Source organism: Leptodactylus fuscus, chromosome 2 (genome assembly GCF_031893055.1).
Source record: "Leptodactylus fuscus isolate aLepFus1 chromosome 2, aLepFus1.hap2, whole genome shotgun sequence".
NCBI lineage: Eukaryota > Metazoa > Chordata > Amphibia > Anura > Leptodactylidae > Leptodactylus > Leptodactylus fuscus.
The window spans coordinates 216,943,090-217,015,178 of record NC_134266.1 but is presented as its reverse complement, the minus strand read 5'-3'; the positions used below and the strand labels follow the sequence as shown (position 1 = coordinate 217,015,178).

General features: G+C 41.3%; 1 protein-coding gene across 1 annotated transcript; it reads right to left on the bottom strand.

The window, feature by feature from the left end:
* Nucleotides 1–18,469: 18,469 nt before the first annotated feature.
* Nucleotides 18,470–53,251, bottom strand: WNT10B (Wnt family member 10B). Its single transcript, XM_075265569.1, has 5 exons — nucleotides 53,029–53,251; nucleotides 36,304–36,464; nucleotides 27,110–27,372; nucleotides 20,458–20,834; nucleotides 18,470–19,447 (listed from the first exon to the last, which is right to left on the bottom strand). Exons 2-5 carry the CDS (start codon nucleotides 36,369–36,371, stop codon nucleotides 18,989–18,991), a joined length of 1,167 nt encoding a protein of 388 aa, XP_075121670.1. The 5' UTR covers nucleotides 36,372–36,464; nucleotides 53,029–53,251; the 3' UTR covers nucleotides 18,470–18,988.
* Nucleotides 53,252–72,089: the final 18,838 nt, after the last annotated feature.

Sequence of the window (72,089 nt, the reverse complement as noted above, 5' to 3'; positions counted from 1 at the left end):
CAGAGACATAAAAGAAGCCAGGCTGGAGTTTGCCAAAACTTACCTGAGAAAGCCAAAAACGTTTTGGAAGAATGTTCTCTGGTCAGATGAGACAAAAGAAGAGGTTTTTGGGAAAAGGCATCAACATAGAGTTTACAGGAAAAAAAAAGAGGCCTTCAAAGAAAAGAACACGGTCCCTACAGTCAAACATGGTGGAGGTTCCCTGATGTTTTGGGGTTGCTTTGCTGCCTCTGGCACTGGACTGCTTGACCGTGTGCATGGCATTATGAAGTCTGAAGACTACCAACAAATTTTGCAGCATAATGTAGGGCCTAGTGTGAGAAAGCTGGGTCTCCCTCAGAGGTCATGGGTCTTCTAGCAGGACAATGACCCAAAACACACTTCAAAAAGCACTAGAAAATGGTTTGAGAGAAAGCACTGGAGATGTCTAAAGTGGCCAGCAATGAGTCCAGACCTGAATCCCATAGAACACCTGTGGAGAGATCTCAAAATGGCAGTTTGGAGAAGGCCCCCTTCACATCTCAGGGACCTGGAGCAGTTTGCCAAAGAAGAATGGTCTAAAATTCCAGCAGAGCATTGTAAGAAACTCATTGATGGTTACCGGAAGCGGTTGTTCGCAGTTATTTTGTCTAAAGGTTGTGCTACCAAGTATTAGGCTGAGGGTACCAATACTTTTGTCCGGCCCATTTTTGGAGCTTTGTGTAAAATGATCAATTATTTGACTTTTTTTTCATTCTCTTTTGCGTTTTTTCATTGAAAGCAAAATAAATGAAGATATTAATACCAAAGAGTTTGTGCTTGCAATCATTTTCTGGAAGAAAACGAGTATTATCTGACAGAATTGCAGGGGTGCCAATACTTTTGGCCAACACTGTATGTAGAGCTTACAGCTAGATAAAAATATCGCATATCACATTCCCCCCAGCTTCTTCAAACTGTTGTACAGCGACCTCCTACACTTTGTCTGGCAGGGTAAGCGTTCAAGACTGGCCCGGTCGGTCCTTACTTTGCCAAAGCCGTCGGGAGGTCTGGGTCTCCCTGGCCCCCGTAGATACTATGAGGCTTCCATGCTTCAGAGAATACTCGACTGGTGCCACCACTCCTCCTTTAAGCAGTAGATCTCTCTGGAGAATGCCTTCTCTGGATCCCTTCTCCATCTGGCTGGACTCTACACCCCCTGCATCCCTGAGAACCTATCCTACTATTGGTCGCACTGTCCAGGTCTCCCAGCTGTTCTTTCGCAAGTAGCAGATCCCTCCCTCTCCCATGTTTCCAGTCTTAGGTAACCCTGCTTTCACACCAGTTCTCTCTCCCAGACCATTCCTGCAATGGCATGAGGCGGGCAAGTAGAGGGCCATGCATTTTCGGGACGGGGGTAGATGGCATTCTCACCGCGAGCTTCTCTCAGACCTGGATCTTCCTCCTCTAGGCCCATGGCGGGTTTTACAACTTTCCCATTTTCTTTCCTCACTTCCTGACTCCGTGGGCTTTGATAGATCCCTCATGAGTTTTGAGAAGGCCTGTTCCGGCTTTGGGCTGGTCAGTCACTCTCTTTCTGAATTTTACTTGCTCTTGGTCTCCCCTCCTCCGGGCCATAGACCCTCCTTTTTGGCTAAATGGGAGGCATATCTGAACATGTCTTTTACAGACTCAGAGTGCGCTAGGATCCTCGAGTTTACTCACAAGAGCTCAGCGGCCAGCAAGTACCAGGAGGCAGGATACAAACTCTTAACCAGATGATATCATGTCTCATCTAAGTTACACAGGTTTTTCCTGCCCTCCTCTCCCGCCTGTTGGCACTTTGGATCGGCGGAGGGAATGCTTTTGCATATTTTCTGGAATTGCCCAGTGCGGAGGGATTTCTGGGATAGCGTACATAGGTTGCTGAATCAGATTTTCATGACCCCCCCCCCCCCTCCCCTTTACACCGGTCTTCTTCCTGCTCCATCTTTCGGCTTTCTCGTTCCGCATCTATCGCAAGTCTTCTCTGCGGCACTTTGTCAACCCCACCAGGTCTTGTATTCCGGTGCTTTGAAAATCACCTCACCCCCTCCCCCTTCGTCATTGGATCTGTAACGTGGAGGATATCTAAAGCATGGACAACCTTACGGCCATAGGGCCTTCATGGATGCTTGGACATCGTGGAATCTCTTCTAGGGTTCACATCCCTACCGTGATCTGATGAGACAATACTGTCGGCTGGACTCCTATCTCCGGTATCGGGGGACGTTCACTTTTCTATCCCTTTACCCCTCCTTTTCCCTAACACCACCTCTCCCTTTTTTTTTTTTTTCTTTTTCTTTCTCCTCCTCCATCTCTTCTCTTGTCTCTCCCTTTTCTTTACTGGATATATTTGATTTGTATTTATTGCTGTTGCCTTTTGGAGGATTGTTCCTCTTTTGGACTCAGGTTTTCCGGCCTTGTTCCGTTATTGGTTTTTGCAGTTTTTTCTCTGTGTTCCTTTTGGTTATAAATAAAGAATTTGTTTAAAAAAAAAAAAAAAAAAGAATATCGCATACTTCTTGAAAATATGAGAGCTGTGCTTGTGTCCCAGCAGGTATCTCAGAAAGACTGCCGGCAGCTGCTGCTAGGGGGCGCTTGCTTCCTTTGTACTATACCTGCTTTCATTGACTTCATGTGTTCAGTGCACTATAGCCTTGTGGAGGCTGCAGCCAGTCTGTTATGCTGATTTTATAAGGAAAGCAGAAGGTTTCGGGTTGTGTACCCCAACAACAAAAACTTTAGTAACTCTATTAGTCACTAATGCCTATAGGAAGCACATTGCTAGCACTGGTTATGTCAGGTACATTGCTGATGTTGTAGGTGTGAACAGTACATATAGATATTCGGGTGGATTTATGAAGAATGGTATTTTATATGTCTTATAATATAGAAGCGTGTTTCTTCACAAGGTCAATTTTCTGGAAGCCAATGCAGCACAAATAGAAATCTCTATGAGATGGAGTTGATGTTTAGCTGTAATGTATGCCAGTTTTCTGGTATAAATTATGCTAAATCTAATAATTGCCCCTATTAAACCCATCCTAGCTAAGCCCTGCCTAGTTTTCTAAAAGAAAAACATCATAAATCTTGAAATAGTTTTGGGCAAATGATGTTTTTCGGCAAATTGCTACATTTCGAGGCCAGATAAATATATATTACTTGATAAATTTCCCCAAAGTTTAAATAAAAATAAAATGGCACCACATCTGAATTGTCTAAAGTATGTCTGACTCTATAAGGTAGGCAGGTACAGTATGAGAATAATGTATGCCAACTTCTAATATTCCCATGTTAGGTGGTGTGAAGTGGAGAGAGGTATAGTGTGGGAGAACCACTATTTTTCCCCAAGACTGTTGCTGTATGCACAGGCGTTTAGCTTGTAAGTCCCGGAGTGGAGTAAAAGTTCGGACCAGTCCTGTAGGACAATCCACTCCAGACTTGGGAACTGACCAGCAGGGCTTTGTAAGTAGCACAGGTGTGCTGGTTAGTGAGAGAGAGAGGAGAGAGACTGAAACACACACACTCAACCAGTCTGGGAAAGCTCTGCCAAACAGGACGCTGTTAAAGTGCCAGGTATGTGTACCCCTTGTTTACTTGTGAACCCTGTTTGTTAGGAGGTCAGCGGTAGGCTGACCCCCTGGTTAGTGCGGGAATAACTCGTTTAGTAAGCCGCCGGAGAGGTGTAGGTCTTTATTTTCATTTGTTTGTTTTGACATGCTGAGCTGCTGAGCAGCACTACCTGTACCTTTAAGCTTGTCTGCTGCAATAAAGACTGCTGTTGGGAAAGAAACCAGAGCTTCTGAATCCCCGTACATCACAGTGACCAATCCCAACACTTGCCACATTCTGCTCATGATACAGAATAGTGATTCATGTATCAGATATTTCCTTCCTTATTACATGTCATATACCCCAATATTTGGGTGTAAAACTGTACAGAAAAATGGAAGTTTTAAAATGTTTTATTTCAAAAAGTTAGTGTATTTGAAATTTTTTCTAATAGTAACCACATAAGCTTATCTTTCTAACTTTCACGTCCAGGCAATGTTGAGCTGAGTGATAAAGGTTTTTGTATGGCATTGTATATATTCCATATACTTATGTGCAATTCGTACAAGTTTTCCACATTTATCTCATACAATCTAAAAACTTCTGACAAGTCATTTGACTTTGATGAATTTTACTATTGATAGTATGCATGTATGTTTAGGGAAATTAGTGCCGCACTTGTGTGTATTAATACAGAGATGTATGGAAAGAATATGCAAATCTGTCTCCCAAGATTGTAAATATGCAAATCTGTCTCCCTGTTTACATCTTGGGAGACAGATTTGCATATTCTTCCCATGTTCCTTTGCAGTGGAACAACTATGGCTGTATAAGTCTCCACACACCTGAGAAGGTGGTCTCTCCCTAAGGATAGACGTTATCCCCACAATACAGAGATGTATTACAGCTAGTGCAAAGGAACGTGGACAAGTTTCTGATGGCAACCAACGGTTGAGAATTAATGGAGAGAATAAATAATGATATTAATAACATCCATATAAATGTAGATTTGCAGTTCCAGCTATTTGGATGATAGGGTATATAGTTTCAAATGGGAAAACAAATTTCCGTTTCTGGTTTTTGACTGGTATCACTATTGTAGAACATTCATGCCACGATGTTACTAGGGAAAGAGGTATGGGAATGAGAAAAGAAAACATGGAGACCTGGGGGTAACATTATGCTCTGGAGGGGTGAAATATAAATTATTTTTAATATTAATGAAGTAATATTATTATTAATATTTACATTCCCTGGCTGACCCACGGGTTGCTTCAAATCCTGGAAACCCCATTAAAAAGATTTTGAAAATATAAAAAAGATTTTAATAGAAAATATGACATAGTACATATAGTAATAGTAGATACAGGGTAGGGTGGTACAGTCATTTCACTAGTTACTATTTGCTTTCATTAGGAGGAAAACATTTTTCAGCGGGTTCATTACCCTACAATGGGATACAAGCAGCCGAGTGCACAGCACACAATGTATAGTGATACTAGAATATATAGCAGTGGAATGTGAAGTCCACCCCTAATAAAATCATGCAATTGCCCAAGGGTCTGCTAGCCTTAAAGAACTTAATCTTTCCTAAATAACATTTGTCTCTCTGCATTTCCACTGATGCTGTAATCTGTATTTGCTGCCAAAATATTGTTAACCATATTGAGATTCTGTAAGGCTAGCCCATCCTTGTGTATTTAACCTTCCCCAGTCTAATACAGAATGTGATATCGGTGTTACCTGTAAAATGAGGTCTTATAAGTCTGGATTTTGTGACAGCTTTATTCCAGATGCTCTATACAGCTTATAAGAGAGGTCCATATGAGTGCTCAAGTAATAATACAGCGTACAGTAAAGAAACAAATGAAATAGTGATATCGGGAAGTTGGGTTCAAAACATATTGAAAAGCTTATACTCCATGCACATGTCTGTAGTCGTCTGGGGGTGAATGGATGGTATCGTTGTGCAATCCCTGTTCTATCATTTGAATGGAGAACACCAAGCTGCAAAGTGGACAGAAATAGGAACTGCTCCAAATTTTAAGAATTGGTCCTGTGTTGTTTGTATACAGCCTTATGAAATAAATGATTTATTAATAAATATGATCATGTACTTGGGGCCTTATACAACACCTTGTGTTTTTCAAGTTCTATGTTTGCAGCCATAGAGTGGGAATCTTTCTTGTTTTCTTCCAGAAGATGAAAATAAGTACACAGCACAAATCATACACATCCTGACAAGGTTGTAGCTATAGACATAGCAGTCGCTACTGGGTCCTGGAGCCAGTTTGAGCTCAAAGGCCTTATTAGAGCAAAGGTAAACACCAGTATTATACATAACACATGGTAATTGGGGGCGCTGTTACTGATTTTGCTGAAGACCTTCTAGCTATGTGTCTGAAAGCAGATAAATGTACTATACAAGCTATGCATTTTTCTGACCATGTGTTCTCCCTAGGCTGTGCTGATGAGATCCAATCAGATCGAAATGGCGCTGCCCACAGCTGGGATACTGACTTGGCAAAATCCTGCTTCATTGCAGCAAAGCTTGTGGGAAAGTCGGGCATGATGTTTAAGGGAGCTTCCCCTAGAGGGCAGAATACAGAGGCACTGTTACCTTATTTACATCTTGGGAAGCAGATGTACATATTCTTCCCATGATCCCCACAGTGGAGCGAAAATGGCTTTGTAAGACTCCATACACCTCTCTAGGTGGTCTCTCCTCAAGGGGTGACAATATCCCCATAATCTGGTCTAGAAGTCTCTTAACTCTGCCAAGTCAGTTCTCCCTAGGCTGTGCTGATGAGATCCAATCAGATCGAAATGGCGCTGCCCACAGCTGGGATACTGATTTGGCAAAATCCTGCATCATTGCAGAAAAGGCTTGTGGGAAAGTCGGGCATGATGTTTAAGGGAGCTTCCCCTAGAGGGCAGCATACAGAGGCACTGTTTCACATCTTGGGAAACAGATTTGCATATTCTTCTATGATCCCCCACAGTGGAGCGAAAATGACTTTATAAGACTCCACACACCTGACTAGGTGGTCTCTCCTCAAGGAGTGACAATATCCCCATGTGTTTAAAGAATTTTTTATGTTTCTGTTCCACATTTGCTACCAGAGATCTTGAAAACCATTAGGAATTGATAAAGGAGGTGCACAAGAAACTTTCCATTAAACAATGAATAAATGTTCTTGTTAAAAGCCCAACTCCAACTCTGACTGTAAATCTTGCTGCTGCATAAATAGCTGAAAGTCATGGTCAGCAGATCCTCTAGTTCTGACTAAATTCCAAGTTACCTATGTAATTATGTATACAATATAAACAATTGTACAATATAATTAAACATAATTAGTAATGTTTAAGCTGGAATTGGAATTGGTAACTTTTTTCCAGACTCCCAAAAATGGTCCCAAATCCAACTCCATAATTCCAACTCCAACTCCAAAGCCCTATTCCAAACCATGCTTCCCCCTTATAGGCAATGTTTCCCCATAAAGCTACCTATTTTCCCATCTTCCTCTCTCTACTTCTTTGCTTCTGTCTCTTCTTCTCCCTTACTGTATTCTTGGGGAGAAAAATAAAATTAAAAGGTGCAGGATGGACAACTGCTTGCAGTAAACTCAATCTTATCTTTCAGTTTACATAAAGAGATAACTGACACTGTCCAAGCACAAATTGCAAAAGCTGACCTATAACAGCTCTGGGAGCAAGTATTATTTGAGAGCTCAGTCCCCATCTCCTCCAAAGAGCAGTGAGTTATGTCACTAATCCTATAAAACTAGATAGAGATACCAGGCCTGATACCTTGATAACGGGGAGGAATAACCTAACATAGCTGACAAAACAGCATTCTAAAGCAATATATTTAGGAAAACTCTTTAAAGGGGTATTCCCACGTCGCATACTCACCAGTCTTCACTGCTGTAAAATCTTCTTTCTTCCTGGTTTCTTGGGTCATTTGGTGGGTGGGGTTTCACATGCAACCTGTTGTTTATCTCCGCCCCCAAATTAGTATGTAGCTCCGCCCACCGCATAGCGTGATCCTATGGGACAGCTGAAGGGCCTGTGATGTCATCAAAGGTCCTCAAATAACACTATATGCACAATATTGGACTATGAAGTACAGGCAGGAGCAACTCCATTCTGTGTTACATACAGAGACTGCCTGTCTCTGCCATAATGAACACAATTGAATTAGCTAGCCTGATAACTGGGAGAACAGAAGACGTTCAGAAATGAAAGCAGCTCCTCTCCCCTATCTGAGGGCAGGAAGCTAGGACACATGGTGCAGACACAGGAATAGCTAGAAACACAGGCTCGCTCCCGTGCACTTAGCCCCTCCTCCCTCCCCCCTGAGAGCAGGCAGATACATCACTTGACTTTTGAGCAGATAAGTCAAGGGCTGTGTCAACAATTAATTGAATAAAGTAAGATAGTGGTCAAACAAAGCAGTTTTGCTGAAGCAATGTATTTAGGAAAAGTCTTACATCCACATTAACAAGCAGTATAGAGAGGATCCTTGTGATGGGACAACCCCTTTAATTTCTATAAGTTAGCAGCATGCGTAGGATTCTTGAGATGGGAATACCCCTTTAATATGTATTGCCTTGAGGAAAGAAAGGTAACCTTTAAAGTGAATGAATGGAATCATTTACAGGGGTTTTTCCATCTCCATTTCTCACCAGTTTGCCTGCTGTCTCTTATTCTCACTTCCTGTATTCTTCATCAAGTTGGTGGACTATATGATGAACAAGACACTCATTACGAAGTACCTTAGTATATATAAACATTGCCTTTGCCATGAAAAAATATTTAATACAATTACTAGGAATCTAATATAAATGCAGATCAAATAATATGCATAGTAAATTTATGTTTATATTATATTACACAGGTTTGGAAAAAAAAACCTTGCTGTCAGGATACAGGATGGAGAGTGGGATGGCATTATTCTCAACACTTATCTCTGTGAGATAATAGACACTGAGAAAACCTTATCAGCACACTGCAATTAGCTGACTTGATTGCCTGGGAAGCAGGAGATAGTAGCTCTGAGAGCAACAATGACAAGAACTCAGCTGCCCTCCCCTCCAGAGAGCATTGAGTCACATCACCCTCCTGAAATAAGGCTGGAGACCAAGGAATCATGTAAATAATGGGAGGAATAATCTCACATAGCAGGCAAATGAAGCAGAATTGATAAAGCACTGTATTAACATAAGATAGCTCTTCAGATAGGTTCCTTGTGATGGGAATAACCCTGTAAATATGTTCAAGGTATAAATTGGATTCAGGAGGGAAGTTTTTAGTTCAGGGAGGAGTTTTTAATAAAAAAAACAACAAAACTAAACACAAGGACAAGGGGGCACAATCTGAAATTAGGGGGAAATCAGAAGCAATATCGGGAAATATTTCACTAAAAGTACTTGAGGCTTGGCGTACACTTCTAACAGATGTGGCTGGGAAATCTACAGTAAATACATTTAAGAGTGCAACAAATGTATATCTAGGGATAAAATGGTGATAATATAAGGGCAGACTAGATGTCCAATTGGTCTTTTTCTGCTGTCAATCTATGTTCCCTGTTCAATGTCCAGATGTCAGAGCCCCCACTAGTCAAATACTGATAGCCTATCCTGTGGGTAGGTCACCAGTATGACCAATGCCTGGGGTGGGGGTGGGGCAGAAAACCTTTAAGAATCCCAACCATCCAAAACAAAAATAGTTTGTTTTTAAGTTTAAAGGGCACATGGTTCTAAATGTGAATGTCATAGTACTTTATGATTTTGTAAAATTCTGAGTTCCTGCACAGAAAGTAAGACCTCCAGCAACTCAACTCAGAAGTGGATTATGGAGGGCAGAGCCAGGGACAATATCTGACAAATAAGAGAAATTTAACCATCACACCACCCACTGAACCACTTATATGAAACGAGGGGGTAATAAAAAAAAAAGTTTACTCTTCTTTAAACCATTTGGAGGGACAAACATTAGACTGCATGTAAGAATTATTTCTCAAATGGCAGCTGTGGCTTACTGAGACCTATCCTGAAACTTTTCTGTGCCATTTGCAAATCACCTTGTGAGTGGTTCTACCAGGTTGACGTCACCAACTGGCATAAATTATAGCTCAATCAGATGCCGGTGCTCAAGGAGCAGGAGGTCTTATCAAACGTTCACCATGGGGCACCGCTGTTCCCAGTTACGCCACTCAGCCACATATCATGTCTTCCAGAAACAACAATCATTTGGATACTCAATTACAATGTATAAAATATGAACGAGAAAGTGTATAACTATATGTTCAGAACAGTATATAAATATAAAACCATACCAGACAGAGTAGACTAGCAGAGTTTTATTGCTGCCATTTAAGTTTCAAATATCCTCCTGAAGATATAACTTTCCTATAATCTTCAGAACCCTGATGCAAAAATGTAGAAAACCCAAACTACATTAATATGTATGTATATATTGATTGACTTGATTCCAATAGCAGTCAATCACAAAACACCCATCATGATAAATCTGCTCAACTTTATCCAAGATTTGTTTTAGGCTAGGTTCACATCAGCTTAATTTCAGCCCGTTGCTTTGATCCATCATAGGATCAGAGCAATGAACTGAAAAACTAGTATAATGATAGAGCCTATTTTGTCTGCACCTGTCATCCCTGTAATGAAATAAACAAGACTTTGCAAACATAAGATTTGAAAATTGTGTCCGCAGAACATTATCTTCTGGGAGAAAGCTACTATCTTGCATTTTACATTGCAGTGACTGATGACGGATGTAGATAGAATGACAACGGGGCCCCCCGGAGCGACTAGCCCGGGGGACACATGGTGTCATGGTCCATTCAGGCTGTCATTTAGTAAGTTTTGTATGTTTTAAGTGGTTTTTTGCCTGTTTCTGGGCTGTTTTTTGTGTATTTGTCTCTCCCCCTCCCCCTCTTTTTCCCCCCTTTTAGGTGTCACCATACTTACCATGGGCGTTTCCTGCAGCTGGGTTTTGGTGCAGCCATCTTCGGATTGGTCCTGAAAACCTAAACAGCGGGAAAAGAATTGTAATATAAAGAGGTGTTTCGCTGGGCTCAAGCATTCATCGGCGAAAAAGAAGCTGAAGACATCAAAGCTAGTGAACCTGTTGCTTACCTGAGGATGGAAGAGCTGCTGACATCGCTGATCCGGAGAGCCGAGTCCAGAGGGGGAGAAGAATGGTTGCGGCGCTGTCTAGAAGTTCCACTTGCCACGGAGGAATCCTTGGAGGTCTTTCATCCGGCAGCGCTGCTGCCCGAAGCACTCCCTGCAGAGCCGGGGAGAGGAGGCCGGAAGCGTGGCTCTGCTGCACGCCGGACTGATGGGGGCGGGCCGCCCAGTGTAGTGCCGCCCCCTGTGTCTAGGGGGGCGGAGCCGAACGCTGCCGGAAGTCCGTCGGCGCCGCTGACGTCAGATGCGGCGCCGACTTCAGCTGCTTTGCCGGCACCCGACTGTCTGGAGTGGGTGCCGGCATCCCCATCTTCGGTGCCGGTGCCAGCGCCGCTGACTTGGAGGGCGGCGCTGGTTTCTGAAGAGCTGCAGGCGCCCTCTCCCAGAGTGAGGGCGCGGGGACCTGACCGGAAGCGCTCGTCCAGCCGGGCAGCGCTTCCCTCCTTGGCTTCAGCCCTGCCTTCTGCATCTGGTGGGGCTGAGCTAGGGATGCATCAGCATGCTATGAGCCGGAGATCAGCGGCGCCTGCTCTGCTGGGATTGGGAGCAGCGCCTGAAGACCTACAGCTGCATGAAGTAAGAAGTGGAGGAAAGAGAACCAGGAGAAGCAAGGTTGTCTACTCCCCTCCAGTGTCCCCTGTGAAGAGGAGAAGTGGTTCCAGCGTCCGTGGGGTCCAGCCCAGGCAGGTGCGACACCAACAGGAGCAGAGGGAACCGAACACCGCCACGCCAGGGCACCTGTCATCTGATGAAGCTGATCGTGGGGGTGAGATACAATCTATCCCTGTTTCCCTTCCTTCTGTACCTAGCGTAGCGGACAATGCTAGCGTAGGTTTGATGTCTGAGTTCATGAAAGCAGTAATTAGCCTAGTTAAACCTAATGTTAGTTCTCCTGCTAGCGTATGGAATAGCGTTAGTCAGCCCTCTATTAGTTCTGATGTAGAATTGCCCGTTCTAGAGAAGGGTATTGGTGTTCCAGAAATTGCTACCAGGAAAATGTTTTCTTGCGCCATATCGCCATTGGGTTTTCATTTACAGTCAGCTGTTAAGGCGCGCATATGGCGTAACGAATACATTGATTTGTTGTCCCTACTCCCGTCCGCTAAAGAGCATTTAGTTAAGGAGCCTAAGGCGGACAGGGGTGAGGATGATAAACGTAAGGGCCCGCCGCGATCCTTTAATAATTGGTTACAGGCTTTTTGTATATTTGCATCTGTGTATGGGGAAAAATTCCCTTCCTGTAGCGGTCTATTTCAGCATGTCGACATCGTATTGGAGGCATACTGCCAGTTTGGTGGAATGGCATGGTTCCAATACGACAAGATGTTTCGTCAGAAAATGGCGGTTTACCCTTCGTTGAAATGGGGTTCTAAGGATATAGGTTTATGGTTGCATCTGATGTTGCCTCAGAAGGCTGCTCCGGTGCGCCATTCTAATGCTAATGTTTCTGGCTCAGCTAATGCTAGTGGCAATGTTTTTCGTAAAGGGGTGTGTTTTGCATACAATGAGTCGCAGTGCAAATGGTTGGCGAACTGTAGATACAAACATGAATGTTCCTTTTGCGGGGGGGCTCACCCCCAGTGCCGGTGTTATAAAAGAGCCAGCCAATTGCAGCAAGCCCCCAGTACTAGAGAACAGGTTTCCAAAAGCATGGACTCCGGTGATGTTAGCAAGGCTGGAGCCGTGGCTAAGGGTATACCCAGACAGGGAAAAAGCTAAGTTGCTTTATGACGGTTTTAACAATGGTTTTTTGGTTCCTAGTTATTCTGGTTCTGGTTGCATTTGGGTCGACAATTTGAAGTCGGTCGAGCAGTTTAAGGACGTGGTCAGGGATAAATTGGCAAAAGAGATTGCTGCAGGTCGGATGGAAGGGCCGTTTGCTTCCCCACCATTTGCAAATTTTCGGTTGTCTCCTTTAGGTATAGTTCCCAAGAAGGAGCCAAATACATTCAGGCTGATCCATCATTTGTCGTACCCAGAAGGAGGTTCGCTGAATGATGAGGTAGATACGGATCAGGCTTCTGTTAAGTACTCTTCTTTTGAGCATGCTATTTTGTTGTTACAGCGGTTTGGTCGTAATGCATTAATGGCGAAGGTTGATGTGAAATCGGCTTTCAGGTTATTGCCAATTAACCCTATTGGTTATAATTCTTTGGGTTTGCAGTTTGAGAATGGGTTTTATTTTGACAAGTGCCTCCCCATGGGTTTTTCGTTGTCATGCTATTATTTCGAAGCTTTCTCGTCCTTTTTGCACTGGGTGGTTCAATGTCAGGTCCCTGAGGGGGGTATCGTTCACTATTTGGACGACTTTTTATTTGTAGGTCCAGCGGATTCGGATGTGTGTGCTAGGTTGTTGGCGGTTTTCGTGCAGTTGATGGAATATTTTGGTGTCCCTCTGGCGGAGGAGAAAACAGTTTCGCCCTGCTGTGATATTGAATTTTTAGGGATCCGTATTAATTCCCAGTCTATGCAGTTTAGCTTGCCGGCGAGTAAGTTGCAGAAGTTGCAGGGGTTGTTGGTTTCCATGTTAGCTAGGACTAAATGTACATTACGTGATATGCAGTCTGTTTTGGGCTTACTGAACTTTGCTTCTAGAATTATCCCCATGGGACGAGTGTTTTCTAAGAGGCTGTATTTTTCCACCAGAGGTCTTCGGTCTCCCAGGTCACATATTCGCTTGACTGTTCCGATTAAGGAAGATCTGTCTATGTGGCTGGAATTCCTTGCAAAGTTCAATGGGCGTACTGTCTGCCAAAGTCAATTTATTGATGGGGAACACTTAGAATTGTTCACCGACGCGTCAGGAGGTATTGGTTATGGTTGTTTTTATAGAGGTCATTGGTCAGCAGAGTCTTGGCCGGTCAGTTGAGTCTGCAATAAGGTTACTAAGAATATTGTGTTGTTGGAGCTGTTCCCAGTGGTGGTGTCGATCGTTGTTTGGGGCAGTTATTTTAGAGACCATCGGATTTTGTTGCGCTCCGATAACAAGGGTGTCGTTTTTGCGATCAATACTCTTTCCTCCAAATGTGACTTAGTGGTTAAATTGTTACGTCATTTAACGCTTTGTTGTTTGCAATTAAATATATGGTTGAAAGCGTCATATATTGAGGGTAAAACTAATGTTATTGCGGATGCTTTATCTCGCCGTCAGTTTCACAGATTCAGGGAGCTGGCGCCTGGAGCGGACCATCAAGGGGTTTCTTGTCCTCCTCATCTGTGGACTTTGATATGGGACTGATAGTGTCTAATTTAAGAAATTCACTGGCCCCAAGAACATGGGCTGCATACGCAGCCGCATGGAGGGAGTGGATTGATTTTTGTGTTGGTCTAGATACTGATTTTTGGCAGAGTAACACGGGTTTGGGTTTGCAGTTTGTGAATCATTTACTGTTAAAGAAGTTATCTTATGCGAGCGTAGTTAAGAAATTGGCTGGGATTTCCTTCTTTTTTAGACTCCGAGGTTTGCGTGCTTTGACGTCCTACTTTTCTATTAAGCAGGTTTTGAAGGGTTATAGGAAGTCGGGGTTTGTTAATCCTAGGAGGAGGCCTATTTCTTTTAGTTTGCTTGGTAGCCTCTGTCATGTGCTAGCATCAGTTTGTAGGACTGAGTTTGACGTTTGTTTGTTTAGGACCGCCTTTGTTCTGGCGTTCTTTGCTGCTTTGCGTGTAAGCGAGCTGGTTTCCGCTAGTAGGTCTGTTCACTCCGGCCTATTGAGGGATAATGTATGGTGTGAGAATGAGCAGGTTTTCCTTCGTATTGTTAAGTCTAAGGGTGAATTCACACTGAGTAAACGCTAGCTTATTCTGAACGTAAAACACGTTCAGAATAAGCAGCGTCTAAAGCAGCTCCATTCATTTCTATGGGAGCGGGGATACGAGCGCTCCCCATAGAAATGAATGGGCTGCTTCTTTCACTCCGTGCAGTCCCATTGAAGTGAATGGGGAGTGCCGGCGTGTACGCTCCGGCATGAGCAGAGCTTGCCGTATACGCCGGCACTCCCCATTCACTTCAATGGGACTGCACGGAGTGAAAGAAGCAGACCATTCATTTCTATGGGGAGCGCTCGTATCCCCGCTCCCATAGAAATGAATGGAGCTGCTTTAGACGCCGCTTATTCTGAACGTGTTTTACGTTCAGAATAAGCTAGCGTTTACTCAGTGTGAATGCACCCTAAGACGGATCAGTTAGGCAAGGGTACTGTGATTAAGTTGAGGCGTTTGCACAGTTCTGAGTGGTGTCCGGTTAGGATGGTTCACATTTGGCTTTCTGTTAGACCTTCCGGTGGTAGGGTCCTGTTGCTTCATGAGGATCTTTCCCCTCTCACCATATATCAATTTAATTTTGTGTTGAAGGCTTGTTTGCGTAAACTCAACTTAGCAGAATTTTCTTTCTCTTCCCATTCTTTTCGCATCGGTGCAGCTACTGAGGCGGCGAGATTAGGTCTGGAGGATAGTGTAATTAAGAGACTGGGTAGATGGGAGTCTGATAGGTTTAGACTTTATGTTAGGCCGGATCTCCTTTTGGTCTAATTTTGATGTTTTTATAGGTAAACGAATGGTCATTTGGATCATTGGCCACTCATTTATTCATTGGGCACGGGAACGAGCTGCCAGGAGGCCCTATTCTGCGAACCTTTCATTGGACCCCGAAAAATTTACAGTGTATTGGCATGGGGTAAGGGGTTTGTCATGGGATAGACTTCCCGACGAGTTGTGTAAAGTTGAACGAAGCTGGCCTGAACCTGATCTTATTATAATACATGCAGGTGGGAACGATATTGGCAAGCGTAAGACCTTGCAACTGTTAGTTGAGTTTAGGAGGGATTTGTCTCAGTTTAAGTTCAAGTTTCCTAATTGTGTTATTGCCTTTTCTGAAATAGTTCCCCGGCTGTGTTGGTCCTATGGGGACAGGAGGTTTATGGAGCAAATCAGGAAGAGAGTCAATAGGAACATGGAGAAGTTTCTTCCGGTTCTGGGTGGCTTGTCATACAGGCACACAGACCTTGAAGGCTTTTGCCATGGTTTATATAGACAGGATTTGGTTCATTTATCGGATATTGGTTTGGACATTTTTAATTCAGGTCTGGAAAATTTAATCCAAATATGGCTGCGGTGTTTTTGTGGCGGGGCCATGTCCTAGGTACATGGCTTGTGGGTAATGGTCACCCAGCTAATGCTGGGTGGACTAGGTTATTTGGTGATTATTATTTTGTTATTTGAATCATTTGATATTTCTATTGGTTCAATTGTGTTTATTATTATTGGTTAATTAAATTTATCCGTTATTTAGATTGATTAATTAATTATTTAATAATCTAAGTTAACCCTTAATAAACATCGCGGCCATATTTATCCACAAGATTGTGTAGTGTCTTTTACTCTAGGTTTATTACTGTTTTAGTTGTTTAGGAATTGGGCCTATGACACCATGACAACGGGGCCCCCCGGAGCGACTAGCACGGGGGACACATGGTGTCATGGTCCATTCAGGCTGTCATTTAGTAAGTTTTGTATGTTTTAAGTGGTTTTTTGCCTGTTTCTGGGCTGTTTTTTGTGTATTTGTCTCTCCCCCTCCCCCTCTTTTTCCCCCCTTTTTAGGTGTCACCATACTTACCATGGGCGTTTCCTGCAGCTGGGTTTTGGTGCAGCCATCTTCGGATTGGTCCTGAAATCCTAAACAGCGGGAAAAGAATTGTAATATAAAGAGGTGTTTCGCCGGGCTCAAGCATTCATCGGCGAAAAAGAAGCTGAAGACATCAAAGCTCCCGCCCACCCTCCCTTGTTTTGTTTGATTTTATGAGACTGTCGCGTTGCTTTGTTAGAGGGTAATGGTCACCCAGCTAATGCTGGGTGGACTAGGTTATTTGGTGATTATTATTTTGTTATTTGAATCATTTGATATTTCTATTGGTTCAATTGTGTTTATTATTATTGGTTAATGAAATTTATCCGTTATTTAGATTGATTAATTAATTATTTAATAATCTAAGTTAACCCTTAATAAACATCGGGCCATATTTATCCACAAGATTGTGTAGTGTCTTTTACTCTAGGTTTATTACTGTTTTAGTTGTTTAGGAATTGGGCCTATGACATCATGTGCTGCTTCTGCATCTGTCACTAGATTTGTTTGTTTTCTCATCTGCAACAAACTAATATTATACCATTTATTGTTGTGCACTATAGTTATACTGTATATTTGTGTCAGTCAGGAAGTGGTATAAAGAAGATAAATAATATAGGCTTTAGAGCCAGAGTTCTGTTTTATATGAGGCTGCTCCTTGTCATTCCAGTTATAGAAACGTTCTTCTAGTATAAGATATACATACAGATGACACATTTTGTGTTGGTGCTATATTTTGTTGAGTATTCTTGTCTGGTCTGTTTAGATGATATATTCTGTAAAAAGGTTTTTCCAGCACCAAATGGCGTTTTCATACTGCTGACCTATCCACAGGATGGACAGAGCCGCTCTACCACCTATTTCCTATGAGCATTCCCAGGACAGGTCCATTAATGGCATCATGGGTAGGACACGGATATCATCCATGTGCCGTCCTTGCCATCTTCCCACAGACCCTATGATGCACACATTCTTGTACATGTAGCCTTATAGCTGATGGATGGACACCTCTAGTCATCTTTTTTTCTCCACAATCTCATGAATATATATCCATTTAACTTAGCTCATGTCCCTCTACATGTGTGTAGCACTGAGTGGAGGCTGTGCCTTAAAGGGACGTGCTCATGAAATCTCAGCACATATAACAGTATTATCAGCAGCTTGGACGCTGCACCCAAATGGATGTACAAAGAAATTTAAACGCAGAATATAGTTCTTTTCTAATTCATACAATGTGCCCCCTCCCCTAATAACACCAATAATGCTTTAGGCATTTGCCTCCAGTGTATACTCTCCAGGCCCTATATAATCTGTGATTGTATATTTTCAGATCTATCATGTTAAAGGAGTTGGCTACTTTTAGGCAAATATTCAGAAACTAATGTAATTGTTTGTATAATAAGAAGCGGTGCAATTTTCCAATATACTTTCTGTATCAATGTCACGTTTTTCTAGCTCTCTGCTTGATGTCATTCATTCTGTTACTTCCAGTGGATAAAAGTCAGTCCATGGTCATGTGATATACGGTCCATGGTCATGTGATATACGGTCCGTGGTCATGTGATATACAGTCTGTGGTCATGTGATATACGGTCCGTGGTCATGTGATATACGGTCCGTGGTCATGTGATATACGGTCCATGGTCATGTGATATACAGGCCGTGGTCATGTGATATACACACAGATGTCATGGTCATGTGATATACACACAGATGCACGGCTCGTTATAGGCACAGAACAGTAATCAGATATCTGCCTGGTAACGAGCTGTGCGCCTGTGTGCTCATCACATGACTATGAACTGTATATCATATGACCACGGACTGATTTTTATCCACTGGAAGTAAGCAGAATGGATGACAGCAAGCAGAGATCTAGTAAACTGTGAGGAATTTATACAGAAATTATATTGGAAAATTATACAACTTTTTATTATACAAACAATAATATTTGTCTCAATATTGTTGTGAAAATGGACAACCCCTTTAATTTTAATAATGTCACATAACTCTACAGGAATAATACAAACAGTGGAGAAGGTAAGCTAAAGTATACTTTAATTTAAGAGATGTACACAAACTCCAATAAATAAACCTCCTAGCTACTGTATATATTCTCTCTGACCATCCCGGACTAAGCCTATCAGATTAATGAAAAAATGGAGGTCGCTGAGTAAGGCATTCGAGTAAGTGTGCCCTACTTACATCAAGAAGTCCAAAACTGAATATTTTGGTAAAAGAACATCTTTCATTATTTACTCTTCCATTTATAGAAAGCATATTATTTGTATGTCTATGTTTTGCAATTCCTCTAGACCATGAGATGCCGCAATGTTTCATCCATGTCTTCTTAAAAACCTGAATATATTGTTTGTCCATCTGGCTTGTGTTCTGGAATGTATGGAAGTCTTCACTAGATACTGTCTTTGCTGGGTGCCAGTTTTGGCAGTGTTCCCTTTGACATTGAATTGGTCTGAACCACATAGCAAGTTCCATGTGACCTCAGGACAAAAAATACATACTGTACATTGTCAGTGCTAAGAAGGAATAAATTAATTGCAATTGAGAGGACTGATATATGAAGAAGTTGTAGAACGCCTCACTTGCACACATTGACCCACTGGGTGACCCGGCATTCCTCACACATTACATAGCAACACCAGTGAAAGCGACAGTTGCATCGTTCCCGGCGAGTCTGCATCAGAATATTATGACCTCGTCCACAGCAAAGGCTGGCACAGCTGTCCATCTGATGACTTGTCTTATTACATACTCTTCCTTGAGTGCCAGGAGAGTCTACCAGAGGGTCTCTCTCACAGAAATCCGGAGACTTTTCAAAGTAGACCAGCTCACGAGCTAATCGCTTCTTATTGAGCCGCGGGTGGAAGGCCCCACTGTTTTTATTACGTGAGTTCACAAAAACAGCACGTTGTAATTTTTCGCGCAGTAATGTACTAACAGTTCGAAAATCAGGAGTTACATGCCAACAGGTCTTAAACTGGCAACTTCCAGATGTTCCATGACACTTACACCTACGCTTCATGTTTTCTGTCACTGCCTGGAAAGATAGACAAGGAAAAAGTAAGAATACATATAAACTAACCTAAGAAAATTGCAAGACATTGAGCACAGAACACAATTGGATTTCAATAATAACTTCCTGAATTATTGCAATAATGTTGCAATTATTTTGGGTTTAAGTTTTCCCATTGTCTTTAGTCTTCATTATAACAACGTAAGCCATATGCCAAAGTGTGTTGGCAAGGATCCATTGCTGTTAATGTGATCTTGCATACCAAACCTTAAGAAAAGCATGCTGAATTAATTCTGGAAAAAATCCTCTAAGGGTTTGTGCACATTGGCTTATTCCTTAATAGGGTGTATATAGCCTGCTATACCACCATATGACCAATTTTATAATAATTTATAACCTACGAGATAAATAATATTTAAATATTTGGATTGTGAATCTCACCGTGACTTAGTGTAAAGACTTTAATCCAGGTCATGGTGTGCATGTGCCGGATCTTTGGATGACACATGGATGATATCTGTGTACCACCCATGCCTCCAATGACCCATTCATTTCCTTCAGTGAGCCTGGGGGGCAAAATGGACAGATATAGGACTCCTTTTATTATTACAACGATTGGGAGAAACACTCATCTCCTGACAATTGTCCGCTAAGTCCTGATCCTTACTATAATGGGGCAGGGATTGGTAATCAATAGATGATTTCCAATCCCTGCTGCTGCTTTTGTAAGGTATCAGGGTTGAGGGGACAGCGGTCAGGATATGAGAGTTTATCCCAATCGCTGTTAGAGTCCAGTTTGGGGGCAGTCAAGAACATGATATTGTGTGGGGGGAAGTAATAAAGAATTATAATGTGTGTATCAGGGGGCACCAATAGTTCATTATAAAATGTGTGGCTATATATATATATATATATATATATATATATATATATATATATATACTGTAGGGGCCACTAATATTCTATCATTGTTATTTGAAACGAAATAAGTGGTTGACTATGGTAGTTATTAATGTTCATCCAGCATTCATTACCTGTCTCCCCACACGGTTATTATGTATCCTCATCCGTGCTTGAATATCCCTTGGTGACTCCCTAGAGTCAAGAAAATCTCTAGAGAACTTCTCTCCAAATTCCAGCTCATGTTTACAGCCACCCCATTCCCAAGTGTCCTGGGGACTGGGCTCTGGGGTCTCCCGAAGCAATGGAGTCAAGTCTCTGGGGAGACCCTTTACTTTAGATAAAGCTTGGAGTTGCAACTGGTTCAACTTTAATCGTATCTTCTCCTCAGTTCCCCTCCGTTTCCATTCACATCCACAGCCTTGAAGTTTGCCCAGGCTACAAGCCGTGGCTACTGAATGCATGACGCCTGCTGCTAGCAAAGAGAAGGCAAAGGCGCTTTCCCGAAAACCTAGTGAAGAAAACAAAAATATAATGAGACTCATGAACTGGGGTCTGGTGAGTAGAGATTATTGGAGACTGAAATGTTTCAATGACTACATGTTTTAATGTAGAGAATTTTTTTCTCCACACTAAGAAATACATGTTATTGCCTATTACTATACAATATAGCCTTTATTGGGCAAGTAAAATCTTTTCTAGCACTTCTGTTACTTTTCTGAGAGTCTCAAAAGCCAGAATTATAATGTGGGGGGAGCAGGGAAATAGCCCAATGGTTTGTTGCACATTGTGGGTATGTTGCAGTTTTGGCTGCGGATTCAGCTGGTTTGGTCTCTGATCTCTTTCATATTGTTATAAGGTTTGGAGTTTGGCCTGGGGTCCAAATTTATTTTGGGCTCTGGTCAAGGATATGAATTAATTTTATTTGTATTGCTATAGAAGCTGGAATGGCTGCAACATTGGGGAGCTGAAGATGTCTCGGTAACAAAATGCAGTTGCCATAGTGGTCTGGGCCGGCTGGAACAGATGACGAAAGAGAATATCTAGAATATGAGAAGACATCACCCATGTGTCTCTGGATTTATACACCACTAGTGAGTTGTTCTGACAGATTAGAAGGGGATAAGCATCGCAGATCCCCAATACTCCCATCCAGTGACTTCCAGCTTCTACAATATGTGAAGTTACTACTTGCACTTGGGAATTTCCCAGTATTAGCAGCTGTAAATAGTAAGCTTCTATTCTATTTTATATACTTTGCCTTCATACCTCAATCCTCATTGGCCATGGTTCAATATGCTTTTAGGCTGCGTACTGGTGGCAGAGAAGTTTGATGTTATTCCAAAGGGATCGGAGTAAATTAACCTTTAATGTGGTGACGTTTTAACAATTATGTTTTTCTTATGTTTTAGCATTTTCTTTTGTGATTTATTGATTTCTACAATTGTTAAAATAATATCTTCCTGCGGTTTATATTAAAATGTCATCTATATATAACAGGCTACTAAATATTATAAGACATATACAAACTGATACATGAGCCTGATAGTAGTGCCTGGGAAGAGACCTGACATAATGGCTGATGCTACATTCACATCTGGTTTGGAGGATGCCACGGTTGGCTTACAATAGTAGTCAATGCAGTATAAGGGGTGGCTGTCAGTGTTATGGGACCTGCTGGGGAGGCATTGTGGCTCATTGGATTTTAGGGATATAGTGACTGGTACCACTATGCAGGTATTATGGGGATAATGAGATGACTATACAGGCAAGTCATTATACAGAACAGAACTTTGGATATATCGCTATATATAACACTTACTAATACTGGCTAGTGGCTACCAGCCTTTAATTCTACAGCCAGCTCTCCTACATTGATAAAACACAACAACCAGGACAACCATTAGGAAAGTTATTTTTTACCTGAGCTATAGGCATGGGTGTGTCAGTTGTCAGTGCCAAGAAAACTGTCAGCCATCATATGTCTACATTACATTGTATATTGTATTGACACTATTGTCCATTGTATATGCTCAATAGTCATTATACTTGTAAGGCTGTGTTCACACTGCCACTGTTAATATCTGTTGGTGTCATTGCAGTGTTCACTGTTGACACTAGATGTCACCGCCATGTGTTGTATCTCAGTTTGAAGTGTATCCATAAAGAACTGCGCTTGTATTGCTGTGATTGCCACACCATGACACCTCATGAAGAGTAAAGTTGAAATGTTCACGTAAAGTTGCATTTTACCCTGTGCCATTTACCACTTTATTACTATACTATTCCTCTACAGCACAATACCCTTGACCTGCTAGTCCTGTATTAACCAACTTTCACACACACACATATATATATATATATATATATATATATATATATATATTAATATATATATTTAAGCACTTTTTTTCTAATAAAATAAATAGATAATGTGTATATATATATATATATATATATATATATATATATATATATATAATTAGTGTAACATGCTAGCAGTGCACATGATAATGATGATGATGACAATAACAACAACTTTTCTCTGACAGGTTGTCAAAAATGCAAATTCTCAAAATAGAACATTCATGTATTTTTCAAATGCAACACTATGATCCTTGTGGGGTAAAGGATTCAACACTTTCCAAATAATATGGTACACGATATTTTATGGCAATGGTAATCCTAATATTAGATGCCTTGGGTATTCTCTGTCATGTGATACACTCATTAACAAAAGAAATATAAGACTCTGAGAAACTCAGCAGGTAGTTATGCCTCAGGCAGACATATAAATGATAACAGTTGGGGTCTGATTAGATACTTGGTCTTGCCACAAGAGGGCAGTCAGGCAGGCAGGGCTTCCAATGTCTGCAGGATAAGGCTCACCCACACACAGTAAGGGTTTTTCCAGGAATGTCTACACCAGATTGCAACACTTCCTTGGCCTGCCAGGTCACCAGATTTATCACCGATCAAGGATCTGTGGTATTGGTTTGGATGCCAGCTTTGGCAACCTACCAATGTGCAGGATCTCTACAGGCCCATCTGCAGTATCTGTGGACAAATGTGCCACAAGATACCATAAGGAACCTCTATAGCTCCATGCCCAACTGTATGTCATCTTGTATCCAGGCTAGCGGTGGCACAACAGGGTACTAGAGCCTCCTTTGAATTGTACAGTTTTCCCCAGTAAACTTATCCTTTTGTTGTAAATTGTAATCCCTTAAATATATTATCATTATATTCACATATAAAGTTTCAACTCTTGCTTGTTGCATTACTTTTGGCAATGAGTGTATGTACCTAGGACTAAGTATGAAATTGATCTAAAAAGATACAATATTATATGAGTTGCCGTAGATAAACATACCGTATATACCTGAGTATAAGCCGAGTTTTTCAGCACAGTTTTTGTTCTGAAAAAGTCTGCCTCTGCTTATACTCTAGTAATTACGGTAATTCAGCAATATTTATAGTTACAGACCCGCCATGCAGACACCGGGGCGGGTGACGGGCCGCAGCATCACCACGCTCTTAGCAGGAGCGTGGCGATGTTGTTCATTTCAAACTGCAGAAATACTTACAGTACTTCTGCTAGTAGGCACGGAACGCAGACCCCGCCCCCCACTCCATCACACGCCAGGTGACGTGGCCAAGTAAGGTCAGGCCCGCACCTGGTGTGTGTCTGCGTTCCAGGCCTGCTATCAGAAGTACCATAAGTTTTGCCATCTCCTTTTGGCATAAGCTTTGACATCTCCGCTGTAAGTGTTACAGCGGAGATGCTCTCCGATGATGTCTCAGTTGGTGATCGTCGTCAGGCGCCGAGGGGAACCGCTGCGGGGAAGCGGCAGGCGCCGCCATGCCGCTGGAGGAAGCGAGCGCGACCGCTCTCTCAATGGCGATCCTGAAGATAGGCTTGGCCGCGCTGAGGGAGATTCCCTGCCGCAGGCAGGAGCGTTGAGGGGCGGACGTGAAAGAGAACCTTGGCTGCCGTAATTCATTGTAATTCATTGCATTAGTGATCAGACCCCCTGGGGTTCAAGACCCCTAGGGGATCTAATAAATGCAAAAAAAGTAAAAAAAATAAATAAAAATAAGTATTAAAATTTCAAATCCTTCTCCTTTCCCTAGAAAACATATAATTAATAACTAATAGAGATGAGTGAACAGTGAAATATTCGAGATTCGATATTCGTTTCGAGTAGAGCCTCAATATTCGACTACTCAATCGAATATCGAATCCCATTATAGTCTATGGGAAAAAATGCTTGTTTTAGAGGAAACCACTATCGACTAACGGAGAGTCACCAAGTCCACGAGTAGCAGGAGGAGAGTGTTTAGGAGGAGCACTGTGCCATTAAAGCGCACGGACCCCATTATAGTCTATAGGGTCCATGCTCTTTAACTGCACAGCGCTTGCAGTTGTGCTGATAAAAAGTCAGCTCACGCGTAACATCAAGCTGCCAGCTCTCCCGACTAGCAAAGACAAGCCTGCGGCAAATCAACGCTGGTTCTGCAGCAGGTTCGTCCTTGCTAGTTGGGAGAGCTGGCAGCTTGCTGTTACGAGGGACCTGACTTTTTTTGTCATAGGAATGCATTGACCAGCGTTGATTGGCCAGTGTACAGCATTCGGCCAATCAACGCTGGTTCTGCCGGAGGCTCGTCTGTGAGGAGGCGGAGCCTAAGATTGGACCACAATGGAGACTGCTGTGGTCCGATCTTAGACTCCGCCTCCTCACAGACAAGCCTCCGGCAGAACCAGCGTTCATTGGCCGAATGCTGTACACTGGCCATTCAACGTTGGTCAATGAATTCCTATGAGAAAAAGGCAACCCCCTCGTAACAGCAAGCTGCCAGCTCTCCCGACTAGCAAGGACGAGCCTGCTGCAGAACCAGCGTTGATTTGCTGAATGCTATACACTGTATAGCATTCGGCCAATCAACACTGTTTCTGAATTGAATATTTACTGCGAATAGCTAGTAGTATTCGATTGAGTAGAAATATTTCGAATACCGTAGTATTCGATCGAATACTACTTGCTCATCTCTAATAACTAATACTGTGAAACACATACGTTAGGTATCCCTGTGTCCAAAAACGCCTGCTCTACAAATCTATAAAAATATTTTTACTGTACGGTAAACGCCGTAGCCGGGAAAAAAAAAGTTGTCTAACTGCCCCTTCCCAGAGACTGGCTCCCCCCTCCCACTTGGAATTCATCCTGACTACAGCCAGGCTAAATATAGAGTATCTTCAGTGCTCCTGTTCCGTCGGGAAGGGTAATAAGAGCACTGCAGATGCCCTATATTCAGCCAGGCTGAATTCCAAGTGAGGGACAAAACCCCAGTCCCCCAGCTCAGGGAACGGGCAGACGGACAACCAAAACACCCCCTCACCTTCCTCAGCACCCAGCAACTACTGCACCCAAAAACTCCGGCCATTTTAATTTTTGAAATTTTCCAGTAGTTGCTGCATTTCCCCTCTAGGCTTATACTGAAGTCAATAAGTTTTCCCAGTTTTTTTGTGGAAAATTTAGGGGTCTTGGCTTATATTCGGGTCGGTTTATACTCGAGTATATACGGTACTTGTAAATTATGGCCAGGGTTGTAGCTTTAGCTAGTGCAGTGTAGCAGCGGCTATCAGGCTCTAGACCCTGAAGCCAAATAAAATATACCAGTAAATCTTTGAAAACTTGTATTAGAATTATTGCCATTACTACTATTACAATCCATGTTAATTCCTAAATTCCAAAGCCAGTTTTTGTTTTTTTAATTTTAGATTATTACCCCTCACCTTCAAAAAGCCATAAATTTTTATATTTTTCCATCCATAGAGCCATATGAAGGCTGACTTTTTGCACAATATATTGTACTTCATAACTTTACCATCTGGTATCCCATATGTTGTACTGGAAAAAAAATTGCGAAAAACTGCATTTGTTCCATTTTCTTATGGGTTTAATATGTTCCTTCTATTCTTTAGGTTGGCACAGTCATAGCAGTGTCACATTTATAACATTTTTTGTCAGATGTAATACCTTTTCAAAAATCCCAAACTTTGAAATATGCTAAATATTATTTTAGTTGCCATAATACCTGTAACCTGCCATATTATCTATAACCTGCTATATTGCCATGATACCTGTAACCTGAACCCCACATAGAGCTCTCAATGTACATTTTTTTCCCTATCAGTATGTCTTTTTTTGGAATATGGGATTGGAATCCACGCAAACACTGGGAGAACATACAAACTCCTTGCAGATGTTTTTTTGCCCTTGGCGGGATTTGAACACCAGGACTCCAGTGCTGCAAGGCTGCAGTGCTAACCACTGAGCCACCATGTGGCTATTGCCATGATATCTATAACCTGCCATATTGCCATACCGCCTGATACCTGATCATGCATATAGTGTAACACCAGTCCAGTACATCTGTGTCTTGTGTGGTAATCCCTTTAACATTCCACATAGGTGCTTTTCTTGTTCCTTGTCGCCTGCTTATTCCCGCTTACATTTCTGACTACTGAATGGAGCAGTCAGGATAAATATACGTTTATAGACAGTGAAGCCTCTTTGATAAAGCCACGCACATTTGCCTTATTAAGTGGTCTTCCGAGGACGGGGTGTTTTTTTTTTAAAGAACATGTCCAATATAGAGAATCCTTCATAGAATATGGGGTTTGGGTGAGTGGTCTTCTCAGAGGCTTTCTTTTGAAGACGTTTAAGTGTATGTTGTAAATGAGGAATACATAAATCCATGTTTGTTTGAGCATGATCTTACCTCTCTTCAGGATGGCGCTGTCGTGTGGCACCTTGCCCCCAGTCTCCAGAGTGGAGCAGTTCCAGCGCTGCCCTTTTAGCTGGTGCTGACATTCATGGATAGCAATCTGGATTCCCTGGAGAGCGGAGGCTGTCACATCGGGGCTGCGCACACAGAGTCCCAGCTGGCGTTTACTTAGGCCAGGTAGTGTCAGACAGACGGTGTTGGGAGTCAGGATGGGATCATTGGGTAACTTTAAACCCAAAATATCATTGCACAGGACTCTGGAGAGAGAACATACAGATGTCAGATGTTGCGTAATACAGAAAGGTATGCAACAAATAGTGGATTGCAAAAACAAAAAAAAACTGAATAGTATAGAGGACATGGGTGCAACTCTCACAATGATCTGTTTCTAGGCGAGTTCAGCATAGAATATCTTGTATGTGTAGCAGGATCTAATACTATAAGTCACAGCTATCCAAAGGTTGTACACAATTGGCGAAACATAGCTTAATTTTCTAGAAGTTTACAATAAAATGTCAATATCCAGTACAATAGAGCTGTCCTCGATACAAGTGGAAAAATAATATATTTCCTATATAGATTCAAGAAAGTTTTCAACATAGATTTTAATTCAGTGGAAGAAAATACTGAATGACAGCAAGCCAAGCACTTAAATAGTGTTTTAATAAATTGCATTTCATTACACAATGAAAAAATTCTCCAAGTCAGGATCTCCATTTCCCTGTGTGAGTGAAAGGGAAGTGATAATCGCTCTTGGTGCCAAAAAAGAGCAGGTTGCACAGCCCGGACCCCCTGGTGGTGAAGATTGTGTACTGCACGTTCCATTAACAGGTGGTATTCCTCTTTAACTGAATATTTACAAGCAATTCACATGAATAGAATACACCTATATATTTCAAAGAACATATCATACTTTGGCAGTCAGCAACATGTAATTTTAGATGGGATTAGAATATTAATTTAGATCTTAGTTTTAACAGATGTACAAGAAACCATTAAGTGCAGGACAGGACCTGTCCAATGCATTGGCAATAAATAAAAATAAAAATGCAAGCCCTGAAGAAAATTACATTCCACTGACTGTTCTCCTTCATCTCTCTAGGCTCTTGTTTTATTTGCTACTGTCTAGTCCCAGGAGTATATATGTAAAGGAAAGCGTGAAGGTCACCTGGCATTGTATGAGGGGCTTTACACCCTCACTCTGCGACAGGTGCCCCTATGTTCACACCGATGTGGCTGTAAAATGGTTAACACATGGCCTGCACATCTTGCCCTGGGTGGGGACAGAAGACTCGACCGCTGTCAGAAGCTCGGCGGGACGCTCCCTGCAGGGTGGGAATATATTTGTCTTCACTTTGGAACTAGGGATCAGCAATTTCTCTCCTGCTGTAGGAGGGGCAGGAAAACAGAACTCAGAGCCAAGGGACCAAACGACAGATCAAAACATGCCCATGCTGAAGGGAAAATAATTCATGTTTTATAACCATAGTAATAAACGCAGCATTACTCAAAACAGGAAGTGAGACTGTAATAAAACATACACAGAGATACATTACTAACATGAATGATAACAAATATGGACAAATGTATCCATGCGACAAGTGGAAAGGTGCTCTAGAAGGCAAAGTATGTCTGAATACCACTCTATATCAGTGCTATAATCCATGAAAAGCAGATTGTATTGAGGATGCTTAGAGAAAGTGTAACTAGAGGACAAGCCACAAACACTTCTCTGTATATTTCTATAGACTATGAAGCTATTTCACAGAAAATACCATTGTAAGAAGACATTTTGCCTACTCACAGAACTATATGAACATGATGTGACGTAACATTGTGACAACATATTGCATTGGTGCATTATGTACCCACTGGTAACTTGCCATAAACTGGCATCTACTGATATAGACCAGGGTCAGGGGATAATCGTACACATCAGGGAGAGTGTTTGCCTACATAGGCAGTACAGAGATTTACAAGTCATTCCTGCTCCGCTAGGGATTCTGGGTAAAAAATATGCAAATCTATTCTCCAGGATGTAATTAGGAGGACAGTGCACTCTGTACACCACCCTCTAGAGGGCAGCATCTTTAACATCATGCATGACTCAGTTATAAAGTCTAATTAATCATGATGTGGATTTAATTGCCAAATTAGTATTTCTATTCCAAAAGGAACAGATTCCCAGCTATGGACAGCGCTGTTTTGGCCTATTGGGCCATCCTCAGCATAGCGTAGGGATACTGATTTGGCAGAGTGAGAGACTATAGACCAGGAATCGAGCAGGAATGACTTGAAAGTCTCCGTACTGCCTATGTAGGCAAACACTCTCCCTGATGTGTACGATTATCCCCTGACCCTGGTCTATAGTCTCTCACTCTGCCAAATCAGTATAGGCCGAAACAGCGCTGTCCATAGCTGGGAATCTGTTCCTTTTGGAATAGAAATACTAATTTGGCAATTAAATCCACATCATGATTAATTAGACTTTATAACTGAGTCGTGCATGATGTTAAGGATGCTGCCCTCTAGAGGGCGGCGTACAGAGTGCACTGTCCTCCTAATTACATCCTGGAGAATAGATTTGCATATTTTTTTTTTTACAAATAATAGACTGTACAGTGATATCTATGGATTTACATGCAGAAATAACAGCGGATCAATCACTGTTCCAGCCCTTATAATGGATCAGTAGTAAACTGCACTTTGCAAAGCAGAAGAGGATGGACCAGCAATGCTACTGGATAGCTGAGGTGTTCTATTACAAGGCGGTCTAAGGCAATGGGCAATGACCTGTAAACACTGAGGGCACAAATTTAGCTGTATCTGACAAATTGAGCAAGTTAGATAAAACAATGTATAGAAATTTAAACCTGAAGATGTGAATACTCCTTTAATGGGAACCAGTCTGGTCAATATGGGACACTAAATCACCTACAGGTCCTTATGGACTTGAGGTTTAGAGCCCCAAATATACTTGTGGCATCAAAAAACAAACTATTATATGAGTCCAATGAATCTCATCAGAGTGATGCCTGAAGCTTCTGGCGCCTGCAGGGTTATTTATTGAAGCTGGGAACGTACACCCTGGTTCCATTGTGTATGCTCTTAAGGTTCAGCACATGTGCAATGAGGCTGAGGTGTATTTTTGCGGCTTCAAAGAAGAACTGGGGTGATGCTCTGAATACAGAAGCCAGGATAAGTATAAAGGTTTTTTATTTTAATACCATTACAACAGGGCTATATGGGACACTGAAACCCCAGTCCATAAGGACCAGTGAGTGGTTTAGTGTCTCAGAGACCCCTGATAGGTTCTCTTTAAAGGGGTTCTCCCATGTCAGTCTTTCAGCCAGTCAGCCTGCAGTGTCTGCTTCTCACTTCCTGTATTTCTCTTCCCCCTTCTCCCTCTTGTTGAAAGGACATAGAAATTTCTGCAGGTCATATAATATGTAGATTCTTGTACAGAACAAAGTATTATCTGTGTGTTTACACGTAGAGATAACTGACATGGATTTATCAGATAACTCAAGTATCTGAAAGAGCAGTGAGTGATGTCACTTGTCATATAGGTCCGTGGTTATGGTAACGCAGTGTAAACAATGGGGGGAATAAATTCACATACCAGGCAAACAAAGAAGAATTTCTAAAGCAATATATTTAGGAAAAGGCTTCAATTTACATAAGCTACCAGTATAGCTAGGATCATTGAGATGGGACAACCCCTTTAAATTTTGGTCTGATATTTTGTAGTTGAGCTTCACCATGATCTATGCAGGATCTATATAACTCAGTGACCAAGTGTACAAGGCACCACCAAGTATTAACTGCTTTATTTGGCCGACATCACCCAATGGCAAGAATATTTTGGCACACAGGTTTTCCTGAATATGGTTCAGACTGGAAAGAATCCTCTATTTTACACTTCAAGAATTGGAATATTTGCCCCAGCAGATCACTGAAATAAGCTAATACAAGGGTTCTTCTAGTTTCCTCCTGTCAAAATGTAGCACAGAACAGGCCAGGTGTGTTCTCTAGTAAATGCCATATAAATGACATATAAATCTCAATGCTAACAATTCACTCGGCCTTTGTTAAAATGTTATATTTTATGCACTGTAGACTGGGGAACAAAAACCTTTGAACCTGATTCTATTTCTTAAAATAGGCAGCACAATATTCAGAAACCCTTTAGACACTTGGGGCTCAATGTTCAATTTCACAATACATACAAATACCATGTATGTTATTATTCGAGTTAACATGATGGGGACACTTTAGACATATGTTCATGGAGAACCAGCAGCCATCTCTATGTGCTGGCTGGCAGACACATACAAGGTATGTCAAACAAGTGCCAGCACATGAGTCTTATCTCCAGATCTATTTAAGACTTCCCCTCCCCTCTGTTAAAACATGTTCTATATGGAACTTAGATTAAACAGTAGTTTGCGCAATATTATATCTGATTACACAGAGAATAGCAGATACTTGTCCTACCTCACCCTGTATGATATATAAGAGCTATACCAAGTACACAGATTTATCCCATAGTGGTGAGAACCATAGTATAGTCAGCACAGGATTTTATAAAGCCTTCCAAGTGACATTTCAAGATACAAGGCTCTATTGTTAGTTAGTTTGTCCAGCTTTTGCTTTGTTGAAAAAAGCACAAATTGATAATTTTTTTTGTCAAGCCAATAAATATGATTTCATGCAATTCAATGCATGGCAGGTGCCCATGGAAAAGGATTCTTTTAGTTTTATAGGCTTCAACTACTTGGACAAATCTTTTCCTACATAAGAACCAGCCCTCTTGGGAAAGTGCAGGTACAGTACTAGATATAACAAACCCTGTATTCAATGCACCCACAGACACACATTTATAGGCACATTTATTCTGCTTAATTTCAGGATGGAATTAATAAAACGAAAAACTAGATTAGACATGCCGAAAACATGGTAAATGTATTACAGTGACTCATGTAGACATGTATTCTTATGGCGCCTCTTAGCTGGCTTAATATATGCAAGAATTTGGTACCAAACATTTATGTAAGCCCCTTTTTTTTCGACACCTTTCAATATGGTCTAGGAATGCACAAAAAGTACCTAAAGGGTAATACGAGTATATTAAAATGGTATGATTCATGTATTACACTTTTTGTTATAATTTGTGCCAGAATTATGTTGCATTTTGATTAGTAAATTTCTATGATTGTGCTTTATGGTCTTACATGTATAGCCTTAAAGGAACAGTAAACCTAGAAGGAAATCATAAAAGTAAACAAGAAGTATAACTACCCTCACTTTTTGTCTGTCTGCTGCATTTTCTGCTTGATTCTGAACCAAACAGTAACGTAGAAATCTGGCAGAGAACAAAAAAGGTTTATTTCCTGCTGATCTGCTCTATCATCAGCCGGAGACCAACAGAGGGGTTGAGGTTTGAAGGCTTAACAATCATTGTGTCCTACTGCAGACACAGCAAGGAGTATCCTGCTCTAGACAGTTGTCTTTCAGCCAGACACAGGCCTATGCAGAGGATTCATTACATTTCTAAGAAAATATTGGGATATGGGTGAGTACTTTGATACTCTTTTCAGGAGTCTAAATGCTAATTTCTTGCCAACAAAATGAGGAACACCATGGCAAAACATGCTATCCACAACTCCCTGCCAGCACATTAAGATATGATAATCGTCTCTGGTTGAACCTAGGGCCAGATACAACCCATTTCCTACAGTTCTCAAGAAAAGCAATAGTCCAAAAATGTCCAACCTGCTTTTCATCCTGAAAAACAAACCACTACTGTAACTCCTTACTAATCGGTCTTCCCCTTACTAAACTCTTCCCTCCACAATCCATTCTGAATGCAGTGGCCAGGCTTATCTATCAGTCTAGACGCTATAGCGATGCCTTGGGTCTGTGCCAGTCACTACATTGGCTGCCTATTCATTATAGAATAAAATATAAAGTTATTACTCTCATCCACAAGGCTCTCCATAATGCCGCACCTCCATACATTTCCTCCCTCATCTCTGTCTATCGCCCAACCCGTGTTCTCCGTTCACTCAATGACCTAACGCTTACATACTCTATTATCAGAACCTCCCACGCTCGTATATAAGACTTCTCCCGAGTTGCACCACTTCTCTGGAATGCTCTACCCCGGACAATCAGATTAACTCCCAAATTCTACAGTTTCAAACGCAAACTAAAGACACATCTTTTCAGACAGGCCTATCACAATTTCTAACGTAAACCCTTAAACCTCCTCTGTCCCCGCTCCCACATTTCCCCACATGATATATCATCTCATGCTAACTTTATAGGTCCAAGCTCCATCCACATGTTAAAGGACACGACTGTTGGCGGCTCATAAAGTCTTATGTTTGTGTAATGACAGTCACCTCTATTACAAAAGTGTCTGACCTCTGTATAAGCAATACCGCCCCTGCTACCTCTTGTGTCACTCCCTCTACCTCATAGATTGTAAGCTCTTGCGAGCAGGGCCCTCAGTCCCATTGTGTGAAATGACTTTCTTTGTAATGTATCTTTCTGTCTGTATTTGAACCCTACAAATTGTACAGCGCTCCGGAAAAGTTTCCGCTATATAAATAAAATTTATTATTATTATTATTTTGTCTTCATGGGACATGTGAATTTCTAAAACCATAAACATCACTAAATTTCTGGGCCCCCACTTTCTATGTGCAATCTGTAATACTGGGGTCTTCTCATATTATGAAGAGACATTTGAGCCTCCTCAGGCTCCAGGGCCCGGTAACAGAAAGCATTCAATGTTGCAACCCCAATCTGTGTCTATGTACTACGTAATGGTTTACAACGCGCTCCTAATATAAAGGTAGGTGACATACAATGCAGGTAATTCAGCTGGAAGTATTTTGTACTCCTACTATTATATTCACATTATTATGTTCTCCTATTGAGGTCTATGAAACAGTGTAGTCGCCTCTTTACAATGAATGTTCTCATTTTTACTTTTCCTTAGCATAGGCTTAGCACTCAGTGATGGAAGATAAATCCTCCTAAACTCGCTGAGGTCAAGGTGCAAGACATTCATAAATCCCATCATGGCAGCACTCTTACAGATCAGGTGCTTAAACACTTCATTGCCGTAGGGTGCAGTGGTTGACGTTCAAGTAAACACATACCATGACTGTATAGGATTTAGGTATTAGTGCTATCAATATAGAAGATAGGGAGAAATCACAATTGGCTACAGGTACAGTATTGTTAGGAGTATAGCAATAATCCTATGTTATTCAGCTGAATCTAAACTGATATCATGTATAAGAACAATAGAGTTGTTCAACCAGGACCATGTCCTTACTCTTACCCAGCCAAACCAGGACTCTGCATTGGTGAAGGACACCCTGAGATAGCTGTGTGTAGACAAGTGTTTAGTTTGACTTAGATTATTGTTCTCAAGGTCTGTCCAAAGGACCAAACATTGAGTTAGATGATTTGTGTCTGTCAACAGGTGGCGCTAGAGACACAACTTTGTTAGAAAGGACATATTTGCATTGTTTATTCATAGAGGAGCTTTCTTATTATTTTATAGCATTCCTTAAGGAGCAGCGGTACCTCCCAGAACTCTCAGTGCAACTGTCTGTTTAGTAAAGGACAATTCCTTGTAGTAGAAGTACCAGAAAACAAGAGTTTACATACAATACAGACAACCTCTGCAGCTCCTATCAGGCTTTTGGTGCAAATCCAGATGGGGTTAAATCCATATCCTACATCATTAGTAGTTGCAAAAAGTATATTTGGGTCAGTCTGATACAGACCTGCAGCTAAAGTTCATCCCATTTAGTTTTTATTCTCACTCTTTATGTATTTTCCAGACAAAGAAACATGGCGCTAAAAAGCAATGGTAGATCATGGGGAAACTACAAAATGAAATGTTATGTATTATCCCAAAAATGTTTAGATTTTAGGAAAAAGAATAACACAACTTTCAATAACTACAGGACAGTATATAGTGGAGAGGTATAGTGTTCAGGCCTGTAAATATGGCTCACACACGGACTTAGTTTCATAGATGAAGCTTGGTCGTATGAATGAACTGTTAAAGAATTTTTATGCATCTTATGTAAATTTACCATATGTTCCAGGAATACTTCCATAGGATCCTATTCACCATATATTTTTGGTGTATCATACAGAGAGTCTCAATAACAACATATGCTGAGTGGTATACATTTTATCCACATGGGAGTCTATGTCAAAGATACCACTATAAACATATACTCCAAGGATTCTGTCGGGAAATCTTCCAAACAGAATCCTTGGATGCATTTAGACTTACATGCAAGGAAAGGGTGCATTGGCTATAATGTATGAAAGAGGTTCTCCAACACATTTTCTGGGAGGACAGGATGAGACGTTAAAGGGATCCTATCATTCAATCGTATATTTTTATCATTAACACATCGGAATAGCCTAAGAAAGGCTATTCTTCTCCTACCTTTCGTTGTCTTCTCCGTGCCCCCGGTCGCCTAAAATCCCGTTTTTTGTCGGTATGTAAATGAATTCTCTCGCAGCACTGGGGCGGGCCCCAGCACTCAAACAGCACTGGGGGTGTACTCAATGTTGCCAGAGAACTCTGCAGCACCACCTCCATCTTCTTCTGGAACGAGGTCTTCACCGCATCTTCTTCCGGGGGTTGGCTTCTAGCTTCTAGGCCTTGGGCCTAGGGCAAAGCTGACTGCGCATGCCCACCGGCCATGAGAAAATGGCCGCTGACAATACTATGTAAGCAGCCATTTTTCTTGTGGCCGCGAGTATGTGCAGTCGGATTTGCCTTAGGCCCAAGGCCTAGAAGTTAGAAGCCACCGCCGAAAGAATACGCGGTGAAGATCTTGTTCCAGAAGAAGATGAAGGCGGCGCTGCAGAGTTCTCTGGAAGCATTGGGGACGCCCCCAGTGCTGTTTGAGCACAGGGGCTTGCCCCAGTGCTGCTAGAGAACTAATTTACATACTGACAAAAGACGGGATTTTAGGCGAACAGCGGCGTGGAGATCCCATCTAAAGGTAGGAGAACAATAGCCTTTCTTAAGGCTATTCCATTGTGTTAATGATAAAAAAAAAAGTAATTGAATGATAGGATCCCTTTAATAAGTTTGAATAAAATAACAGTTTTGCAAAATATAAAAAAAAAGGCATTACCGACTGCAGAGCCATATGGAGATGGTAAGAATCCAGGGCCAGATCCCTGTGTGAATGTCCCAGGCCATCCTCTGACCTTTTACTGGACAGCTGTGCCAGACAGTGAGGCTCTTTCTTCATCTCCTGGCCCAGAGGCTCCCTCTTCTCCAGTCTTACTGAGCCTATTAAAGATAGACCAGTGTCAGTAATGTGACATGCTTAAATACTAGATTAAGTTACCAGCGACAAGTATCCAAGAAGGGGACAATTGTAGAAATCTATTGGGTGATACACTACCCGGTTGCTGCAACTGAAGGTTGATAAACCTGATGAACTTGAAGCCTACCTGGACATAGAGGTGACCCATCAACATGAGGCTTATGTCCCAACTTTTTGTATTTTCAAAAAGGGAAACATAGCCCTTATACATGACATTGAAGAACGAGAATGAAAGAGTGTAGTCACATGTTGTTTTTTTTGGATATTCTACTATTGTCCATTTGATGAACACATGGACCCAGCAGAAATCAATGGATCCATTTTTAATGTATGTAAAACAGGTTGATGTCCAAGTTACCAATGAAATTCATCAGGGTTTTTTTAACAGTCAGTTAAAAACAGATGAAAAATGGATGCCACTTGGCCATCAAAAATAGACATACAGACATTAAAGAAGATGCACAACGGCCATCAAAAATCTTTACCCCTGTTTTTCACGTAGGTCTGTTAAAAATGAAATGGCCATCTGAATCTGGCCACATATTTCACTAAGTAGAAGATCAAAGTTTGTTTGCCTATCTACAGTAAATTCTTGAAAAGTTTTTTATTAAAATATTAGCACAAACAATATCTGAATATAGACAGTTTAAGATGTAAAATGCACCAAATTGTTACATATTAGAAAAATTGTGGCATAAAATGGACAGTCAGGATCCATGGATTTAGTTCCAATATCAAAAAGAGGGACATTTACGAAGGAAAGAGGAGTAGACGGACGTAGGTACATACGATCAGGTTAGCGCCTCGCACTCCTGCTGCAACGTGTAAGTTTGATAAATCCTGTTGCCCTCCATTTATTGATTTTCATGAAATTTTCAAATATTAATTTCAAAACCTTTAACTTGGCTGGATTTAGGTTTAGGTTTCAGCCAAAAAAATAGCCCAGGCTCCTATTCATTTTTTACATGACCTTTTTCGACATTTTACCTTTTTTTTCCCATCCCTGCTAACTTGTCACATAAATATTGTGGATTATTAATAATAGTTAGAATAATGAATAGAATACTTTCGTTTTTTTAGGAAACCTTTTATGTTGGGTCTTGCCCTGACAACGCTACCAAGTAATTATACATAATGGTTGTGACTAAAGAAATATGCTTATATAAGCTTAAGGTGCACATAATCTTTCAGCAGACTTTGCATAAATCCATAGTACAGTGTGCATACACAATGAATATCACTATTTGTAGACATTATATAATTTATGTCCTGCATTTTTAGCCTCAGATGGTTCTATCTCTAACTTTTACTTCTCCATTATCTGGTGGGTAAACTAACTCCTATGATGTCTCCCTAGACAGCACATAGAAATGAGACGACAATGTGCTCCATAGCTTTCTCTATGTCATGCAGAAGCAGCAGTATCTTGTAGGGCATTATAGAGAAGAACATGTATTGATGTGAATAAAGCACTTGGAGTAAGATACAAACTTTACTGGTAGCTGCATCAGTGTAGGGATTGTAGGGTTATAGGTTGGACTTGATGGACTAATGTTTTTATCCAACCTCATCAACTATGTAACTATGTGTCTGTCAGTATGTGTCTTTCCTCACTCCTCCCCCTTGGCACAGATTTAATATGACACATATATGACCTTCTATCTTGCTGCAGCTAGAGTGAAGGGCAGTTTAGGAAGGGAAGGGGATGCAGAAAAAGAGCCAGATAAGAGAATGAGATTTTCTTTCTGTTATAAGATATAGTTCTGAAAACTAGAAAGTATACCCTTTCCCACACTAAGTGCAAAAGTTGAAGGGGTTTTATAGTCAAAGAAAACCCAGGCAGCATAGTGTCCAAGGATGACAGCTGCAAGGAGTTTGTATGTTCTCTCCATGTTTGTGTGGTTTTACTCCCACACTCCAAAGACATACTGATAGGGGGAAAAAAACTAGAAAACTCAGGGGGGATAGCTTGGGCTAAAATCTAAAAAAGGAGCCATACTCAATTTCCCTCCATTCTGGTGTTAAGTTTCCCATTCAGTGACAGTACTGGTTGGGTCATTGATAAAGTGGCTGAGGTGACCTCTGTGGCCAGTCACTAGTTTCAGCAGACAAATGCTGGATACTGTTGACATGACTGCAGATCCATCACTGGTACCCATCATGTGGCTACTAAGAACAGTGAGTGGTCATCTGCACTGATTCTCTTCTGGCCTGGAATGGAACGAGGAACTCAATGCAGGATCAAGGACTGGGGATAGGTGAGAATGGCCTCTTTTTTTTACTGTAGCCCACCCCTGGCTTACAGTGAGTTTTACAGTTTACCTGGAAAACCCCTATAACTCATAAACACATGTAGGAGATAATGGGGATTCTGTAGTCTATACACAAAAATATTGCTACGACTCTCCACTGGCTATAGAAGAGCTCCGTTTTTACATATAATGTGCAAAATGTCACAAAAGGACAGACTTCATGACAGATCTAAAAACAAGAAAGAAAAATGTATTTTCGATGTTGTATAATCAAAGCAACTCTAAAAACATTGGGCTTTTCTGTTGCTGCGACTTCACGTTGGAGGCTTGGATTGCCTTTAAGAAAATAAATAAAAAGAAAATAAAAATAAAATAAATAAATAAAAAAACAGAAAAGCAGAAAAACATTCGGACTTCCCAGGGTAAAAAGTTAGTTCAGCTTGACCGGATTAGCACGTATGATTTAGACAAGGTATGTTTTTAAAGCTTGAAGACTGAATGATAAAAAATAGCTCCCAAGGAAGTTTTCAGAGGATTTAAGAGATTTGTATTTATTTTCCAAGTCCCCAGATGAATGCATGTTTAACCTTTTAAAATTGCTGGCAGGACACTTTCGATACCTGGAGCTGTATATCTGCTAGCCCTTTGCATTTCTAAACATGACTAAGCAAGCGGATGAATTCTAATGCAGCAAAAACATGTATGCTCCGATTCTCAGCTTACACATTGCTTATAATACTGCTAATACTGGCCACTTACAAGGGATTTTTCACATTTTTCACATAAAATTCTAATATGATCATCATAGGAAACCATAATGTCAGTGAATACATGCTGGGAGGCAGCTGTCACCTGATCTGGAATTCAGATAGAAATATTGAAATAGCTATTTACGAATCACAAGTCAATGAGAAGAACCAGCTATAGAAAAGTCCAACCTATACAATAAATTAGTTGACCATTAAGAAATTTCATGAATTCTCCGGTCATGTGCATGTGAACAATCTATAGGTGCTCTCGGCCATTGGCACGTTACCCAAGCAACCTAAACCTGAATCTAAACCAGCCAATAAAAGCTGTAAGCTAAGACTCATTCATGAAATTGTTTTTACCACATGTCCAAAAAAGTCCAGTGGTAACTTTCACTGACCTCCTTCTCTCTGACTGAGAGTATCCCAGCCCATGATATACAATCTAACCAGTCAAATAATGGATCGAAAAAATGCAGTAAAACCTATTGATTGTTACAGTCCCATCATGTGAACTTCTTATTAAACCAAATTATAAAATAAATATTTGTATTAAGGAAAAGCAAAAAATAGTTATGAGATTGAAACATGTATAAAAAAAATTCTAATAAGTGTAAATACAATTTTTTTTTTGTAAATATACAGTTGTAGATTTAGTATTTAGTAGTAATTTCTACCCTGTGATCCAGACTTCTCTTGGAATTACCATTGGACTTATCTGAATACATAGGGGTAGATTTATTACAACTGGCCTGTTGTACACCAGTCTTAATAATGGCCCCATCTAGCGCTGAATTATGAAGACGCTCTGGCCAGAATGAAGGTCTATGCAAGTTAGGAACTGATGTAGATTTCCATTATTGCGCCATATGTGGGCCACAATATAACTCCTCTATGTTAGACGACTGGCCTATAGGAATGGAGAAATCTTCCCCATTGATTGACTAAATCTCACCTTCCAGCTATCATTACCATTCAGATCATGTGGTTTAGGTTACTTTTGGTCATTGAAAGTAGGTCAGTGATACTGAATTCCCTTGATATAGATATTTTGCAATTGTTTTTGGTCTTTTTGTGTTAATATTAAAAAACAAAAAATCGTATTGACCTTCAGTTTCCTTATCTGTTGCCTTTTCTGCTCTTTCATGGGCTCTCAGATGTGTTTTTGCTGAATGTCTTTCTGTTCAAGATAAAAAATACACACACGACCAGAGAATTTCTGAATGAAAGTTTATTCTTATTGGTTAAAGATTACTGTAAGCTTCCATAAGATTTAGTAACATCTATAAATGTAGTAACGTTTTAGATACTATAAAATAAACTCTTTACAGTATTGTATTATTTTATTCCTCTAGTGAGCAGGGCTGCGGAGTTGGGGCCAGTTTTGGATGGCGTCTATGGCTTCAAAATTATTAAATTATTTTTCATGGATCAGAGGACATTTACTGTGTCTGCCAGACTATGGCTGCCCGCCACTAATGATGGAGTTGGAGACAGAGTCAGAGTTGGGCTGGGGAAAAATAGAGGAGTCAGTAATTTGATGGTAATGAGATAGTGATCCATCGATTTGGGAGGTTCACACGGGAAAAAATTCCAAAAGTTAGCTAAAATCAGAAATTTTAACAAAATTTTTAATTAGTTCAATGTGTGCTGATCTGATTCGCTTATCTCTATAAGGTCCTATTCAAGAGACCCTGAATAGGACCTACGTTGGTATCGGTATGTCAATCAGGACCTGTGGATATGTAGGGGCCAATATGGGGGATAATACTGTGTGCAGGGGCCACTATGGGGGATAATACTGTGTGAAGGGGTCACTATGGGGGATAATACTGTGTGCAGGGGCCAGTAAGAGACATAATACTGTGTGCAGGGGCCACTATGGGGGATAATACTGTGTGCAGGGGCCACTATGGGGGATAATACTGTGTGCAGGGGCCACCATGGGGGATAATACTGTGTGCAGGGGCCACTATGGGGGATAATACTGTGTGCAGGGGCCACTATGGGGGGATAATACTGTGTTCAGGGGCCACTATGGGGGATAATACTGTGTGCAGGGGCCACTATGGGGGATAATACTGTGTGCAGGGGCCACTATGGGGGATAATACTGTGTGAAGGGGTCACTATGGGGGATAATACTGTGTGTAGGGGCAGGTAAGGGACATAATACTGTGTGCAGGGGCCACTATGGGCGATAATACTGTGTGAAGGGGCCACCATGGGAGATAATACTGTGTGAAGGGGCCACTATGGGGCATAATAGAACGCGCAGGAATGCCTAGGAGGGGGTTGGTCGAGGTCTTCGGCGTTGGTGTCGGTCGGGGGAAGCCCATGTCAAAAGTTCGCCACGGGGCCCCGCCATTCCTAGTTACGCCACTGGTTCAGAGGTTTTAACATTGCATTATCCTCTTACATTCTTGTGACTGGCTGTTGGATTGTGAGTAAGGCTTATGCCCCACGTTGTAGAAACACAACTTTTTTTGTTGCAGGTTTTGCTGAGGTTTTTTGAGCCAAAGCCAGGTGTGGATTGAGCAGAATGTAGAAGTATAAGAACTTCCTAGATATTTCCCATTCCTATTGAAGTCATTCTTGGCTTTGGCTCAAAAAACCGCAGTAAAGTCTGCCACAAAAAAAGCTGCATTTCCACAACGTGGGGCCTCGGCCTAAATGGTGTTTTCTTGCAGTGTCATGTATTGTTGTTGTGCAGATATCTATATATTCATATAATACGGAAGTAGGAAAGATTTGTTTATGCGACATTCATTGTTAAATTACAGATTCATGTTGAATCTGGTTTAGCGAGTTAAACATGTCCTGCAATACATTTAATACAATAATACATTTGCATTAATACATAAGCAGCCTGAAGTTGCGAAGTGTCAGGATTATTGGGTCACTCGATATGTTTTACAGTAATCTAATTGTTTATATTTCTGAATGATGACATCATAATATTAAAGGAATTATCCATTTAAGATATGCCATCAATTTTAGGCTGGTGGCTGACTCCTAGCATCCCAGCTGATCAGTTCTTTGTGAGGTCACTTGTATAAGCACATTGTTGACATCACATGCCACACTGAGTGTACTTTTCATAACAGGTATTGTTGGTATTGCAGGTTTTTTTCATTTACTTTATCAGGACCATATCTCAATGGGCACCGAATAAATACTGCACTCTAAGCACTGATATCACCAACACCCAATGGAAACAAGAATTATTTGGTACAATTTGCAATGGAAGGAATTTATCATGGAATTTATAAGTGGTCCATATGGTGGTTTAGTGTCCCAAATGTAGGTAACAGGTTCCCTTTAATGTTACTTACATTTAATGTTACCTACATACAGTCCTATGAAAAAGTTTGGGCACCCCTATTAATCTTAATCATTTTTAGTTCTAAATATTTTGGTGTTTGCAGCAGCCATTTCAGTTTGATATATCTAATAACTGATGGACTCAGTAATATTTCAGGAGTGAAATGAGGTTTATTGTACTAACAGAAAATGTGCAACATGCATTAAACCAAAATTTGACCGGTGCAAAAGTATGGGCACCCTTATCATTTTATTGATTTGAATACTCCTAACTACTTTTTACTGACTTACTGAAGCACAACATTGGTTTTGTAACCTCACTGAGCTTTGAACTTCATAGCCAGATCTATCCAATCATGAGAAAAGGTATTTAAGGTGGCCAATTGCAAGTTGTTCTCCTATTTGAATCTCCTCTGAAGAGTGGCATCATGGGCTACTTAAAACAGCTCTCAAATGATCTGAAAACAAAGATTGTTCAACATAGTTGTTCAGGGGAAGGATACAAAAAGTTGTCTCAGAGATTTAACCTGTCAGTTTCCACTGTGAGGAACATAGTAAGGAAATGGAAGACCACAGGGACAGTTCTTGTTAAGCCCAGAAGTGGTAGGCCAAGAAAAATATCAGAAAGGCAGAGAAGGAGAATGGTGAGAACAGTGAAGGACAATCCACAGACCACCTCCAAAGAGCTGCAGCATCATCTTGCTGCAGATGGTGTCACTGTGCATCGGTCAACAATACAGCACACTTTGCACAAGGAGAAGCTGTATGGTTGAGTGATGAGAAAGAAGCCGTTTCTGCAAGCATGCCACAAACAGAGTCGCCTGAGGTATGCAAAAGCATATTTGGATAAGCCAGCTTCATTTTGGAAACAAAGATTGAGTTGTTTGGTTATAAAAAAAGGCGTTATGCATGGCGTCCAAAAAGAAACAGCATTCCAAGAAAAACACTTGCTACCCACTGTAAAATTTGGTGGAGGTTCCATCATGCTTTGGGGCTGTGTGGCCAATGCCGGCATCGGGAATCTTGTTAAAGTTGAGGGTCACATGGATTCCACTCAGTATCAGCAGATTCTTGAGAATAATGTTCAAGAATCAGTGACGAAGTTGAAGTTACGCCGGGGATAGATATTTCAGCAAGACAATGATCCAAAACACCGCTCCAAATCGACTCAGGCATTCATGCAGAGGAACAATTACAATGTTCTGGAATGGCCATCCCAGTCCCCAGACCTGAATATCATTGAACATCTGTGGGATGATTTGAAGCGGGCTGTCCATGCTCGGCGACCATCTAACTTAACTGAACTTGAATTGTTTTGTAAAGAGGAATGGTCCAAAATACCTTCATCCAGGATCCAGGAACTGATTAAAAGCTACAGGAAGCGACTAGAGGCTGTTATCTTTGCAAAAGGAAGATCTACTAAATATTAATGTCACTTTTCTGTTGAGGTGCCCATACTTTTGCACCGGTCAAATTTTGGTTTATTGCATATTGCACATTTTCTGTTAGTACAATAAACCTCATTTCAATCCTGAAATATTACTGTGTCCATCAGTTATTAGATATATCAAACTGAAATGGCTGTTGCAAACACCAAAATATTTAGAACTAAAAATGATTAAGATTAATAGGGGTGCCCAAACTTTTTCATAGGACTGTATTAGGCTAGGTCCACACAGGGCAGTTTTATGTAGTACTTTAGCCAAAAACAATGCATCCTAAAGAGATGTCATGTGTACATGTATCTATTGTATGCTTCTATAAATCAATAGGATAAGTGAAGATGAAAACGTTTGTAGTAAATCTTATCACAGACAAATGACTCTTTATCCATTCAAATCTGAAGAGAGATCCACAGCTCACTAAGGGATCAGGTAACAGCTTCTGCATATAGTGTATGGAGGAGAGAGCTGCTAGAGACAGAGACACACTGTCACAGCTTCTAGTATATGTTGTATCTCACTTCAATTCTGAATTCAAAGAGAGAAAAATAGAGGGGCAGCTTTTCTTGGCCACAGTGCCAATGTGCTAGCTTCCTCATGTGACTGCCATAGCCAATCACAGGCTTTATTGGTACACCCCGAGGCTAGTAACTGGCAGACAGCATGTCCAAACTGCATCCAACAAAGACCAATGTGGAGCACTAGATCAGTGACACTGGTACAGTAAAACTTTCATACCCTTTTAACAAGTAAGAACTCAGTCTTTAATTATATTAATTCCATGTGTCAACACTGGGCAGACTCTAGAAAAGCTCTTTATTGATTGTCCAGTAATAGACGAGTCTAGTAGTCACACTTTAGCAACTTTTACTTTTGTGAACTGCACATGAAGATAATATTAGGCTGATTTCACACCACAGTTATTTTGGTGTTTTTACAAATTTTTCAACTGTGCTTTTCTCAAATTTTTTAGGTTATTTATTAATACATGATGAATAACCTTACATATAGGGACATAACAAGTAACCATGGGGCCCAGAGCAAAACTTGCTATGAATAATATGCATAGAATGATGTCAAGGATAATAAAAATAGTGATTTGATAGTAACAGGACAATTCACACACAGTGATGTCACACTACATGAATAATGCACACAATGATGTCACAGTACAGGGGTAATGTACAATGTGATGTCACAGTACAGGGTTAATGTACAATGTGATGTCACAGTACAGGGGTAATGCTCGCTTTGATGTCACTATGGAAACTAGTCTTCTTAGCAGTTGCTATGTCTGCTACCCTAGTAGTTATCATACCAATGCTTACTAACATTGCATTTTTTTCTTGCTGTTTTTTAAACATTTTCTGACAGTGTTTGTCTCTTTTACAAAAGCAATAAGTTCTGGGACTGGCTTTTTTTCTTAAGATTTAATTTAAAAAAGCTGGAAACACAGTGTGTGTGCACAAAAATCGCCAAAATAAGCAATACAGATGTTTTTCAATGGCTTTTTTTTTTTTTTTTTTTAGAAAAACACCCTACCTGGATACCATTTCCCAAGAAATAGGATTTCCAAATCTACTCTGTCAAGAGATATCTATCCTATCTGTGTTATGTGTGACCACCCAGTGGTCGCGATGTGGATTGCAGCCTGTCAAGGGCTTTGCTAGAATGTTGTGATAGTATATTGAATTTATTTAATGAAGAATTGGAGTCCTTAATCAAATTTGAGCAACGGTAAGGGAAGGCACATCTGTACGTCTCATGATACAGAGGAGAACGTGTATAGAGGAAAACAATGCATAGATTTTGGAGAGTTGGCTGCTAGAACAGAATTCTATAAAATAGGTTAAGACATGTCAGATTTAGAAGTTACCTAGGATAACATACATGTGACTGTAGATGTAGGTCCCCATGTGCATGAAAGTGGGAACATTACATATAATACATATATATTACAAGTGCATTTACATGTAATTCCCATAAGCATACAATAACATGGCATGTGATGAAACATGCTACATGTGTGTTAACAAATAACTCTTAGTATGTCTCTGTATGACATTGGTGGCACATGGAGATATAGTACAAGCTCATAGATTTCATAAGCCATGGTTATGAAACTTAGCATTGAAAACATGCCATAAACAAGTTAGTATACAGTATATAATAAGGGGATATTTCTCATCCGTGCGTGTTCAGGAATATTCTATTTAGTGACATATAAGGCACATTGGGTAGCAGTTAAAATGATTGTCCAATTGAGGCCATGTAAACCAATACCTACAGGGGATGATAATCTGCTATTTATTTTCCTTGTTCCTTATTTATTTTTTCATTTTATATTTCAGTACAGCTCTATGAGGGCAGTGTTATCTGTGACTACGGTTTAGCTGCAGTGCATACAGGGGTCTGCGGTAGTCTAAGACACACCATGTGACTCACTGTTGCTTCAGACTTTGCTCTCTGCTTCCTCTATGCAGCTCCTGTTCTTACTAAAACTCAAGTCTAGTTTTCTAGGAAGTCAGAGCATGGAGAACCGATTTATTCAACCAGGGCAAAATGATTGTAAAGTACTGAGAAATCAGGAAACCACTGCACATATACTGAGGTAAATGAGGCTTAGAGAGGGGGAACTTGGGGTGATTGTAATAATGATGTCTGGTGATGTGCCTTGCTGGCCATTAGGGGGCTCCATAAGAAAGAAGCAGGCTCCATGTGTAGCCATAGATTGCTCATCCTTCATAGAACTGATGTGAAGGCAAATATTATACCGCCAATTAGATCAATAAGTACATAGTCACAATACCAAAACTGGATATGTTCTGATATTGATATACTGAGATATACTGGGAGCCTATATTTAGCTCCTCCATAGGAAACTTCATTACCCTGTTGTTGCCTTTCTCAGTTTTCTCCTCATTTTCAGCAAAAGAGAATCTGCTGATAAAACACAGGTTGCTATTATTTGCAAACGCTAACCCTGAAAAGCATCCTAAGGCGTATTAGGCCTACAGATAGACAGTGTAAAGTTAGACTAGGCTGTCTCAAGGAGTATAGATGTATCATCCAGCATCCATCATCCTTACCATTTCCCAAGAAACAGGCTTTCCAAATCCACTCTGTGAAGAGACATCTATCCTATCTGTGTTATGTGTGACCACCCAGTGGTCACGATGTGGATCACAGCCTGTTAAGGGCTTTGCTAGCATGTTGCGATAGTGTATTGAATTTATTTAATGAAAAATTGGAGTCCTAAACCAAATCTGAGCAAAGGGAAGGGAAGGCACATCTGTACGTCTCATGATATTACTGAATGAAATGCTGTCTGGCTTTTATTGAGTATAATATATTTATATCATAAACCAAAATATGTTAAAAGGAGGAAGTTACAAGAATTTAATTGCAATAGATAAGATACCCTAAACCCCCATTATAACGCAGACATAAGGAGCCAACAGAGGGAACTACAAAGTAAAACTAAAATTTGTTTTGCGGTGAAATGCTTCTTTATAGGTGTCCATGTTTCCATTCCTGAGATAATATTGACTACATTCCTGCCCCCAGGAGACCTGGTTTAGGGGCCAGTAAACATCCTATAATATCAAGTGCTATTATTTGGCTCAGATATGTTTACAATTTGTATTACATCCTTAAGGGAGTCTGAAGTCACTTTGCCTCTTCTACCTACTATTTTTTGTTGTTGTGCTTGGGTTCTATGCTTGATGTGTGTATTGGCCATTCACCTTGGACTTTTTAAGCTGTATTGAGAAGTGTGGTTGACTACTCTTTCCATTACAAGATTATATGGCAAAACAGTATAGAGCATGGTGGTCCCTTTTACATTCTGATTCTCACTTTTGGACATTATTATTTGGAATATTAGATATGTAGATTGGAACATTGAACATGGAACATTGGTTTGAATCTTTAGTGTGGTCATTCCGGTATAAAGTGAATTGTAGAATAGACTGCCTAGATCGGCTATTCCAACCATATAACTTCACTATATACTTGCTACAGATGATTCACATAGGAAATATTTCTATATTTACTAAGAAATGGTAATCCTATACTGGTCTATGCTGGTCTAATATAATCTCAGTATTGTAATATCTAATCAAACATCTTCAGAAGAAGATAAAAAGGAACCTTTATTGGTTTAAAATGCATATTAATGTCTGATAGACTACACATCATTATTAGATCAGAAATGGTTTGGAAGTTTTGTACATTTTTACTATATTGTTCTGTTATTTTCTGACACATAAAAGCATTAAATACAGTCTATATTTTATGCATGCTGCATTAACATGTCAAGCAAAATGAATTATGTGTTTTTAGAATTTCTTTTGTGTCTTTTATGTCTTTTGTAATAAGGAGCACGCACATTGTATTTTATTGTTATAAATTCACTATGTTCCCCAGGTTATTGCCTATGGATTTACATTGGAACTACTATTAGGAATTTATTGCATCTCAGTCTTTCTTACAGTGTTTCCCAATAATTATAACCTGAGCCTCAGCACACTTGTACTACTACAAATATTACAATACAAGCCCATCAAAGACAGTCAGGAGCATCTTCCACCATGTCCTATATTGTCTGTAGTGTAGTTGTCTTTTAGTATATAGGTAGCTTTTTCCCATTGGATCCTTTGAAATGTGTCATGTTTACTATGCACTTGATGTCATCTCACTTTATCTATCTATCTATCTATCTATCTATCTATCTATCTCCTATCTATCTATCTATCTTAGTGAGGTGACATCAAGTGCATAGTAAATATGTGAGACATTTCAAAGGATCCCAATGGGACAAAGCTACGTGTGTGTGTATATATATATATATATATATATATATATATATATATATATATATATATATATATGTGTGTGTGTGTGACTGTGAGTCTTCCAATAACCATAACTATATAGAACTATAGTCATCAGTAGTGATCCAATACAATGAACTTTTCCCAATAAAAATGCATAAATTCAACCATTTTAATATTTATGTATTATGTTTTTTCTTAGGGGAATGGATATTTTGGAATCAGGTCAGATAAAGAATCTTTAATAAATAATACATAATTTTTGGAAACATCTCATTGATGTTGTACAATGAATGACTTGGCCTTGGGATTTACTATGGCGCATAAAACATTGATTTATGTCAGACTTTCTTGGCACAAGTGTTAAATAAGTGTAACATAAATTCTGAGTGTAAACGCTGAAGCTCTGCTCCGTCCACTTGCATTTCCATGGTGGTGGCTTCAATGTGAGAAACACTTCCATGCTGATATAATGAAATGATGCTCAGTGGGATTGACTGGTAAAAGTAAATGGGGCTCAGCGTGAGTGTAAGGATAAGTAATACTTAACCAGTAAGTAAGCCTATGAAAGACTTAATAGTAAACTGTAGTGTGCATGGCTGGCCAGCAGTCCTCTACATGTGGTGCCGCTCACTACCTCTGCAGGTGTCCCTGCTTGTCTGCTTAGCTGGATGTTTGAGTAATCCTCTGCAGGTATCATTAGAGCAGGTTTAATCTTGTTATGTGTTCTCGGTAATAGGACATGCTCATTTAATATTATATATTAAGGCAAAAGTGGAGCAATTTTTGGGTTGGATAATTGCTTCACAAATATCAAAGGATCTTGTAGCTTCAAACCAGGGTTATTGTTATTCTTTGATATATACTGTTTGGAGAAGTCCTCTAATCTCTGAAGGTTTTCCAAGTTTACATTGATGCTGGCAGGGAGTGCATGAAAACTGGAATAGCGTTTCCAAACTGACTCATTTCATGTAAGGTGTTTGGTTACAGTTTGCCCCCAAAAGGCATCTGCTATGATCTTCTGAAGGATCAGATATGTGCGTGTATATACCTTACATTTTTTGTATGTGATTGATTGGTTTAAGTACATTTGTGTTTTCCATGTTTTATCTTTACATCTTCTCTTCTGTTAAGTACCTGAGCTATTCTTATACACTCCTTGTGTAAAGTGTCTCATGCCAAGCCAGTAGGTTTATCCAAACTGCAGATAATGGATTATGTATAGCAATAACATCCTCTTTATGATACAATATGGTGACAACAATAGCTCTAAAGACAATCCAATCTAAGTTTGTTATATGACCATCATGAGCTCTGTTAGTGTACATAGTATAGTAAGCACTTATGGCCATTCTCTGGATATAGTTAGATGATACTGGGATTGTAGCAGGTGGGAGGCCAAAACAGGTGCAAAAAACAAAAATGGTGCTGAAAGTAAGTGAACCTATTACCTGAGTCTGAAGGGACTGGTAATATCCATTGTGATTTTACATCAATATTCAACAGTACCCGAGTATGACCAAACCATCCACAGTATTATGTATAGATGCTGAATATATATATATATATATATATATATATATATATATATATATATATAAACACCTCAAGTGCAGGTTCCTGGGAGGACCGATATGTGGTGTGCTGCTTTTTCCAATAAAAGGACATTTTTCCATCCATACAAGTTGCTGGTTGTTTTTTTTTCCATTGCAAACCCTTTTGCCTGGAGAGGGGTTTCTGCCGTGTAATTTATGTGATGATCCCCAGAATTGCTGGTGCTGATACAATTGTTTATCATATATATATATATATATATATATATATATATATATATATTTTTTCCCCAATGTGGGACTATTAAATGAATATCTTATCATAGATAGATAGATAGATAGATAGATAGATAGATAGATAGGGTGGATAAGAAGAAGCAGATTCTCATATATTGGTGCCTTACCCAAATACAAGATCAGGGGGAAGAGATTCATTGGGGATACACATGTCTCTCCTTAAGACGTCTAAAAATCTTGAAAACAACATCTACCACATAGATTGATTTCAGTATTACTATTCTGGGACATTTTAGTTGACATAATGTTTTGTATATTAACCCTTTATAAGCTACAGGCTTTCCAGAAGGCACCTGTAAATTCATTATTCCCACTGCTATTGATTTGCTACTATATCTGTCTGTCTATCTGTCTCACTATCTATCTAATAACTATCTAATACGCATATAATACCTAGGTGTATAAAGCCGACTATAAATTAGATTAATATTTAATATGTTAGCTCATAAAGCAGAAATCTAAGAATCTTGCTCAATAAACCTCTATAGATACTGACCACACACACACATATATATATACCCTTTTCTATTAGGGGAGCATTACTATTATGTAAACTGTATTAGTTTGTGCTTAGTTAATAGCCGGCTGTTGTATATGTGATTTATGTTGCAATTCCTGTTTATTACTCATCAGAAACTAGAAAATAATTATCACTAAGGAAAATGGGGGAAACCTTGTGTCTCCACTGAAACTTAGATGTGAGATGTTACATAATCTCTACAGTCATCCCCTTACATAGACGCCGGTCCTGATGACTTGTAATGTTCATTGCTCATATAATACAGATCTAAGGTAAACATCTGATTTGTCCCTCGAGGCTTAGTCTCCATCTACGTCAATGGATTTAGTACTAAAATCTGCTACTTTGGATGTAAATGTAAAATAATAGAAAGCTTCTCAATGACACAAGAGGATGTGATTCAATATGGGTTGTCTATGAAAGGAGAAATCTATCAGTTAATATGTTTTAGCTTAGATTCCACAATAAATCTGTGACTCATACTTGGCCAAAAAACGGTTTAACACAGGAGAACATGAGCTTTCTATACTGTGCTCAGATACAGCAGCCATGAATAGCACAATGCATTGGGTTTAAGAGTCTCAGTAAAGATATTCTGAATATATGAGAATTCATGTAGCTTCTCACACCTATTCATAACTATGTGTGCCAACTTGAAAGGGCTGCGGGAGGTATTTAGGTGTGTCCTCATAATGGGATATATGAAATATATGAAATATAATGAGTTCAAGCTGCAGTGTATGTTGTATTACCAGATACTTCTATTAGTTCATAGGAATAACTGCTATTATGATATCTCTCCCTATAGATTACATATGTTAGATGGGAGTTACATGTAGTCAAATCCTAGACATCATGTGCAAAGAATTCTTGCTACACAGTTGTTAAGATCTTTTGGCCTAAATCAAATGGACCTTTCATAGACTTAAAGCAGCATGGCTATAGTGACTGCTTTACTATGACAGCAGGGAGCCTTCATTCAGAGACCACTATAAATCTTATCCAAATATCTTTTCTGCCTTCTTTTCAGTTTCCTACCTGGGGGTCATTATTATTAACCCTTACCCTGAATTCCTATGTCTTGGATATTGCAGTCCCAGAATCCGGAAGCTTTGGTAAACAATTCCTAAGCTAAATGCCAAGTCCTAACCAGTGGCATCACAACGGCCATCCTGAGTCGACAGTGATTTCTATATAGATATTTCTATGTCTTTCTTCAGACAGATCAACAATAGCTCCTGTAGTTTTACAAAGGTAGCAGAGATGACTTAGAAAATCACAGACCACTAGTAGACCCAGATGAAGTCAGCTTTCCTACATCTTTATATTTCGTTACATACATAATCTTCACATTGAGTTTTCTCTTCTTTTCGTATGTAATAGATTTATACAATATTGACAGGTGTATTTCCCTGCGCTGACAGAGGGAGCAGTTTATACAATATAATATGCTGACGTAGAATGAATAAGTTGCCAGTTACTTATGTAGGACTGATACATTGTTCTCCTCACTTAGTTAAGCTTCTTTCTTATCCCTAAGCCCTTTATTGTCCTACCTTCCTCTCCAGTGCTTGCTTCTCTCCTATGTGCTAAAGATGCTTCCTCTGGATAGATCAGGGTGCTCCATTGTCACTGGATCCTCTAGGTGTGTTGGCACTTCTCTGCTACTTGTGTCGCTTCTGTCATTGCATCTATGAGTGACGTTGTCCTAGTCACCTGGTCACCTGGTCACGAGGTCTCAGATGTGTTTGGGACAGCGCCTGTAGAACCACTATGAGCAGCTTCTATAGGGATGTGTCTGGCAGAATCTCTCCTCTGTGTCTGAAGTTGATCTGGATAGTGAATACACAGCCACTCCCTGAAGTCACTTTCCACTCCCCCTCTCTGTCCATCCACACGATTTACCTCTTTCTCTCAACTTTCCTATCTTCTTCTCCTCTCTATCTTCCTAAGGATTTTCCATCTGTAAGGTGTAACGGGCTCAGACAGAATGCTACCTTTTGCCTGCTGCTTAGGGGGACATGTGAATGAGGGATCACAGGGCAAAGTTGAACATCAATTTGCAAAGCTCTAGGTGGCAAAATACAAGCAAAAAAGAGCACAAAAGAGTGAATGTTATTGTATGTAGAACTAAAATCGCCTTTTACAGGATATGTCTTATTAACAGAAGCCTGGAATTCCTAAAGCAAGAAGTGCGCCTTGTTTTATTTCTAGACATCGCATATTTTAGTTTATTTCAATCTTTTAATTAATGGAAATGGTTTAGATAGTTTTACATGATTCCCAACCACATTCGCTCTGAAAGGTACCGTCATTTACTAACATGTCTGGCTTGACTGACTAATTGGTCTCAAATCTTTGCCTATCCCCATTATATAGTAAGGAGTCTGCAGTTATCACATAGGTGGCTGATTTAAGGTTGTGACATAGTGCATGTTCACATGTTACAGATTTTTTGCAGATACATTTGTGACTGTTCTAGACATCTGAATAGTATTTGTAAAAATTATATAAAATTATAATATATATATATATATATATATATATATATATATATAAATTGTAGAAAATTATATCGAAATCTATTCCCATGCAGCAGACATAAACCACATGTCAAAGTATGGAAAGAATTTCCAGTTTCTGACTTTTCTACAACATGCTTTATTAGTGTATATTCACACACAGCAGAAATTTCTGTAACTAAATATCTGTTCTACACGTGTGAATGAGCATATTTCTGCAGCACGTGCATGGATTTCTGCAGACACCATTTAGATGAATGAACAGTCAATTTCTACAACAAATGTTCCAGGTGTGAACATGCCTTTAGGCTAAGCTCATGTGTTGCGGAAAATTAACTTTTTTTTGTTGCAAATATTATTAAGTTTTTTTTTTTTTAGACAAAGCCAGGAGCGGATTTAGCACAAGGGAGGAGTATACATGATTCCTTTATATTTTCCGTTCCTTTTTAAGCTGCTCTTGACTGTAGCTAAAAAATAAAACACAGCAAAATCTGCAACCAAAAATCAGTTTTTCTCCAATGTGGCCTTAGCATTAAATGGCTTTCTGGAATTGATAGTAATGAAATAAACCAAACTCCTCATAGCCACCTGCATCCAACATCCACATCACTAACAAAAACTGTGAGTTGTTCTTTTAGCCATTGCTTTGTTACTGTAGTTCCTTTATAATAATACCTGTCATTTGTTTTCACTGCCTTTACATGACATAGACTTTAGTAAATAAGCCTATTAGAGTTCTCATGGAGAAAACCCCACTGACTTCTCTATTGCCTAAGGGAAGATAGACCATTGGAGAGCATTAGCTTTTGTGCCCTTTATCAATAGGTTGTAAACATGTCAGCTAAGGAAGGGTTTACGTTCCAAAGGTTTGTCCTTTTTTAACATATATTTTCCCATAAAAACAAAATTGTACTTCAGAGGGCAAGTTTTGCACTACAAAGCGTCTTTTGTGCCACTAGTCATTTAGCCAAGCCTGCAAACAAATTAGACTGTGCTGTGTTGGGATCAGAGTTTGCATATCTGCAAATATAGGGAGGAAAACTACAATGTAGCTAAGCCTTGGCTAGTTTTTTGTGTAGCTCTCACTGATGTTCAATTTACATATTACAGCTAAGGTAGGGTTCACACTACTGTTGGTGTCCGCACAGATGTCTGTTTTTTTAAAAAAAAAAAAAAAAAAAAACCTGCACAGCTATAACAGACACAAACGGACAGTAGTTGATGGCTATCAGTTACTGTCCGTTGCCCATAGACTTCAATGTTAAAAAAAAAAAACAAAAAAAAAAAAAAAAAACAACGCATAGAAAAGTCCTGCATGTAGGTTTTTTGTCCGCTTGAAAAAACGGACATGGTTGTAAACAGACACTAAAAGACACTAAAGGACTATAGATAAAATCCCATTGAAATGAATGAAAATTGTAATGGACACAGCTAGTGTCCGTTGCTAAAATCTTGAATGGACAGTAGCTACGGACGCTGCTGTTGGAGACCAACGGTAGTGTGAACACCCCCTAACAGTTCATTACTTTGCATAAGATATTGTATGACTAACCTCTAAAGCCATTGTACAGACATAGTGACAGCCACAAGTAACAGCCACCACTAGGCAAGGGGGTGCCCATTCTGCGGCCCGGTATAGGTACCTAAAAGAATAACAAACATAAACTTCCTTATGTAGATATAGACAAAGTGAATATTCCTAATGATAAAATTTGTAATACATTTAACCCGTTAGTGACTGGCATATAGATTTTTCATGTTGGTCACTAATGGGCCTTATTCCATACGCAACTCATTTTCTACATCACTTGTGAGGTGTCCCACACGCTAAGGTGTGAGTGCCCGGCTGGGTACTCAGCATTGGAACCCCTGTGAATGGGATCGCAGGGGTCTGATGCCTTTACATGGCAGCCAGGAGCCCAATGAAAGCACCTATGGCAACCTAAGCATCATTCTATTAGACCATGTCAAAGAGATGACAAGCAGTTTAGGGGGCATTCACACTGACTGCCGGCTGTCCCCAAGTAGTTTTTCCTAGCTTTCTGGCAGAATCACAAAGGGTGGACAGAGGCGCAAGCGTGAACGCCCTCTTAATGCATTATTAAAAGCAATCAGATGACAATCAGAAAAATGTCAAAAAATTAAACAAAGTTAAAACAAACAACCAACAAAGAACAAACATTAACACATTAAACCCTATCCCAAAATGCCAAGATGTTAAAAAGTCAGATCTTCCCACAAAACAATAAATAAATTGCACAATTCTGCTAGCAAAAAATTAATTAAGCTATGGGTGTTGGAAAGTGTCCATGGAAAAAAAATATTACAAAAAGTAGTATAAAAATAAAATAAAAAATGTACAAAATTTGTATCAATTTAATTGGATCCACCCAGTGAATAAATATGTCTGGTTATTTAAGATGCACAGGGAATGGTACTAAACTTATAGCATAAAAGCAATGGAAAAATAGCAGTTTTTTTTTCTATTTCCTTCCAGTAAGTTAATCCATGAAAAATATCTACCCCAAAATAGTTCCACTTAAACAGTACAGCGAGTACCAGCAAAAAACTTATCCTAATACAGTTATATTGACTGAAGAATAAAACAAGGTGTAGGGCTTAGTATGTGACAACGGAGAAATAAAAAACAATGGTTTTGTCATCAAGTTCTAAAAAAGGCTGCTCACTAAAGGGTTAATGTGAATAAACAGCTTTTTCTTTATTAGGTATTTTTGTAAGGGCTTGGTACAGTAAAGGAGATCCATAAGTAAAAGTAATCTACCCCCTTTATAGTCCTATAACTTGCCCATAACAATCTAATACTTGTATCACACTTGAAGGGACACTCCACACGGCAGTCTCTGCATTGTACCGTGTCTCAGTATTATATAATACGTCCACATACCATAATCTACCTGCATATTAGTGGTGAGTAATTGTATATATCTGAAGAAGAACAAAAGACAACGGGATAAAGGCGCACACTAGAGAATATCCAGAAATAAGTAGAAGGGGGACATACAGAGCATAACACTTAAAGGGGTTGGCCACTTTCAGATCAATATTGAGAGACAAATGTTATTGTTTGTACAATAAAAAGATATACAATTTTCCAATATACTTTCTGTATCAATTCCTCACGGTTTTCTAGATTTCGGCTTGCTGTCATTCATTCTGTTACTTCTAGAGGATAAAATTCTGACCATGGTCATGTGATTTACGGTCCATGGTCATGTGATGAGCACACAGGTGCACAGCTGATTACCAGGCAGATGTCTGATTATTGTGCTGTGACTAATGAGCGGCACCTGTGTGCTCATCACATGACCATGGACCGTAAATCACATGACCATGGTCAGAGTTTCATCCACTAGAAGTAACAGAATGAATGACAGCTAGCAGAGATCTAGAAAACCGTGAGGAATTCATACAGAAATTATATTGGAAATTGTACAACTTTTTATTATACAAACCATAACATTTGTCTCTCAATATTGGTCTGAGAGTGGCCAGCCTCTTTAAAATTAGCCATACATAGACACAATGCTAAATTATATGAGTGCGCCCCCAGTCAGGTGATAAATATAAAGGCTAGATTCACATGAAAGAGGTACAAAATGGCTGTGAAAAAGTCAAATTTTCATGGCCGTCTTGCATCAAAGTGCCCCTGTTGTCACACATCCACTATACATTTCAGTGTATGGAGGGATCCATGAAAACAATCATAAATGGATATGAATAATATTATAACGGTCTGTGACAATGGACCGTCAAAACTGCGGTCATGTGAATAGCCCCCATACAGTGAAATGAATGCTGCCATCACACAGCCTGTATCACTGTCATGTGAATGTAGCCTAATTCACAGCCCATCAAGGTAAATACAGGCAATATATGGATCAAGCCAATAGCATACTCAGTACTGATATAAATGCAAATATGTCATCATAACCCCATTGCCAGCAGAGTGTCACCTCATATATGATGATGTACACCATTCACCGGGCCAGGCGTCTGGAAGGAGTTCACTTAAAGAGGACCTTTCACCATTTTTCCCAAAGGCAGTGTTATATACTGCCGGAAAGCTGACAGTGCGCTGAGTTCAGCACACTGTCGGCTTTCCCGATCCGTGCCCGGTCTAAAGAACTTACGGTGCCGGTACCGTAGTGCTCTATGGTCAGAAGGGCGTTTCTGACCATTAGCCAGGAACGTCCTTCTGCCTCGCGGCGCCTATCACGCTGTACTGTGGAGCGGGGAGGAACGCCCCCTCCCTCTGCTCACAGCACTCATCCATAGACGAGCATTATAATTATCATTATATTTCATTTCTGCATATTTCATCTTCAATTTTGTAAAAGAATTGGGGCCATTTCACTTTTCTTCCTGGGAAGCTAATAACAACTATCATTCAATATAAGCATGGTGGCTCAGTGGTTAGCACTGCAGCCTTGCAGCGCTGAGTCCTAGGTTCAAATCCTGCCAAGGGCAACATCTGCAAGGAGTTTGTATGTTCTCCCCGCAGCGCTGCATCTCCCATGAGGCGACCTGAAGCGACTGCTTCAGGTGGCGCTATGCCAGGGCCCTGGGGAGGGTGGCATTTTTGCTGATCTAAGCCAGTCCAGGACAAGCTGTCTTGGACTGCCTTAGCGTCACCGAGCGGTGGATTGGGGAGGCCGCTGAAGCAGCGCTGCTCCAGCAGCCTCCCCTCACGCTCAGGCAGAGAGCAGGTCCTCCCTGTGCCTGCTCTCTGCCTGCTAATGCCGCTCCGCCACGCCCCCTTCGCTTTCTGTCGTTCGCCTCGGGTGGCAAAAAAGGCAGGTTCACCTGTCACCCCATGTTTGTGTGTTTCCTCCCATACACCAAAGACATACTGATAGGGAACGTAGATTGTGAGCCCTATATGGGACAGTGACTGACAATATCTGTAAAGTGCTGCGGAATATGATAGTGCTATATAAGTAAGCATAATAAAATAATAATAATATAAGTACTACTTCTTAAGACCCAAGCTTATATGAACAGGTCAACCACTGACATAACTAGGGCCCATCCAGTAGTAGAGCTTTAGCGTAGACTCTCTTGGTGGCTTCAGGCTTATCTCTCTCACTAATTAATTACTGGAACCTTCTTTCCTTTGCTATTTATTATCCAAAACGTCCATCCAATAGTAAATCCAATCCAACACACTAACCTGAAAAGCAATTAGCGACATTGTCACTTGCTTCCAAATGTCTCCCAACTTGATCCCTCTGCTCTTCCCATGACCTCCACCTGTCGTCCTCCCTCATTACCTGCTCATTCTCTCTTCCAAGAGTTTTCCCGTAGAGCAGCCATTCCTCAGAGCTTCTTCTATGCTTCATTACACTTTCAACTAGCATTCCTTACATATTGTGCTAGGTCAAACTCACCTTTTCCAGAAATCTTTATCAGGTTGCTTACTAATCCCCCACTAGAAGGTTTTACATTAAACCAGTCCAGTTTTCTCTCAAAGTCATAAACCTAATACTCTTTAAACCTAATATTCTTTCGATGTGGACATCTTGTTCTAAAGTCATTCCCAACCAAGGACTCTTACGTCTCATATATTTGGCCCCACAGCTGTCTGCTGCTTCCGATACTGTTGTGCACTACTGGCATCAGAGATGTCATAGCATCACTAGAAGTTGGCACCGGGGCGCCAGAATATGGTAGAAAAATAAATAACCAATGAATGTTGAATGGATGTTCTGCCATCGAGCCGACACATACTTTTGTTTGTATTGTCCGCAACAGTTGCACAAATACACCTTTAATTATACACAGCAAGTAAAAAGTGATGCGGTCTTTGAAATGACATTGTAGATGGTTGAATTAACTCTCACAGTACCATTGTTTTTGCAAGAGGAAAACCTTCAAACATATAGGACTGCGTTCCAGATAAAGGTATGGAGTCCATGGTTGGCCAAAACAATCGTTCATTGTACAAATCCACCAAAAGAATATTTAATATAGTCCATTTTCATCAACTTTAGTCTAATAAAGAACCAAATCACTTGAGAAAATCTTTAATAAGCGTTTATGGTATGATTCAGCTGGTGTATCTGCAAATGACTCCGAACCTATGAAAGGCTGGAAAGTTCTGTTCTCCAGTACAGTACAATAGAAGTATAGAGGTATTTCTTTTCTTCTTAGTTGTTATGACTCCTAGTATATTTTCTACCTACTGTTCTGAGCTTGTATGTGTTCTTTCTTGTAATATATTACTATATTATTCATGCTGCTGTAACACACTGAATTTCCCTATGGTGGGACTATTAAAGGATTATCTTATCTTATCTTAAATATTGTGACCCTCACTGTCTTACTGAAGCTTCTTACAACTCGCAACCTAGACAACCCCCACATGTCACAAAACCACGGCCATCATCTATGAAGCCACTCACCCTTTTAGACATGTCATGAAAGTGTCTAAAACACTTAATAAATGTGGCACAAGGCATGTTAGACAATTTTTGGTATGAACTACACCAGACTTCTTCCGCATTTTGCTTAGTAAATCTCCCTTCACCGCAATGGATGTCCTATAAAGATTTATTTTTACAATAATATAATATTGAAAATAACAAATTAAAGTTTGCCCCAGGCTTGTGAAGTGGAAAGGCATGACTTAGAATTGAGGGCTGGGCTGGTTGCTGAGATCGGTTTGATATAAGTAAAGTGAGCCTGACAAAATAATATCCTGCTAAAATGTGCCATTTTTTTTTACTACATCTAGCTGCTTGGTGCACCAGTCCCTACTGTCTGCGGTCTTTGTATAATATCTAATACTTCCTCCTCCTATGCCTTATTCATTTTAATTTAGAAGGAAGTGTTATAAAAATTCTAAAAATCCACAACAGAAAATCATTTTTGAAAGCGCAACTTTTTTGAAAGCGATTTTTTGCCGGAATAAGTGGATGTGATCAGAGGGAATCCCATTTACTTTGCAGGTAATGTAAAACGCCGCATGTTCGCAACGAGGGGCTTCAGCCTAAAAAGGTTTTCCAGGATGAAGTACTGATGATTTTCTGATGGGTGAGGCACTGACATCTGGCACTCTCACCGTGAGCACCACTTGTGAATTCTGCAGCTTCTTCCTTGTGCCAATGACATCACATTTATCGGTGTCAGGTCACAGCTACAATTTAAGTGAATATGGCAGAGCTGCAGTACCAAGCACAGCCTCTAGCTAATGTATAGCGCTGTGATTGGTATTCAGCTAAGAGGCTGCAGTGCTCACCCATACTCTGCAGTCTCTTCACACAACTGATCAGGGTACTGGATGCTAGAAAATGGAAATGGTTTTCAAAAGATTCATAATTCAAAAATTGGTTGTATCGGTCATCGATCTTCTATTTCAGCAACTTTATCTCGTGTGTATGAGAAGCTTCAGTCTCCTTCCTAATAAACACTTTATAGGCCAGAGAATTCTCATACTCTACCATGACACTCAATACATTAGAGAAGGCCAGTCATATGACTATAACCATAAAGGAAGATGACAACCAGTCTTCCTGCTCTGATGGTTTTCTTTATCATTCATAAGTTCACACACTAACCCATATTTCCATAAAATATTATACATGTACATGAACAATAGTGTTGTGTTGTATTTTATTCCATTCCAAATTACAAACGTATTCATCTTCTCTTAAATAATACAAATAATGTCTGTAATACACTAGTTCAATAAGGACGGATTCATCTGGTAAGGTCAGAACAAGGCTTCCAGTTATCCAGCAGCCCAGACCAAACATGGCTCCTCCTCACATAGGATTCTTGTATTCATGATTTTGCAACCAACTACTAAAGATCTACCAATATCAGCCGGCATCATGAACCGAAAATGTCCTAAACCAGGTTCCTCTATGTATGTTATTCAACACATTCTTAAAACTGATCCCAGAGTACCAATCCCATAGTCAAGACAAAGACTAGACACCAGGGGGCACTGCTATTTACAAGAGGAAGTTGCAAGATTTTAAAGGAACATAATGTGAGGGTCTAGAAATAGCAGTGTAATAAAATCCATGAATATTGTCATCCACACTCATGACCATAACGTATGGCTTCTTATCTATGCTGGCTAGATGACTGATGGCTAATGATTAGAGATGAGCGAACAGTGTTCTATCGAACTCATGTTCGATCGGATATTAGGCTGTTCGGCATGTTCGAATCGAATCGAACACCGCGTGGTAAAGTGCGCCATTACTCGATTCCCCTCCCACCTTCCCTGGCGCCTTTTTTGCTCCAATAACAGCGCAGGGTAGGTGGGACAGGAACTACGACACCGGTGACGTTGAAAAAAGTAGGCAAAACCCATTGGCTGCCGAAAACATGTGACCTCTAATTTAAAAGAACAGCGACGCCCAGCTTCGTGTCATTCTGAGCTTGCAATTCACCGGGGACGGAGGTTTCCGTCCAGTTAGCTAGGGCTTAGATTCTGGGTAGGCAGGGACAGGCTAGATAGGAAGGAGAAGACAACCAACAGCTCTTATAAGAGCTAAATTCCAGGGAGAAGCTTGTCAGTGTAACGTGGCACTGACGGGCTCAATCGCCGCAACCCAGCTTTCCCAGGATCCTGAATGGAATACACTGTCAGTGTATTCCCGTATACCCGATATATACCCCGATACCCGTTCCAACGGTGTGCCCCCCCACCTTCACCCCAGAAATACCCTGCAAGTCCCCTAGCAATAGAATTGGGGCTATATACACCCACTATTTTTGCTACTCCCATATAGTGCCATTGTCTCACTGGGAATTCAAAGAATATATTGGGCTTACATATAACTTCAATTCCAGGGAGAAGCTTGTCAGTGTAACGTGGCACTGACGGGCTCAATCGCCGCAACCCAGCTTTCCCAGGATCCTGAATGGAATACACTGACAGTGTATTCCCGTATACCCGATATATACCCCCGATACCCGTTCCAACGGTGTGCCCCCCCACCTTCACCCCAGAAATACACTGCAAGTCCCCTAGCAATAGAATTGGGGCTATATACACCCACTATTTTTGCTACTGCCATATAGTGCCATTGTCTCACTGGGAATTCAAAGAATATATTGGGCTTACATATAACTTCAATTCCAGGGAGAAGCTTGTCAGTGTAACGTGGCACTGACGGGCTCAATCGCCGCAACCCAGCTTTCCCAGGATCCTGAATGGAATACACTGACAGTGTATTCCCGTATACCCGATATATACCCCCGATACCCGTTCCAACGGTGTGCCCCCCCACCTTCACCCCAGAAATACACTGCAAGTCCCCTAGCAATAGAATTGGGGCTATATACACCCACTATTTTTGCTACTGCCATATAGTGCCATTGTCTGACTGGGAATTCAAAGAATATATTGGGGTTATAAATACCCTCATTTCTTGCTACTGGTATATAGTGCCATTGTCTGACTGGGAATTCAAAGAATATATTGGGGTTACAAATACCCTCATTTCTTGCTACTGCCATATAGTGCCAGTTTCTGACTGGTAATTCAAAGAATATATTGGGGTTACGTGCACCCACAATTTTTGCTACTGGTATATAGTGCCATTGTCTGACTGGGAATTCAAAGAATATATTGGGGTTACAAATACCCTCATTTCTTGCTACTGGTATATAGTGCCATTGTCTGACTGGGAATTCAAAGAATATATTGGGGTTACAAATACCCTCATTTCTTGCTACTGCCATATAGTGCCAGTTTCTGACTGGTAATTCAAAGAATATATTGGGGTTACGTGCACCACAATTTTTGCTACTGGTATATAGTGCCATTGTCTGACTGGGAATTCAAAGAATATATTGGGGTTACAAATACCCTCATTTCTTGCTACTGCCATATAGTGCCAGTTTCTGACTGGTAATTCAAAGAATATATTGGGGTTACGTGCACCCACAATTTTTGCTACTGGTATATAGTGCCATTGTCTGACTGGGAATTCAAAGAATATATTGGGGTTACAAATACCCTCATTTCTTGCTACTGGTATATAGTGCCATTGTCTGACTGGGAATTCAAAGAATATATTGGGGTTACAAATACCCTCATGTCTTGCTACTGCCATATAGTGCCAGTTTCTGACTGGTAATTCAAAGAATATATTGGGGTTATAAATACCCTCATTTCTTGCTACTGGTATATAGTGCCATTGTCTGACTGGGAATTCAAAGAATATATTGGGGTTATAAATACCCTCATTTCTTGCTACTGGTATATAGTGCCATTGTCTGACTGGGAATTCAAAGAATATATTGGGGTTACAAATACCCTAATTTCTTGCTACTGGTATATAGTGCCATTGTCTGACTGGGAATTCAAAGAATATATTGGGGTTACAAATACCCTCATTTCTTGCTACTGCCATATAGTGCCAGTTTCTGACTGGTAATTCAAAGAATATATTGGGGTTATAAATACCCTCATTTCTTGCTACTGGTATATAGTGCCATTGTCTGACTGGGAATTCAAAGAATATATTGGGGTTATAAATACCCTCATTTCTTGCTACTGGTATATAGTGCCATTGTCTGACTGGGAATTAAAAGAATATATTGGGGTTACAAATACCCTCATTTCTTGCTACTGCTATATAGTGCCAGTTTCTGACTGGTAATTCAAAGAATATATTGGGGTTACGTGCACCCACAATTTTTGCTACTGGTATATAGTGCCATTGTCTGACTAGGAATTCAAAGAATATATTGGGGTTACAAATACCCTCATTTCTTGCTACTGGTATATAGTGCCATTGTCTGACTGGGAATTCAAAGAATATATTGGGGTTACAAATACCCTCATTTCTTGCTACTGGTATATAGTGCCATTGTCTGACTGGGAATTCAAAGAATATATTGGGGTTACAAATACCCTCATTTCTTGCTACTGCCATATAGTGCCAGTTTCTGACTTGTAATTCAAAGAATATATTGGGGTTATAAATACCCTCATTTCTTGCTACTGGTATATAGTGCCATTGTCTGACTGGGAATTCAAAGAATATATTGGGGTTATAAATACCCTCATTTCTTGCTACTGGTATATAGTGCCATTGTCTGACTGGGAATTCAAAGAATATATTGGGGTTACAAATACCCTCATTTCTTGCTACTGGTATATAGTGCCATTGTCTGACTGGGAATTCAAAGAATATATTGGGGTTACAAATACCCTCATTTCTTGCTACTGGTATATAGTGCCATTGTCTGACTGGGAATTCAAAGAATATATTGGGGTTACAAATACCCTCATTTCTTGCTACTGCCATATAGTGCCAGTTTCTGACTGGTAATTCAAAGAATATATTGGGGTTACGTGCACCCACAATTTTTGCTACTGGTATATAGTGCCATTGTCTGACTGGGAATTCAAAGAATATATTGGGGTTACAAATACCCTCATTTCTTGCTACTGGTATATAGTGCCATTGTCTGACTGGGAATTCAAAGAATATATTGGGGTTACAAATACCCTCATTTCTTGCTACTGGTATATAGTGCCAGTTTCTGACTGGTAATTCAAAGAATATATTGGGGTTATAAATACCCTCATTTCTTGCTACTGGTATATAGTGTCATTGTCTGACTGGGAATTCAAAGAATATATTGGGGTTACAAATACCCTCATTTCTTGCTACTGCCATATAGTGCCAGTTTCTGACTGGTAATTCAAAGAATATATTGGGGTTATAAATACCCTCATTTCTTGCTACTGGTATATAGTGCCATTGTCTGACTGGGAATTCAAAGAATATATTGGGGTTACAAATACCCTCATTTCTTGCTACTGGTATATAGTGCCATTGTCTGACTGGGAATTCAAAGAATATATTGGGGTTACAAATACCCTCATTTCTTGCTACTGCCATATAGTGCCAGTTTCTGACTGGTAATTCAAAGAATATATTGGGGTTATAAATACCCTCATTTCTTGCTACTGGTATATAGTGCCATTGTCTGACTGGGAATTCAAAGAATATATTGGGGTTATAAATACCCTCATTTCTTGCTACTGGTATATAGTGCCATTGTCTGACTGGGAATTCAAAGAATATATTGGGGTTACAAATACCCTCATTTCTTGCTACTGCCATATAGTGCCAGTTTCTGACTGGTAATTCAAAGAATATATTGGGGTTACGTGCACCCACAATTTTTGCTACTGGTATATAGTGCCATTGTCTGACTGGGAATTCAAAGAATATATTGGGGTTACAAATACCCTCATTTCTTGCTACTGGTATATAGTGCCATTGTCTGACTGGGAATTCAAAGAATATATTGGGGTTACAAATACCCTCATGTCTTGCTACTGCCATATAGTGCCAGTTTCTGACTGGTAATTCAAAGAATATATTGGGGTTATAAATACCCTCATTTCTTGCTACTGGTATATAGTGCCATTGTCTGACGGGGAATTCAAAGAATATATTGGGGTTATAAATACCCTCATTTCTTGCTACTGGTATATAGTGCCATTGTCTGACTGGGAATTCAAAGAATATATTGGGGTTACAAATACCCTCATTTCTTGCTACTGCCATATAGTGCCAGTTTCTGACTGGTAATTCAAAGAATATATTGGGGTTACGTGCACCCACAATTTTTGCTACTGGTATATAGTGCCATTGTCTGACTGGGAAATCAAAGAATATATTGGAGTTACAAATACCCTCATTTCTTGCTACTGGTATATAGTGCCATTGTCTGACTGGGAATTCAAAGAATATATTGGGGTTACAAATACCCTCATTTCTTGCTACTGGTATATAGTGCCATTGTCTGACTGGGAATTCAAAGAATATATTGGGGTTATAAATACCCTCATTTCTTGCTACTGCCATATAGTGCCAGTTTCTGACTGGTAATTCAAAGAATATATTGGGGTTATAAATACCCTCATTTCTTGCTACTGGTATATAGTGCCATTGTCTGACTGGGAATTCAAAGAATATATTGGGGTTACGTGCACCCACAATTTTTGCTACTGGTATATAGTGCCAATTTCTAACTGGGAATTCAAAATGCGCAAGGCTCCCGGAAAGGGACGTGGACGAGGCCGTGGGCGAGGTCGGGGGAATGGTTCTGGGGAGCAAGGTAGCAGTGAAGCCACAGGGCGTCCCGTGCCTACTCCTGTGGGGCAGCAAGCATTGCGCCACTCCACAGTGCCAGGGTTGCTTGCCACATTAACTAAACTGCAGGGTACAAACCTTAGTAGGCCCGAGAACCAGGAACAGGTCTTGCAATGGCTGTCAGAGAACGCTTACAGCACATTGTCCAGCAGCCAGTCAGACTCTGCCTCCTCTCCTCCTATTACCCAACAGTCTTGTCCTCCTTCCTCCCAAAATTCCCAAGCTTCACAGAACAATAACCCCAACTGTCCCTGCTCCCCAGAGCTGTTCTCCGCTCCTTTCATTGTCCCTCAACCTGCCTCTCCACGTCACGATTCCACGAACCTAACAGAGGAGCATCTGTGTCCAGATGCTCAAACACTAGAGTCTCCTCCATCTCCGTTCGATTTGGTGGTGTATGACCAGCAACCCACCCTCATCGACGATGATGTGACGCAGTTGCCGTCAGGGCATCCAGTTGACCGGCGCATTGTGCGGGAGGAGGAGATGAGACAGGAGTTGGAAGAGGAAGTGGTGGATGATGAGGACACTGACCCGACCTGGACAGGGGGGATGTCAAGCGGGGAAAGTAGTGTGGATGTTGAGGCAGGTGCAGCACCAAAAAGGGTAGCTAGAGGCAGAGGCAGAGGTCAGCAGCTTAGGCGAAGCCAGGCCACACCCGGAATCTCCCAAGATGTTCCAGTTCGTACCCAGCCCCGAAAAACTCCCACCTCGAGGGCACGTTTCTCGAAGGTGTGGAGTTTTCTCAAGGAATGCGCCGAGGACAGATATAGTGTTGTCTGCACAATTTGCCTCTCGAAATTGATTAGGGGCTCTGAGAAGAGCAACCTGTCCACCACTTCAATGCACCGTCATTTGGAATCCAAGCACTGGAATCAGTGGCAGGCAGCAACGGCAGGACAAAGGCCGCCTGCCGTTCACGCCACTGCCACTGCCTCTGCCACTGCCTCTGCCTCTGCCACTGCCACTGCTGACTGTGCTGGCGATGCACTCCAGAGGACGAGCCAGGACACCACTTCATCTGCCTCCGCCACTTTGTTGACTTCTCCCTCATCCTCCCCTGTTCCTGTCTTATCTCCTTCTCCTGCACCATCAAAGGCACCATCAGGCGCTTCTTTACAACAACCCACCATCTCTCAGACATTGGAGCGGCGGCAGAAATACACTGCTAACCACCCACACGCGCAAGCCTTGAACGCCAACATCGCTAAACTGCTGGCCCAGGAGATGTTGGCGTTCCGGCTTGTTGAAACTCCCGCCTTCCTGGACCTGATGGCAACTGCGGCACCTCGCTATGCCGTCCCTAGCCGTCACTACTTCTCCCGGTGTGCCGTCCCCGCCTTGCACCAGCACGTGTCACTCAACATCAGGCGGGCCCTTAGTTCCGCGCTTTGCACAAAGGTCCACTTGACCACCGACGCGTGGACAAGTGCATGCGGACAGGGACGCTACATTTCACTGACGGCACACTGGGTGAATGTAGTTGAGGCTGGGACTGCTTCCCAAACTGGCCCGGTGTACCTCGTCTCCCCGCCTAACATTCCTGGCAGGGACACGAGAAGAACACCCCCCTCCTCCTCCTCCTCTACCGCCTCCTCCTCCGCCACCGCCTCCTCCTCCGCCACCGCCTCCTCCTCCGCTGTTAGATTGACCCCAGCTACGAGTTGGAAACGTTGCAGCACTGGCGTTGGTAGACGTCAGCAGGCTGTGCTGAAGCTGATCAGCTTGGGGGACAGACAGCACACTGCCTCCGAGGTGAGGGATGCCCTCCTCGATGAGACGGCAATATGGTTTGAGCCGCTGCACCTGGGCCCAGGCATGGTCGTTTGTGATAACGGCCGGAACCTGGTAGCAGCTCTGGAGCTTGCCGGACTCCAACATGTTCCATGCCTGGCCCACGTCTTCAACCTAGTGGTGCAACGTTTCCTAAAGAGCTACCCCAATGTTCCAGAGCTACTGGTGAAAGTGCGGCGCATGTGCACCCACTTTCGCAAGTCGACAGTAGCCGCTGCTAGCTTAAAATCTCTCCAGCAACGCCTGCATGTGCCACAACACCGGCTTTTGTGCGACGTCCCCACACGCTGGAACTCAACGTTTCAGATGTTGAATAGAGTGGTTGAGCAGCAGAGACCTTTGATGGAATACCAGCTACAAAACCCTAGGGTGCCACAAAGTCAGCTGCCTCAGTTTCACATCCATGAGTGGCCATGGATGAGAGACCTTTGTGACATCCTACGGGTCTTTGAGGAGTCCACAAGGAGGGTGAGCTCTGAGGATGCGATGGTGAGCCTTACAATCCCGCTCTTGTGTGTTCTGAGAGAATCCCTGATTGACATCAGGGATAACTCAGATCACACAGAGGAGTTAGGGATAGCATCCGATCCGTCACAGCTGGAGAGTAGGTCCACACATCTGTCCGCTTCACTGCGTTTAATGGAGGAGGAGGAGGAGGAAGAAGAGTTGTCCGATGATGTGATGGTGATACAGGAGGCTTCCGGGCAACTTCGAATCGTCCCATTGTTGCAGCGCGGATGGGTAGACATGGAGGATGAGGAGAAAATGGAGATTGAACTTTCCGGTGGGGCCAGAGGAGTCATGCCAACTAACACTGTGGCAGACATGGCTGAGTTCATGTTGGGGTGCTTTACAACCGACAAGCGTATTGTCAAAATCATGGAGGACAACCAGTACTGGATCTTTGCTATCCTTGACCCCCGGTATAAAAACAACATCTCGTCTTTTATTCCGGTAGAGGGGAGGGCCAATCGCATCAATGCTTGCCACAGGCAATTGGTGCAGAATATGATGGAGATGTTTCCAGCATGTGACGTTGGCGGCAGGGAGGGCAGTTCCTCCAGTAGGCAACCAAGTTCTCACCGGTCCACACAAACGAGGGGCACACTGTCTAAGGTCTGGGACACCTTGATGGCACCCCCTCGCCAAAGTGCTGCCACGGAGGGTCCTAGTGTCACCAGGCGTGAGAAGTATAGGCGCATGTTGCGGGAATACCTTTCCGACCACAGCCCTGTCCTCTCCGACCCCTCTGCGCCCTACACGTATTGGGTGTCGAAGTTGGACCTGTGGCTTGAACTTGCCCTATATGCCTTGGAGGTGCTGTCCTGTCCTGCCGCCAGCGTCCTATCTGAGAGGGTGTTCAGTGCAGCCGGTGGCATCATCACTGACAAGCGCACCCGTCTGTCAGCTGAGAGTGCCGACCGGCTCACTTTGATAAAAATGAACCACCACTGGATAGAGCCTTCATTTTTGTGCCCACCTGTGTAAAGCACCCCAACATGAAACTCCATGTCTGTACTCAACCTCTCCAATTCCTCCGCATCCTCATACTCATCCACCATAAGCGTTGCACAATTCTGCTAATACTAGGCTCCCTCCACCCTGCTTTCCCACAACTCTGCTGGTTAGAGGCTCCCTCCACCCTGCTTTCCCACAACTCTGCTGGTTAGAGGCTCCCTCCACCCTGCTTTCCCACAACTCTGCTGGTTAGAGGCTCCCTCCACCCTGATTTCCACTAACTCTGCTGCTTAGAGGCTCCCTCCACCCTGCTTTCCCACAACTCTGCTGGTTAGAGGCTCCCTCCACCCTGATTTCCACCAACTCTGCTGGTTAGAGGCTCCCTCCACCATGAATTGGTCCAAACTGGGCTGTTTAGCGGCTCCCTCCACCATGAATTGGTCCAAACTGGGGTTTTTAGAGGCTCCCTCCACCATGAATTGGTCCAAACTGGGCTGTTTAGAGGCTCCCTCCACCATGAATTGGTCCAAACTGGGGTTTTTAGAGGCTCCCTCCACCATGAATTGGTCCAAACTGGGCTGGTTAGAGGCTCCCTCCACCATGAATTTGCCCAAACTGGGCTGTTTAGAGGCTCCCTCCACCATGAATTTGCCCAAACTGGCCTGTTTAGAGGCTCCCTCCACCATGAATTGGTCCAAACTGGGGTTTTTAGAGGCTCTCTCCACCATGAATTGGTCCAAACTGGGCTGGTTAAAGGCTCCCTCCATCATGAATTGGTCCAAACTGGGGTTTTTAGAGGCTCCCTCCACCATGAATTGGTCCAAACTGGGCTGGTTAGAGGCTCCCTCCACCATGAATTTGCCCAAACTGGGCTGTTTAGAGGCTCCCTCCACCATGAATTGGTCCAAACTGGGGTTTTTAGAGGCTCCCTCCACCATGAATTGGTCCAAACTGGGCTGTTTAGAGGCTCCCTCCACCATGAATTGGTCCAAACTGGGGTTTTTAGAGGCTCCCTCCACCATGAATTGGTCCAAACTGGGGTTTTTAGAGGCTCCCTCCACCATGAATTTGCCCAAACTGGGCTGTTTAGAGGCTCCCTCCACCATGAATTTGCCCAAACTGAGCTGTTTAGAGGCTCCCTCCACCATGAATTGGTCCAAACTGGGGTTTTTAGAGGCTCCCTCCACCATGAATTGGTCCAAACTGGGGGTTTTTAGAGGCTCCCTCCACCATGAATTTGCCCAAACTGGGCTGTTTAGAGGCTCCCTCCATCATGAATTGGTCCAAACTGGGGTTTTTAGAGGCTCCCTCCACCATGAATTGGTCCAAACTGGGGTTTTTAGAGGCTCCCTCCACCATGAATTGGTCCAAACTGGGGTTTTTAGAGGCTCCCTCCACCATGAATTTGCCCAAACTGGGCTGTTTAGAGGCTCCCTCCACCATGAATTTGCCCAAACTGGGCTGTTTAGAGGCTCCCTCCACCATGAATTGGTCCAAACTGGGGTTTTTAGAGGCTCCCTCCACCATGAATTGGTCCAAACTGGGGGGTTTTAGAGGCTCCCTCCACCATGAATTTGCCCAAACTGGGCTGTTTAGAGGCTCCCTCCATCATGAATTGGTCCAAACTGGGGTTTTTAGAGGCTCCCTCCACCATGAATTGGTCCAAACTGGGGTTTTTAGAGGCTC

Bases quoted from the DNA above. Each gene is read 5' to 3' on its own strand.
- WNT10B (XM_075265569.1), bottom strand. From the start codon at position 36,371: ATGGCCTGGGACATTCACACAGGGATCTGGCCCTGGATTCTTACCATC. The intron at 27,373-36,303 runs GTAATGCCTTTT...TTCTCTCTCCAG, and splicing joins TCCATATGGCTCTGCAGTCG to AGTCCTGTGCAATGATATTT. The intron at 20,835-27,109 runs GTAAGATCATGC...TTTCTTCACTAG, and splicing joins CAGCGCCATCCTGAAGAGAG to GTTTTCGGGAAAGCGCCTTT.